Below are 72,089 nucleotides of genomic sequence, written 5' to 3' on the forward strand. Positions count from 1 at the left end.
ATGAAAATAATGCAAGTTATGCTTGAAGATTTTCAAGCGCAGATCTACGCTCCGGCATTTGAGCGGTTAAAACTGTTTTCTTATCTCATATTTGCCTTTTTTTAAACTCATCACACTTAAGTACCCGTGGTGCGATTTATTCAATCAAATTTTGACTAATGTTGTTTTTAATTGAAAATAATGTTATTTACTTTGAACTTCCTAAATGTTAACCTATGCATGAAGCAAAAGTAAATAAATAGATCATATCGATACTATACTGACAGAATGCATTAAGTCAACAGTCTTTAAGATGTTGATTTCAAATTTTATGCTGTGCCTAGAATAAAGATTACTCTTTCAAGCTTCAAACAAATTTAAATAAAAGAAAACTGTAAGAGAAATGCATAAAAAAAATAAAAAAATATCTAGAAACTAGTGTTAATGACTTAATGCATTCTGTTAGTAAATCCTCTATATTATGTCGACGCTAGAAAGGCTATTAACTTTAAGCAACATTTTGCAAACTACAGGAGTCATTGAAAAATTTAAAAAAATAAAAAAATAAATTATACCTCTATTCAGAACATTGTCTATAGAGGGGGTAAATCATATTTTAACCCATTGCACCGCTAATAAAGATGACATAAATTGTTCATACTACACACTATTTAATTTAGACACATTTTTTGTTACAATAACATTAAGACTAAATTAATATATTGTGATTATTACATTTTATTATGAAATCCGTAACCGAAATATACTAATTTACGTCATTTTATGAATAAAGTTATTGCCATTCAGTTTTAATGTAAAAAAAATCACTTCAAAGACAAACCGGGGAATCGCCGGCTTCGTGTGTCAGTGACAAATTGACCTTGGCCGGTGATTCGCCAGCTTTGGTTGCAATGGGTTAATGTGTATTCGCCTATTTATTGAAAATATTTTACAAGTCCGGTATCGTTTAATGTAATTAGTTCTGTCGTTATTTAAACTGATGTCGCTTAAAGTAAATAGCCTTTCCAGCGTCGATATAATAAAAACGTTTTAAATTTCATACCCCAAAATAAAATGTTTTTGATATTAAAAATCTTATAGGTTACAAAATTGCATGTTTTTGTATATATGTGAGTTCTTCGAAAGGGGTCGTAAGATGCGTATAAACACTATTATTATCACAATCAATTCCATATTATATTAAATTATCTAACTTATGAAGTATTATTTTAGGAACATCTTCATACAATTAAGAAGCGTCGTGACATTATCATAGATGGTTCAATGGTATATTTTAAATGTTTTTTTATGTATTTAGAAAATTATTGATGATCAAATAACGCAGGTTAAATAAAAAGAGACAGTAGTTTCACATTGTTGCAATAGAAATAAAGGATAACGTGAAATGAGTCAGAGAACCGAAAAAAATCTTAGTATTAAATGCTAGATAATTTCATGCCCGTCCCATGGTCATGCAGATGTTTTCTTAAATTATTATTTATAAAATTGGCATTGCTCGGATGACACTACCTCAAAAAATCCCAAGCTTCTCAAGTAAAAAAATTTCATTCGAACAATTTTTGTTTGCGTAGTTGAATTATTTTATCGTAAGGTCAATTCTGCTTCTGCTAAAACAGCCAGGCCGCTTTCATACAAAAAACTGTAATAATAAACAAACAAACAAACAAACCATCACGCCGTTTCCCCGTAAGGGTAGGCAGAGAGGATAGAACGCCACAACACTCTATCTTTGCATACAGATCTCGCTTCCTCTACATTCATACATCTTCTCATGCACGCGCGCCGATTATTCCGACTTTTGACATGTCCATCTTTAAGTATTTGTTGGATTTGGTCATGCCATGTCTTTCTCGGTCTTCCTCTATTTCTGCATCCATCAACATTCGCATTGTAAATATTCTTAGCCGTTCTCTCGCTGTCCATTCGTTCTACATGTCCAAACCAGCGCAGAGCTCCTTTCTTGATTTTGTCGATAATGCTTGTCTCAGCCTTACATAATGTACGGATCTCAACATTTGTGCATCTATTGTACATAGTTTTACCACACATTCGCCTGAGAGATCGCATTTCGACAGCATTCAGCTTACTTTCATCCCTGTTTTTCCAAGTCCATACTTCGCTCCCATACATCAGGGATGGGACCAGGACTCCGTTGTGAACTGCCAATTTTGCCTCTTGTGACAAGCATTTATTTGCTAAGGTCGATTTAAGTGCACCGTTCACTCTGTTCCCGGCACTCACCCTCCTTTCAATATCTTTCTCAGTCATTCCATCCCTAGTGAACATACTTCCCAGATACACAAATTCCTCTACTTGTTTTAGTATAACTCCATTCACAGTGATTTCACATTTAGTCATACTTTCATTTCTTTCAAAAACCATCACATTCGATTTATCGACATTCATCAGCAAATCGCTTCTCTTGCATGTAATAATCACCTTCTGAAAATAGTGTTGATGCTCTCCCAGCAAAGGTGCAAGGCTGTGAAAGTGCAGTGATGTTTCGGAAAAAACTTGAAACCCACTTGTTCTCTAAATCATTTGAATAAATCCGTAGCATGTGATAACAAAATAAATTGTTTTCATTAAATTACAAATTTAAAAGCTTAAATTGAATTTATTTATCTATAGAATCACTATGTAAAGCGCCCTTTAGGTATTTTATTACGAAAATGGCGCTGTATAAGTTATCCATAATAATAAAAAACTGGCATTTCTCAATTTGCAGAAAACACCCACAGCACTAGAAAAATCTTACGGCACTAAAACTGGTCGAATACATAATTAAATTCTTGTTTGTAGTATAAAAAAAACTAATGTTTTTATCGTTTATCATTTGTCAAAGCCAAAAACATTCTAACTGTCAAATAGGTGCGAAGGTTTTCACCGTCACTTATCGATATTTTTCTTTTTTAAGCGATACCGTGTGTGTTGGATTTGTTCTGACGTTTCGGCTATCCATAACAGACGCCATCTTCGGGTAAACTGTGTGTCTTGTAGAAAAAAAAGTTTGTGTTTTAAGTACTAGTAATTTGTACCGTGTCGCAGTCGGCACATTTCTATTCGTTTTTGTAGTATGTAGTGCTGAGAACCATGTTGAGTTTAATGTTGGTTTATGTTATTTGGGTGTCTGTATATTTCAATTGCCTCTTTTATTATTCGTGCACTGTAATTTAACACTGGGTTTATGTAAAAATTTTGGTTCGAAGGCGAAAAAATGTCCAGTGTCTATAAGGTGTACTACTATTGCGGATTTTTCAGGGTGCCCAAGTTTTCACGCTCTTTTGTGTTCGTCAATCCTTTTCATTGCTGTGCGCTCTCTTTATCCTATTTATGTTTTAAACAGCCTCCGTTTCCTATGGAATCTTATTTTCTACATTTCTATACATTTCTTTATTATTAGCCAAAACGTCGGAACAAATCCAACACACACAGTATCGCCCAAAAAAGAAACACATTGATTCCAACTGTTGTGTAGATTTGAATACTCACTCTTTTCACAAAGGTGCTATTATCTCAGTTTCACGTTTCTATGGCTGGCTGCTTTCTGCGTTCAATTGTCAAATAAATAAATATGTATTTGCCATCCAGGCGGATAGTCAAAAGTTGAGCCTGAATACCATTTACAAAAATAAGGCCCAGATACCGAATATCCATATCATGTCTGATTTCAAAGTTAGGTAAAACTTTTCTATTGTTGGATAAATATTTACCTTTTGTATAAAATGATTAAAAATATAGAACAAAAATATCTTTGTACACGCTTAAAGCCATTTAAACTATATATTTATGTTATAGCTTTTTAAATAGTTTTTACTATCTTTGATGATCGCGCATTGTCAATAAAATTAAAAACATTTGAATTTGTGGACTGAAGCGAGGTACCTATTGTTTCCTACATTTTGTGAATATCATAAATAATTATGTACTATTTGATAAAACAATTTTATATAATATATGTTTATGGATCTTAAATAGTTATGAAAAAATATTCTAGGGAAGAATTCGTATGTTGTTTTTATTTCTTGTATGTAAATAATAAAATAATGACATTAACTTTACGGAATATCTTTAAGAAATATATTAGTAACTAATGAGTTATAAAAATTTGGCTTTTATTTTATCCCCTTGTTTTTTGTACTACTCTATGTCCAGGCGGATAAAGAATACAGTTCTGTGTGTAATAAAACCACAACCCTGTACACCCAGTGGCTAATGGTGATTTTATTTACAGGTAAGCTAAAAAAAATATAATATATATTTGTACCTACATAGGAGGTACATAATATAATGTAAGTAATATATACTATAAATTTATATTTTTCTGTGGTTCTGTGTGATACAACAACTCTCATCCATGAAATCAACTCAAACTATGTAACTTCGTGATACATTATATTATAGAGATATATTATCTATTACTTTAATATATAATTCATTATAAAATAAATAAAAAATACCACTATGAATTCAGTCGATATTAGGTATTCAATTGAAATGTCAACTGGCCGCATTGTTCTAGTAATTAATAGTGCTAAAAACGGCCGCGTGGAGTACTATAGGAGTCTCAAAGAAAAATAGTCCTTAAGAAACAAGGTTTGAAATACGATTTTCCAAATCAAGAATCTTCAAATAATTTGTGTAATCTGCAAGTTTAATCTAGGAGAAAAAACCCGCACTGGGGTTAATACATTCAAAATATAGTATACTTTTTTGTAAGAAAAAATAAGCTGGAATAATCAGATATTTTCTTGGCTCACCGCAGGCGCTGGGCGCGCTTTATTAAAATTTATATTTATATTAGGATAAAAATACAAATGGTGGAAATGATTTCAAATAAATGGTAATTATTTATTTGTTTTTCTGTAAATAAAGTTACAATAAAACATTTTTATGGTTACTCAAATATAAGGTAAGCTGTGCATAATCGCTTCTATACACGGTTCGCCCCTGCCCTGTACGAGTGTTTTCGACTCGATGGCTGCTCTCGGGTAAAAATCTTGAATAAGTAAATCGAGCGGAGATTAGTCCGCCTCATTGTGTAGTGGTTGTCTAAATATTGATTTTTAAAGGTTGACTAAACTGAAATATTTCATTGTTCCTGGACTGGCATTTGAAGTGTAGGACTGATCACCTTACCTTTGTGTATAATAGATGATCAAAATACGCCGCACTCAGCTAACCAATGCAGTGGTCTATGCACCACTGGATGTGGAAAGGACAACATGATTATTGTTCCCCGTAGTGGTAGGCAGAGAGGATAGAATGCCACTTTGCATACAGACTTTTCCTCTGCATTTATACAGATTCTCATGGACGCATGTTAAGACTTGTCATGTCGATCTTCAAGAATTTATTAGATTTGGCTATACTATGTCGTTCTTTTTATAAATAAGATGGCGTTGCATATTAAATTTTATGCTTTTGCCAGTGTCGAGAATTACGATTTTTTGAACAAACCGATTGATAGTCTGCCTGCTTTATATAAATAAAAATACCATGTTGACGGCACTGTTTATTCACACAATTTTAATTCCTTGTACATTGTGTCTATTATTGACGCTAATTTTCTCCTGCAACTTCTTCTCTTCCTTGAAGGCTTGCGAGTTGGCCTTCTTCTCCACTCTCCTCTCCTGGCGGAACTCCCTGAGCAGCCGCTTCCTCTCCCTCCTGTCCTCGGGAGTCTCGTCCGCGGGCCGCAGGGACAGCACGCTGAGTGTGGACAAGAGGGACCCACAGACGGAGCCTTCGTCGCCCCCGCCCTGGCCCCTCTCTAGCTCCTCCTGTTGCATGTTGAAGCGGGCGAGAGATTTCAGCGTGACTCTGCCCGAGTCTGATCCGTCTATTACTCCCAGGGGGATCCCGCTCTTGGCGCTTATTTTGATCTTTTTCTCTCGCTGAAAAGAAAAACAAATATTTGAAATATTGCTGTGTAAAAAGGCCTTTTTTTTTGCTTATTTATTTTTTATTAATTGATGGATCCATTGTACATTTGTAAAGGTAAACCAGATACGTTTTTTAATTAAGTAAAAATTACAAATTTAAGAGACAACACAACAGAGCATTGACAAAACATCCAACAACATCAAAACAAGACCAGGGCCTTAATTACGAACGCTATCTTCATCTGTACATACATAAATAAATGTTCCTATTGGCCACAACTTTAGGAACCCAAAGTTTCACATAGATTCATTCAATAATAATGTATCATTTTTCAATCCGTAGTGAGAATGTGAAGATTATTGAATGGTATTGAAAGTATGAAGATCGACATTTTTGACGGCAGATATAAAAAAATAATTTAAGAAATGTATACAAGATGCATTTTCGTACTAATAATAGGTTGGGAGAAAAAGTAATTTCGTATTTTTTGCTTTATTTCAATGCTTTATAAAAGTGCCGTTCTGTTCGGTAACTTGTTGCCAACCAGAATCCAACTTCATAATGCCCCTGTCATAGAAGCCCTTGTCCCTATTGGCAAAAAACTCGGGCAACCAATTTTCACAGGCCTCTATTGAGGCCAATTTTGTACCCCCAAGCGCGTTGGCCATAGACAGGAACAGGTGATAGTCACTCGGTGCCAGGTCCGGACTATAGGGTGGATGCATAAGAACTTCCCATCCGAGCTTCTGGCACATCATCAAAGATGTGTGCGGCCTGGCATTGTCCCGATGAAACACGATTCCTCTCCTATTCACCAATGCTGGCCGCTTCTGTTCGATCACCCGCTTCAAACGGTTGAGTTGTTCACAGTAGAGGGCAGAATTGAACGTTTGGCCATGGGGGAGCAGCTCATAGAGTATTCCCTGCCAATCCCACCAAACACAGCAACACCTTCCTGGCCGTCAGTCCTGGCCCGGCCACGGTCTGGGTCGCTTTGTTGGCTTTCGACCACGATCTCTGTCGCTTGACATTGTCGTAAGTGACCCACTTTTCATCACCCGTCACCATCCGCTTCAGAAATGGGTCGATTTTGTTGCGATTCAGCAGCGATTCGCAGATGGAAATTCGGTCCATGAGGTTTTATTGCGCCAGCTTGTGTGGCACCCAAACAAAGTTTTTTTTTTAAATCCAGCCTTCTGCAAATGGTTCAAAACGGTTTTATGATCAATATTCAGCTCCTGGGTGATGCTACAACTGCTAACATAACGGTCTATCTTTTTATTTTCCATGATTTTATCGACATTTTTGACGACAGGCCTGCCAGAAAGTGATGCATCATTCACCTCTACTACACCAGAACGAAATTGCTCGAACCACCTTTGCGCAGCATGAACCGAAAGAGTATCGGCCGCGTATACATTGCAAATTTTTTTGGTCACTTTTGACTCATTTTTCCCTTTGGGTAGTAAAAATATAAAATATGGCGAATTTCTTCCTTTGAGACCTCCATACTTGATGCACGATAGTTCACGACTAAGCTGAACAAGCGCAATACTGTCAAAGAAGCGTTTGTAGTATACACTCACACTTCTACAATGCCATATGTGAAAAATAATGAACGAGATATACTTAGTTGAAAAAAAAGGGTGCGAAATGCAAAACTACTTTTTCCAATAATCGCATTTTAATGTTACTTGCATTGTTAGTTTGTTTATTCAACATATGTGATACTGTATTATTTGTTATGAAAATTGTTTTTAAAAATGTTCATTTAACTAGTGTTTGCATTTTTTACATTAATATTTCTAAATACCTTTGGTTCATCTATGAGTTTGGGGTGGTTATATATATTAGAGTAGGTTGAGAGGATAGATTCACAGTCCCACTTTTGCTGTTCTTCCTCCTGAGTTCCAAACAGATCCTCATCTTTAATTTCTTCTTCCTCTTCTGCTATACCGCGCATTCTAACAATCCTAGAAAATGAATCAGTTTTACTACATTTAGTTGATTCACATTTTAACAATTTTCTTTTTCCATCATCACCCAGTGCCTCAATAGGCAATGCACTTTTTATGACATGGAAGATAAGGCGAAGAGTCGTACGCTTCAGGTGCCAGTATAAGGATAGTGAAATATTGCGGTGAAAACCTATAAATCAAATGTTTCCCATCAACCTTGTCAGGAATCAAATAATCGGATATTCTTTTTAAGGATTTTTACCTGCAATCTTTTTAGGATATTTATTCATAAAAGCAAAATTATTATTTAATTGAATTAATCTATGAGGCATATCCAGAAAGTAAGAGTATTGTTTGGCTCTCAGCTGAGAATTTTTTTTCCAAAAATTGGCTACACTTATTAGTAGTGGGGGATCTCCTGAAAAAAACAAGCACCGGCGACCCTCGTTAGTACCAAAACTTGCCTCGTATTATTCGTTTCAGTGAAAGATGTCAATAAGAAATCTCGCCAAGTGAGAGGTGCGCGCCGTCACAAGGTTCCTTCTCGCGGAAAGAAAAACTTCGACTGAATTTTTTGCACGGAGCAAAACTGTTTATGGGCGAAGGTGATATAAAACGAACAAACGTATTTAATTGGTGTCGTGAATTTAATGAAGGAAGAATGAATATACGTGACGAGAAAAAGAGTGGAAGACCTTCAATTGTGCCAAAAAAGTTATGGCATCTGTGTTTTGGGACCGAAAAGGGATAATTTTGATTGATTTTTTCCTCAGGGGGAGACGATTACTGCAGCACGATACTGTGAGACCCTGCAAAAGCTCAAAAGAGCAATTCAAAATAAACGGAGGGGAATATTGACAAAGGGAGTGTGTTTGTTGCACTACAACACTCGCCCGCACACAGCTAACGCCACCAAGGCGTGTTTGAACTCGTTTGGTTGGGACATTTTGAACAACCCAACATACTCCCCTGACTGTAATTTTTTTTAAATATACAAAAACTGAGTGCTCTTACTTTCTGGATATGTTTCGCATAATATGATTTTGTCGAAAGAAAAAATTATATCATATTGAAAAACAACTCGCTCAAGAGATTTAAATCAATATTATTTATAGTTTCTACCAAATAACTTATCCAAACAAACAGACCATCACACTGTTTCTACCTAGGTACCCCTTATCCTCTGCCTACCGGCAGAGGATAAAACACCACGTTATTGTGTCTTGACATACAGACCTCGCTTACTCTGCATTCATACATTTTCTCATACACGGATGCCGATTTTTAAAACTTTTGACACGCCCATCTTGTTGGATTTAGTCAAGCCGTGTCTTTATAGGTCTTCCTCGTTTTCTACAACTTTGAACATTCGCACCTAAGATTAATGTTTTAAACAGTGCTCACTTTTTCATTTCTTTATCTTCCCCCGCTTCATCGAGCTTGTATAGTCTTCTCTGGTCACTAAACTGCTCGGCGCATTTCAGGAGGACCTCGGGAGTGGCAGAGAGGTGACCCTCGATGTCTTCACAGTCCAAGGCTCCTATCTCTGTATCGTCGTATTCCGCAAACATCTAAAATAATTCATTATACGAATATTTCACCAAAACTGATTGCGACAAAACCATTAAAGACAAGTATGAACATGATCAACTGCAAAAAATGAGTCGATGGTTTCTGTAATAAAATTTAAAAAAACAATGCGCATTTAGATTCCTCGAAGGGCATCCCACTTTTCTACCCATGCGCTAGCAAATTTTGCAAGTTTACTCAAATCGTTCGGATCGCAAAAGAAATCAGAATTCCTTGTCGGTCTCAAGCCATCGAGCATTGTTTCTCTTTCCACGTCAAGAATAGGGCATCTCCGAAGGATGTGTTTAGCTGTCTGCATGCCCAACCCGAACACGGACACAGTGGCAGCGTAGCGTTGGTTGGCACCCAGGGCGGTTTTCAAATGAGCACTCCCGAAAATAAAACAACAAATACCAACTAAACGTGCTTAAGCGACTTTATTTTACTAAAATATTCAAAAACATTGTCAAATGTGACTTTCCTTTCCCTTTCAATCGACAAAATAGAGATTGGATAGTTGCGCTTGGCTCGTAGTTGATCTTAAATACGATTTAATTAACTTTAATTTTGAAAAGCTTCTTTCACACGAAGCCACCGAAACGCAAATAGTTAGGAAGAATCTGAGACACAGCGCTAGATTCGGAACGAACTCAGAATAGTCCCATTTTACAATGAATCTCAATTGACCCCCTGTTACAAGCTGTAACAGCGTCAACCGGATTACATTCAACTGTAAACGAACCAGACTTAATTCTACAAAATATTTCGATTGTAAAAATCATTTATCGAAAAGCTCCTTTTCAATATAAAAAGAATATAATTTTGTAATAAATTGACACGTAAAATTAATTAAAGATTATCACATTAATTGCAGTAAATATTATAATAATCGCTGTATTAAGTCATAATTTGTAAACATTTCACCAGCAAACACATGAGAACAATAATTTGTTACGCGGAGTGCGCTAGGAAATGGGAAGGACAGGTAGGTATGTAGATTTAGTTGAGAGTTGGTCCGAACAGCTGGAGTATCAGAAAAACTGACATTATTTAGAGAATAAGTTAGTTAGCTCTTGGTCCCTTATTGCAGTAAAATATTTTTGTAAAAAAAAACAGGTTAGGCAGTATCACTGACGATTTAGCAATTGGTTCCAGCCAACTAAAATAGTCTTTATACTTTTTTGGGAGTTTTAAACATTTTGCTATCATTCATCCTGAATATTTTTTTCCAAGACTTCATATTAGTATTCTTCAGATTGTTTTAGGATTTATTCTAAATTAAAATTTAGTTTTTTTTTTGTATTTTATGGTTATTTGAATACAATACAGGTATATAAGAAAAAATATAAAATGCAAAAGGTATTTCATTGTAATCACACTGGCTGACCTTTTCGAATCTGTCATCGAGCATTGTGAGCCCGTTGTTTCTCCTCATGATGCTGGAAGACATGGAGTACTGAGAGAATCTGGACTTGTTGTCGTCATCTCGATCGTGTCCCGCCCGTCCTCTAAGGCAGCGGAGGTCCCCCTCCCCCTCGCTGTCTGTCAGCTGGTTGTCGGATCCGTAGCCCTGCTGCGAGTCCATGGAGCCCTCGTCATCCGTATACTCTTCATCATCGTCGTGGTCACCTGCAAACGAGAAGTTTCAAGATAAAATTATCAGCATCTGGCAGAGGAAAACTTATCTCCTCCAAGCAAATACGAGGTTTGAAGATTGTGAATTTTTCGTAGCTGGCTCTTTTGCCATGAACCAATCTTCTTTACACTACTTAATGCCAATTATGTAGTCCCAATTCTATAATTACTAATTAATTATATAAACATTACAATTTACGACATCGGCCCTTATAGATTCAAGCCACAGAAATATTGATTGAAAAAATATAAAAAATAGTCCATTCATGTGATCATTAAAATAGTATTTTTCACATTATCTCTGAACTTAAAATTTAGAGATATCTTACTAACGAACTGGACGGTTGATATCTAAGGCTTTGATAATTTATTTATTTTACAGAAACAAACAGTCGACAATGATATAATAACATAAGAAAGATACGGTTTAAAGACAGACCAGCGAAGTTTCTAAATAAAAATCATACATATTAAATTGTGGTACAACAAAAGGATGAGTTTATGTGTATTTGTATGAGAGTAAGTGTAGAGGTGTATTTGTATGGGAGTAAGTGTTCAGGTGTGTGTAAGTGTGAGCATCATTAAATAGCAAGTGAGATTGTATCGCAGCCAGAAAGAATGAGTCTTTATTTATTTTTAAATAAATTAAGGGGCATGTTAAATATATCAATAGATGAAAAAAAAAGCATTGTAGTTAGAGCAAGAACAATAGAGAAAAGAGTGTTGTGCATAGTTAGTGCTACAGACTGGCAGATGGAATAAATACTTATTACTTGTCACGCAAACATTAGGGGGACATTAAGATTAATTTTGGAGAACAGATTAAAAGAGTCTACTTTATTATTTAATAATTTACATAAATAGCATAATTCAGATAGTGTACGTCTATTTTCGAGGGAAAAAAATCAATTTTGTTTAGCAGATTGGCTATAACTGCCAAGCGTTTTATTGTTTTTATAATTAAGGTATTTAATTTTTTTTCCTTTGTTATCTATTGTGGGCTCCACACAACGGATGCAAACTCCAAGTTACTGCGTACAAAAGTGTTGCATAAAGTTTTAAATGTATTATGAACAAATTTATATTACATCATACCTTCTTTCATAGCCATTTCCATGAAGTCGTCTTCAAGTTGATTATCGGGATTATCAAAGTCGAAATCTTCATCCATCGCAGCCACCACATCGGGATCCAAGTCCAAGCGAAGACCTGCCATTTGATTTTCAGTATTATTTTACAGAAAAAATATTTACATTGAATTTCTAACCTGATTTTTACTCCATTTCTTTATCCATTAAAAAAATACATAAATATATTTTATTCGTGCACACAGAACAAATGCCTTTTATAAACATAACAATGTTCTGTTACAGAACTATGGAATATGTAATACAAAAAATATATAGTTATACATATTACATAGTTTTTGAAATGATATTTATATTATTGTAATATATTATAATACTATGCAATACATTAACACGGCAGTAAATTAGGAGTGGCAAAAAATCATAGATTCTTAATTTTCTGGTATTGTTGCAATGGCTTGATATTAAATGCCCTAGAATACAAACTGTCTGCAATAATAGCTAAGGGGTTCACAAAAATTTAACAAAAGTAAAGGAAAGTAAATATAATAATAAACCTATTTAAAATATTTTTTTAATTAAGTTGCGAAAATCTAGTCATTCGTATTTATAATTAACATGTATTAATATTGAATTCTGCCTTGTTATTTAGAAGCAGTACATATTCAATGCCACCTTTATTCCATCATTTAATTAATATATTTTTATATTTTGTATAATTTATATATTTTTTTTACTGTATTTTGCAAACGATAAAATGCATCGGACTTTAAGACCCATCCCCAATTTTCGGTTGAATTTTCAGAGCAGAAAAGTGCATCTAATGGTCGGAAAAATATGGCCATTATAAAAAATTATTTCTTGGATTTTTTCTTGCAAACTAGTGGGAATAAACCCGCAACGCCAGTTTCACATTTAGCTGTCTAACCAACTGCACCACGGTGTCTGTCCTATTGACTAACATTTATTGAAATTTTCGACCACAATAATGCTTTGAACATTAATTATACAAAACACTTTTTTTCATTTTTTTTTCAAATTTTATTTATATTTTTGTTTCATGTGTATCCTCGTGTTTCTTCTGTCAATATTTTATGTATTTTTCCTTCATTTTAATTTGTCATGATTTTTAAAGCCCCTTTGGCGTAAAAAACATATAAAAATAAAATGGGCCCCGGTTCTGTACTAATCCAGTCTTCTTAGTATTCTGCACAACAACATACCTGACTGTGGAGCAGCTTTATTAAGAAGGCCGACATCTTCTTCAATTTCTGATGCAAATACGGAGCTCGGTAAATTCAATCGGACATTTTTCTTGGATTTATTTTTCTCTTTAGGTGGCGGGGGTTTTGAAGGATCCTAGCATTAAAAAAAATATTTTAGTATTTGTTAATAGAAATAATAACCTAGAAAAAAAACATTTTTAGTATGTCCATATAACAGAGTAAAGTATGTGTTGTGTAGAAAATTATGTATTTGTACCGCGTCGCAATCGACAGTAGGTCGTTCAGTGTCATTTTGTTGTTTGTTATTTTCTACACAACACATACATGATTTACCCCGAAGATGGCTCCAGAACGAAAACGAATCCAACCTACAAGGGGTTCACCCAATTAAGATGATACATCGTAAGTCAGATGGCAGAAGGGACTATCTGTAAATTTTTCGGTTTATTAGTTTTCCAAAGTTTTAATAAATATTTCAATGAAAAAAAAAACAGCACCATTTAGAATGGTAATTTATTATTGTAAAGTAACACAGAAATATTTTGGATTGTGGATTATAGTCCTGAAATTGAGTATTATTTCAGCTCTCCTGAACATCTTGGAAAATTATAGATTATTATAGCTGGTTGAACAAACATTTACTCAAACAGCTACTTAAAAATAACCACTCAAGTGCCACAATCTATGGAGAATATATGTGAATGCGTATTAATGGAGAAAAATCAGACCGCGTTTTACCCTGAGCCTTCTAAAATTATGACACTCAATTCATGCCCAACGCGAATTCAGTCATTCTTTATCCGCCTGCCGTGTTTTTACGTGAGCTTGACATTTAATTCGAAACCAAAGTAAATGAAAAGAAAAATGCCTGATTGTGTCGTGAAAGCATGCAAAAACTATTCAGACAAAAAGAAAAACTTCATTGATAATTAGGTACCTAGGTACTTGTTTATGATTGAATTCCAATACTTGCTACCTGACTACCGACATATTGATAACAGTGATCGTGAAAATCTACGCACTAGACTTTCACTGCCTCTGCCCGGACACAGGATAATAATGATTTATTTTATGTTATTGATAAAATATTAAGTTTTACTCACAATTGCAGGAGCCCAGTGGACGGAGACATCTTGCGCATCCTTTAAATGTTGGAGGTAATCATATTCATCATCAAAAAACACTCCCCATTTACGTTCCTCTTCTTTCCTAACTACCACTTCTCCCTGAAATATGTTACAAAAGTTCACAATTAAAACTTACACCAACTTAACTTATTATTCAGTATTAGAGATGGGCGTTTCGGTTATTTAAAAAGAGCAACAGATACAGTTTCACAAATTAAACCGTTTCGTGAAATGGTATAAAAAATAACAGTTTAAAGCAACATGGGCAAAAAAACATGGTAAAAGCAACTGCTGAAACTGTTTCACAAAAATGTGAGGATATGTGAAACTGTTTAAAAAATAACAGTTTCCCATACTGCTTTAAACATTTACCCCACGCAAGATGTTAAGTACTGAATTTACATTTTCAATACTGGCAACTCAAATAAGACTGCAAATATCCCGTTCCTTCCCAAATCCTTCCTATTTCAAAATTCTTGTACTTGTATCGTCCTGTAGGCAAGTCACATGTGAAAAGTTGTCTCTCTGATAAATCTTTATCATACCCTGCGTCAGCATATTTCGTACAAAGTTAAGTGCTATATAAACATCCTAAATTATACAGTTCACCATCATCTACACGATACCGGAATTCGTGCTACAGCAATAGTGAAGTGCTCCATATAAGAAACAATCGGAAGAACTCTAAAAGTGAGTAACAATTTCCATACAGTCCATTAAACTCTAATTCTCTCTGTTATCAGTGTACAATACCTGAAAGGCATTGAGCTGACCAAACACAAGAAGACGTTTTTTGTATCTAATTTCCCATAGGGCTGAAGTTCCTCATTAGCTATTTTATGCCATAACAGCAGCCCCCCTTCCCCTCGCCGCTTTCCATTTTTGTAATATGCGAAACTGTTTCATAAAAACAGTGAAAACAAAAAATCTATCTGGCAAAGCAAAGGTGAAAAAAATTGAGAAACTGTTCTAGCTGAAAACGAATCTACTGATTTTAGCTTGATGGCGGTTGGCAAGGCGCCTTATATTTTTTAAATGATATTTCTGGCACTAGCTGTCAGTTTTATTACTTCATAGTTGCAATACGACAAAACCATTTTTTTTATTTTTCTGTGCCCATTAGCGAAGGAAAAGTAAACAACAAATAGAAATATCTGTATCAACTTCGAGCTTTCGATTTAATCATACGTCATTGGAAAAGTGTATTTAAATAGCAGTTCTTTTAGTTAATGCGAAAATTGAACATTTATTTACGATTTGGTAATGTATCCAAAATAAAACAAGTTTATTGGATTGTAATTCTACTTTATTTTTTATAAAATATACAAAGGGTATATTGTGACGCGTTTCGTCTTGTTAGGACATTTTCAAACAAACTAACTTAAATATTTACAAAGTTTCCTTATATACTAAAAATAATTGCTATTTTATGTTTGTGGATTTCTATACAAGCCAAAATAGTAGAATAATTAAAATTCAATTCAATTTAATTACTCTACTATTTTGGCTTGTATAGAAATCTACAAACATAAAATAGCAATTATTTTTAGTATATAAGGAAACTTTGTAAATATTTAAGTTAGTTTGTTAGAAAATGTCCTAACAAGACGAAACGCGTCACAATATACCCTTTGTATATTTTATAAAAAATAAAGTAGAATTACAATCCAATAAACTTGTTTTATTTTGGATACATTAAAAAATTAAATATGGAATTCTATCAATTATCTGCATACACAATAAATAAATTTATTTTTGAGTTACAAACCTTTTGCTGTTTATCTGCTGCCTCAACTAAGACATGCTGTGGAGCATTTTCATCTGCAGCTAGAGGATCTTTTTGAGATCTATGTACAAGGTGAAACGTCACAGCGTTCTTGCGATCTATAAACTTTTTCGCTTTCGGCTAAAAACAAGAGATCAAAATCATTTGAGTATCGAATCTGACATTATGCTAAGAACCTAAAATCCACAATTATGTGCTGTGTCAACACATCTATTGATTGTATTTGAAAATTGAAGGGGGCGATTTACGAAAACATACCATTGTTGTGTGAGTATAGAGATTATATATAATTAATATACGAGATTTTTACTCAAGAAAATAAAAACACACTAGTTTTGACAGATGCCATGTGTAAAGGACCATAAACCATAACCAATTTGGTACTTTTTAATACATTCATCAAAATAATTCTGTGCGTAGATACTTTTTTAAAAAAGAAGTAAAAGTAATGTGATTGATCGATTTTCTCGAATTTTATGCAAATAAACTTCGAATCATATTTGAATTTGTTGAAAATAGTAATTTTTAGGCAAAAATTGTAATAAACCAGATTTTTAAGCAATTTTGCTGAGCTATCATACCATAGACAATAATTTGTTATTTAGATTTAGTATTTTGTTGTCATCCGGGTCGCTGTGCGCCGTTTCATCGTCCGCTGCAAATGTCATTCATTGTCATTGCGAGCAACGTGAAATAATCAACAATGAAGGTAACCGTGACGACTCTCGCTGATCATATTTTCAATTTAGACGTTTCCGAAGACTTGGAATTAGAGAATTTCAAGGCATTTTGTGAAGTGGAATCCGGTTTCCCCGCCCGTGAAATCGTACTAAACTTTAATGGCAGGCTTTTGAACGACGAGAAAAAGACTTTGAAGGAGCTCGGAGTGGCCGATGGAGACGTTATTGTCTTGCAGCATATGCTGCAATCCTCCAACGATGTTCCGATGCCCAGCGTAGAGGCTAGAGCGCCTCCCACTCCGACCGGTCTAGCGGGGCTAGATTTCAGCAGCATCCGAGTTCCCGGAGCTGCAGTGAACCCTCAAAATCCTAGCTTCGGCGTTGACGATGACCCGAAGAAGATACGAGACATGTTTATGGCGAATCCCGACCAGTTGGCGCTGCTCAAACAAAACAATCCCAGGCTCGCCGATGCCTTGCTGACGGGTAATTTAGACGCATTCTCGGCCGTCCTAAAAGAGCAGGTAGCGGCTAGAGCCGAGAGACAACAGCAGAGGTTGAGAATGATGAACGCGGATCCTTTCGATACCGAAGCCCAAAGACTCATCGCTGAAGAAATCAAGCAAAAAAATATAGAGGCCAATATGGAAGCGGCTATCGAATACAACCCGGAAACATTCGGAACTGTCGTGATGCTGTACATCAATTGTCACGTGAACAGCTTCCCCGTCAAAGCGTTCATAGACTCCGGAGCTCAGACGACCATCATGTCCTCGGCGTGCGCCGAGCGCTGCAACATTATGCGACTGGTCGACACGCGGTGGTCGGGAATAGCCAAAGGTGTCGGTGTACAGAAGATCATCGGTAGAATTCACATGGTACAAATGCGTATAGAAAAAGACTTCCTCACAACTTCATTTTCTGTCCTGCAAAATCAACCGATGGATATGATACTCGGTCTAGATATGCTGAAGAGACACCAGTGCAATATAGATTTGAAGAGGAACGTCCTGCGCATCGGCACAACCGGAACGGAAACTCATTTCTTAGCAGAGGGAGAACTTCCCCGAGTGTCTTCCGCGGAAGACGAACTAGCCGAGAGTTTGCTAGCTTCGAGCGAGGCATTAAAAAGTCCCGAAAACCAGCCTACGACATCAGCTTCTTCCTCAAACAGTAATGAAAGTAACGTGCAGGAGTTAATAAAGTTGGGATTCTCGAGGGAACAGGTAGAGACTGAACTTCAGCGCTCGGGCGGAGACAAATCCAAAGCAACGGCGGCCTTGATAGCCAAGTCTCTTCGCTTCTGACATCCTTCCTCCCTCCGCAGCACTCGCCTCTCCTCAGGGAACCGAATAATACTCTAACGGAGAGTCCCTTTCGACATGTAAGCCGTACAATCGACGTTTCTTTCGGAACTCGATAGCATCTCCGACATAACGTTGTGTGAATTTCAAAGTGATCTCTGATTATGGAATTATATTATACATCCAAGTTGGATTTTTCTTGTATTCCATTATATGGGCAACAGAGGATTAGCGAATTTCTTCTTACTAGTGATTTGCTCAAACTGAGATTTTTTTAGAATACTTTTGTCAAAACTTATTTCAACAGTATATTTGGATTCTATCAAAAGGATCTGAAAATAAAAAATACTCTCAAAATCTAACTTTGCAATACACGCGCAAGTTTTATTATATTTTTTAACATTTGAACTAAACAAAAAAAATGGTTTCATTTGTAAATAAATTGAATTTGCATTATGGTTCTGGGAAGTAAACTATTAACAACATTATACAAGAAGTTTCCTTGACTGATGTTGTGGGTTTTTACTGGCTATAGTCAAGTACTTCATATCTTCTGTGCTTGTTTGACAATTTTCATTAAAATGTAATATTTCTTTCATTGTTTTTGAGTAATTTCTTAATCTTCTGTACTTGTCTCAACATTTCCTTAATATTCTAGCCATGTCTGATATCTCTTCTGATTTTTTTACTGCTTTTGAACTCTCTCGACACCGTTTATATAATTTTTCCAATATTCAGTCAATTTACAGACGCCTACTTTAATTGTTTATCACTACTTAAATTCAACTTGGATGGCCCATATAGGAATAGGACTGCTAGGTTTAACCGTACTTTAATATTTCAGTACTTTTTTATATTGACTTCTAACTATTTTAATAAATACTATTAATAATTATTGTTAACATTTGAATCTTTTATCAACTACATTTTTTTTTTAATTTTTCTTAATGGCGATAAACTAACTCAATCGTCTGAATCATTAGTCAGATATTTCCAATTACAAGATAAGACATAATAAAAACGAACATTTAAATAGTCATGCTAAATGTTGATGATTAAGGCAGTAAAAATGTTCATGTAATAATGCAGTTAATATAAACATTTCATTATATACAATCTTTACAGCATAAGAATTTCACTGATGATATTTTGAAATCATTGAGGAAATTTCTGTACCTCAGCAATCCACAATTTGAATTCCAGAATTTGATGAAATGACATTTCGATTTTCGTATCCAGTTTATGACCATGTCCATTGATTTTGAAGAAATGCTTGTCTTGTAATGAAAGAACCAATGTATTGAGATGCTAAAAACACAAATTAATTTCATCAATTATTAGAAATCACTTAGTGAAAGTAGATTCTTTAAGCTTGTGTTGAACATTTGACCTTTGGATTTTCATCCGTCTGCCTCTGAGGTACAAATTTTAACATCTGACTGCAAACATTATTATTCTTGAAGATCATGAGGAGCAAACATTCAAAAAATTGATTAATCCAAATTTGAAAAAAAACATTTTTCATCAAATTTTATTACCTTTTTAAAAAACTCTGAGAAAAGACCATTCTATTCATTCAAAATCCGTTTTTTTCTATTAAAATATGTCCAAAAGTTCGTACAATTAAACAAATAGTGTTGTTAAAAACAAATTTTTCAAGCTCTATATTTATGTGGCAAATCACTTTTTGAATATTTGCTCTTCAAATAAGCTCCTGAAATTACTAAAATGTGACTGATCCCCTATAGTTAATTCTCTTCCTCCTACTGAGAAAAGCCGTGATACTGAGTGAAGCGAGTAATAATAATAATACTTGGCTGATTTATATAGCGCCATTTTTGTAAAAAATCACCTCAAGGGCGCTTTACAATTGTATATCTAAACTTACATTCTACCTAAACTTAAGTGATACAGTATATTTCCAGATTTAAAATTGAGGGGATGATAGTTTAAAGAAGTGAGATTTTAGTTGGGATCTGAACTGACCGGGACTGTCGATGATTCGTAAGTTTGAAGGCAATTGGTTCCGGGCAGAGGGGCCGGCGGCGACAAAAGCACGATCTCCAAATCTAGTGTTTGGGGAGCGCCGGATTTCAACAAGTTTTCCTCTTCCTGAATCAAATGCTGACCTAAGAGTAGATTTGCTTCCACGTCTATGCTAAATCTTCTCTTCTGAGCCCAAGTCCTTAAAGTATCGGGCTAACAGGTAGAGGGCACGCGCTCTCACATTCTCAGGTTACCAATGCTCCCCGAAGACGCGGCTTTTTTTGTGAAATAAAGCATCAGCAACTGCAAACATAATACACATCTTATTTTTTCGTACTTGTCTCACAAATGAACCAAAAGATTGAAACTTATTTTGCAAATAAAACCAGAATTTAGCTTGTAATTTTTTTGTTTCACTTAAATTGTTTATCTAAATACAAATAGAAAAAAAAATTATTTTAATTAGGAAGTTCAGTGGTTTGTAATGTTTTATTTATTTGTCAATAAACTATTAAACTAAGCCAAAAAATACTATTTGTATGCATCATATTGCGAGGTAATAACTTTTATTTCAGTATTTGTGCATTACCCACTAAAAACACATTGTTTTTTATTGTACAGATCATGCATTCAAATCATATTGCAATTTGCATGAATCACAACTTATTTGTAGGATTCATGTAGGACGATACAAATATGACTTTTTAGTGGGAAACTCAAAACTGCTGGTTATCTAGTTGTAGTAATTACCCCACAATATTATCATCGCTATGATTTTTTAAAAGTTTTGTAATGACTCCGTTTGCGACGTCACGAGTTCAAGTCAGTGAGTTTTAATGACATTTAAAAGGAGAACCTGTACCCGTTAAAACACGCCAAACGTTGAAAAACATTGCTACTCGGAAACCGGAAATTTGTCACAACACATAACAACGCTATAATTGATTGGATAAGACGCATCGGACCATAAGACACCTCGATTTTTGGTTTATTTCTCAGAGCAAAAAAGTTCATCCTATGGAACCAAAAATATGGTAGTTTATTTTTATTTATTTTTCTGTACAATTTTTACCGCATTTGAGAAAAGACTTTTTGTCTCCAATTTCTCGGAGCACTGAACTTCCTCATTCATTAGAGATACTTATATTTATTCAAATGTATGCATGTAAATAAGAAAACATTGTAAATTTTTAAATGCATACCAACACCTTTGGTAAGTATTTTTTATAAAATATAAGTAGGAAGTTTTCCAGAGTTTTCTGGATGAATGTATTGTAAGTACATTTAATATTAAAAGCATAGAACTAAGACTGCATACTTGAAATAATACTATTGTTTTTTTTTTGTCAATTCAGTCATTTTTGACATCTAGAAATTACAAAAAACCTTGTATGGCTTACATGTTTTGAGTTGCCTTAATTGAATTTCACATGCTTTGTCACAATGTTTTGAGCGTTTCACTCAACACCTTGTATTGTAATTTTCACAAAATTGAATCGGCTTGTAATGTGACTAATTACTTGGACCATATCATTTTGGGCAAGCAAGTCAATATGTTAAATTTTAAGATTTATTTTATAGATTTATATTTAAAATGTGATGGAAAAAAAACATATTGATGGGAATTTTTTTTGTATTATTTACCCTTACTTAACCTTTCCCTCGCTAAGCATCCAAAATTACACATGATCCGAACAGGGGGACCAAACGACCCCAGCGCCTACTTTTATATGCGGGGATGAGCTGCCAATTTTTTAACAAGGGGCTCGCGGGGGGAGGTGGTTGGGAGGGGGGAGATGTACAATTTGTTCCAACTAACCAAAACTAATACATAATAATAAAAAATAAATACTATTCAGACAAAAAACTGATAGGTCTCTTTTATTGCGCATCCCTAATAAATATATTTCTCGAGAAATTTCAAAAGGCAACAAAATTTTATGTTTCACAATACATTTAAACCATCCACTGAAATTTCATTTATGTACTGATTTGATCTGAGAATCTTGATTTCTCTTAATTTAAAAAGGGGCTCGCCGGCCCAAGTCAAATTTAACAAGGGGCTCGCCCGAGCTCCTCCGAGCCCCCTGCAGCCCACCCCTGTGTATATGGCATCAGGAGAATAAAACGGAAATGTTTATGACCGTGTAATAATTTATTCATGTTTTCGCGTACACATATTTTACTCATTCGTGTATTTTATTCATTTTTGTTAGTTTGCCGAAAGCTTGTGTACATAAAGTAAAATTGACCAAATTGGTCTATGGGGGATTCGAATCCCCCCCTTTGGTCCGGCTAGGTTAACACATTTTATGCGGGCTATGCTACAATGTAACAGTCTAACTCAGCAGGCAACAATCGGTGAAACATTAATTACTGCTTTTATAAGAACCTAAAATATCTACCATTAATACTACCATCACGCCATTTCCATGACCAGACTTAAGATTTTGGTCTATCTGATCATGCCACTTTGATTATTGGTCATCCTCATCCCAACTTACCGTTCATTCTTGCCATATATACCTGTTTTACCATTCTTTTGTCATCCATTCGTCACATGACCAAACTATCTCAGAGACCCTTTCTTAATCTTATCAATTATACTTGACTCAGATTTGCACTCGCCTAATTTCATCATCCGTTACCCTGTCGTGCATTGGTTTCCTACACATTCATCTAAGAGATCCTATTTATTTTTCAATAATTTTAAATGCACACTCACTGTAACCGACCCGTTACAGGAGGGGGGGGGTGGCGGCTTCGTCTCCCTGGTTCCGTTCAATCGGCCCACCCGGCGTAAATGGGGGGCCTGAGCCCAGCGCACCGAGAAAGCACTGACCGCTAAGTCAACCTTAGTAGCCCTGAAAAGGGCTTTCCAACGCGTCCTGTTGGTTCAAAGAGGCGAGCGCAGTCACGGCGGAAGGCAGTGGCGAAGAACGAAGTCCAGCGGGAAGCGGAGGGCAGGAGCGGAGAGTAAAACGCCGTAGTAGTGTCTTGAGCGAACTAACTTTTATTTCAGAGTCTACACATTATAAAACGCCCGCGGCGCACTGCCCGACGCCCAAGCTCGCGGCCGCCGCCGTGTACGTGAGCCGCCGCCGGGGAGTGGGGGTACGGGCGACCATTCGCTCGGCCTCCCCCACCTTAAGCTAGGGTTTCCTAGGACAGCGGTGCCCGTATTTTAACGGCCGTAGTGAACGGTGATGCGGTGGACAGCCGTCGTAACGATGACTAGAGTGTGGTTTCCTAGGAAAACGGGGTTATCAACACCATTTCCCTAGGAAACCACTCTCTAGATGACGTTACGACGGCTTCCCACCGCATCACCGTTAACTACGGCCGTTAAGATACGGGCACTGCTATCCTAGGAAACCCTAGCTTTACTCTACGTAACGGCCGGCCACGTAAATAGCGTCGTCCGGCGCGCGCGGGTTTAGTCGACAGCATGCCGCGCGGCGCTCAATATATAAGAATACACATACATACAAATGAACATAACCAAATTATAAACATTCAACATAAAATTATCCAAATAAAATCCTATTCTATATTTTCCTCGGTATAGCCAAGGCCGAACCCGAAAGTGGATCAAATCGCCTTTATTATGGATTTGGCCCTTGGCTTTCACATATACCGAGGACTTAAACTATTACATATTATTTATAAACAAACAATATCGCAAATTATACAATCAAATGTGGCTTCTATCGTTTTCAGCGCGTCCGGAACACTTACCATATACAGCTTATGATTATCTAATAAGAGATAAGAGTAGAAGTCAAATATATTTATACCACAACAATAAAATATACCTCTTCAATCCACGCCTCCTGAGGATGGTGATCACACTCGATTCCAGCATTCCAGGCGTGGCTCGTCTGTGGACAGTCTCCCTCCATTTGGAACAGTCTTGTGCTGTTCTGTTGGCATTTGTGAGTGACAGATCTGATAACTCGGTGATCGAGCCAATCCATCTTATTGGATGATGTCCACGCGCCCTTATCCCTTTGACGCTTGTCGTTTACATGGCTTATGACACTGTGTATCATTCACCATTCTGCCTTTGTTTGAGTATAAATACTTCTTAAATATTTTAATGTGTTATTTTTTTATTATCTAGGCAATGCTTAAAAATGCTATTAAATTTTTCTGCTTCTTTTCAGTTAGTTTAATCAAGAGTACTTCGAAATTGTCAAAATGTTTGTAGACAAGGTTGGATTTCACTCCCTAGTATTTAACGATAGTGAAGGTTTCAGCTCTTATTCTTCAGAAAAGTCAACAGATGGAAGAGTTGAGGAAATTTGGATGTTTAAACATAGGCAGAATGGTAAATACTGCATAGTGTGTAAACCCGCGACGCCAGTTTCACAGTTGGCCATTTAAGCCCCTGCTCCATGGCACCTGTCCACTTAAACCAGCCAATGACAGGTCATAAACTCTGTAAATGCCTAGACCTCCAGATATCCTTCTTAAAAATTTTTCCCTCATTGTTCCAATAAATTGAGACATTTTTATATTCCACACATCATAGTCCAAGTTGCTGCCCCAGATGTTTCTGAAAGTAAAAGTAGCAGTTTTACTTTGGATACGATTTTTTAGATAAAAAAAAAATACCGACAAATGTTTGAATATAATATGAATAAAAATATAGCCTAAACTCGATATTGGCTAGAACACACCATTGAGGAAGTGATAAAGCCATTGAAAAAAAAACGAAAAAGAAAATTTACTTTATGGTTGTATCTTCTAAATTGATTATGTTATAGTCTCTGTTAATTATTAAAAATGGCGGCTGCACTTCTGACGTTTGGTTGCGGCGGGTTTTTGAAAAAAATAAAATATTACCAAATTGATCGTTGGGTATTTCGATCTTATTCGCAACAAAATGTCTTGAAAAAAGCCACCAATTACACAAGTACGGTAATTTTACCAAAAACAGAATACCCTGCCAGGCACAAGCCAGCAAAAAGAGTTCAAGTTGACAATGACATTTATAAGGTTATGAATTTTATTGTTTGTGAAAAATATGGAAAGATGGAAAATCGGAAGGAAAATTTAAAACAAGAATTAGTAGCTGACTAAAATGTCTCTGCATATCCCCTTTTCTCCCCTGAAACAGGTATGACTATTTTGTGACCAGCATTTATTTATGTAATTTTATTTTTGAATTCAGGCTGCTGATTTTGAAGGACTCTATAGTTGGCAAAGGGATAATTTAGAGGGGCCAGATTTCGTTCTTCACGATGGACCACCGTATGCCAACGGAGACCCTCACATAGGACATGCAGTCAACAAGGTTTGTAAAAAAAATGGTACCACTCTTATTTTTCATAATATAACTGGTGAAAAAGAATATAAGTTTTTTTTTAATTAAAAAAAAACGTTTTTTATTTGGGTTTTTTCTTAATTATTTTAAATATTATTTTATGTTATTATTCTACATTTATTTTTGTTGTCTATTGTTTTGTCCATATTTTTATTCCTTTCTGTTTGTGTCCTAGTGATTATTTTAATTTGTATATCCACGTAACTTGTTTTTGGCTGATGTTATTATGTTTTAGTAGAAAGCCCTTTATAAAAGAAAAAAACAAATACACGAAGGAAAAACTAAAAACAGTTCATGCTGAACTTGGCAAAAAGAGTCAGACTTTTGTGTTTGGCAATTGTACAAAATAATCTATAAAACTACCAGACAAAACTAAACAAAAGACGCAGACAAACTTTTCAAAAGATGTAAAAATATTATTTTGAACAACAGAGTATGAATAAAAAATGTATATATTATTTTTGTAAAATGAATGTTATAATCCGTAAGGGTTAATAAATAAATTTTCAAAGAAAAAAAAAATATATAAAATAAATTTATGCTTTATATATTTAACACATTTGTGAAGAGCAGTTATTGCAACATTGCTATTACTGCTTTTCACCACCATCCCTTGTATCTGTCTGATCATTGGTTGCTTAAATTTATAGATTATTTGCAGATTTTAAAAGACATCACAACAAGATATAACATTGTAAATGGCCGCCGCGTTCATTACATTCCCGGTTGGGATTGCCACGGCCTCCCTATTGAACTAAAAGCTTTGAATGCAGGAAAGAAAACATTGATAACCAAGTCCAGCATGAACGTCATCCAGTTAAGAGAGATGGCCAGGAAGTTCGCCGTGGAAACTGCCTACACGCAGCGGCAAGGATTCCGGTCCTGGGGAGTTATGGCCGATTGGGATAAACAGTGTTATTATACAAGCGATAAGCCTTATGTTCAGAACCAGCTGAGACAATTTTATAACATGTACGAGAAGGGATATGTTTATAGAGATATGAAACCTGTTTACTGGTCTCCTTCATCGGGGTAAGTGAAAAATTAGTTTTGAAATTCATTTATTTATTAACGGACATTGTCCATGTATACAATTTATAAGGTTTAAATATTACAATAAAAGAATAGTTTAAAACATTTAAAAAAAAAGAAGCATTGACAAACATTTGAAAACACAATTTATTTTTCTCAGTCCATTTCACATGTTTTTTTCGGCATTCACAGTATAGGATATTTCCTTATTGTTTTTAACTCACTTAAACACAGTTTCGGAACCATTTTTTGACATTTTTGATGGCGGTTCTTACTATCCCCCTTTGGGGTATTTAGAGCAGGAATTTAATACTGACAAGCCACCTGAGGTTTAACTCTTTATTACTACAAGGGTTACCTGGGCCCGTATTCCAATGGGAAGTTCACGTTTATCTTCAATTTTATCTACGAAGTTAAATTAAGTTTTGTGCATAAAAAATATAACTTGCATATGACTTTTTTTTTCTAAACATGTTCAGTTACAAATTACCGATGAAGATATCTTAAATTTTCGTACAAATATTTATAATTTTGTGCATTTTGTATATATTTAAAAAAATATTATTTATTTAATACAAATTTATTTATTAATGGACGTTGACCATGTATACAATTTATAGGGTTTAAATATTACAATCAAAGAATAGTTTAAAATATTTAAAAAAAGAAAAGAAGCATTGACAAACATAAGGGACATCGAGACAAGATTTGGACTATTTATTTAGTGCTCGTTTAATTACCAAAAAAGTCCAGATCTTGTCTTGAGTTAACAATATGACAAAGACGGGTCATTGGAGAATTAAGGCCATAGTTTGTTCTATGCTGATAGATGAACAGTACTTCATTGTTTCTCAATCTACGAGTCGGAATATTGAATTTTACTTGTCCCATCATTAATGGAACATCGATTATACCATTTAGTATGCCGAACATATATATGGAGTCAATATTAGTTCTATGTTTTTGTAGACTAGAAATATTTAATAGTGTTATATATTAGGTATATCCAGAAAGCAAATTCCATTTGTATTTATTAGTGACCGACCGAAACAAGAAACCGAATTTCGGCTTCTGTTCTAGCCCAAAACCAAAACCGAATCTAATTTGTCACTTAAAAATGCTGAAATTAGGCATTTTTACTATTGATATTTAAAGCATTAACTTTGTGGTCAAACAATTTATTAAATGTTATTTAATATTTGTATATAACCACTTACCAACTTTTCTTTGTCTACCGGTTTTGAGACGTACCCGTCTCTTCATCATAAACACTAAACCACTAATTTTCTTTCCGTTCCAGGAGTGCTTTGGCTGAAGCAGAATTGGAGTACGATCCTCACCATAATAGTACGCAGGTGTATTTGGAATTGCCTCTTACAAAAATACCCGATCATCTTAAATCTTTGGCACCCGAGTAAGAAAAAAAATATTGCTTAAAATATTTAAATCCCAATGAGAAAGATTAGTGCTATGTCTAGTAAATTGTATTTTGCATATGTTTTGCGCTATCCGAAATTGTATTTTTAATTTGTAATTTGTACAAATACCAAACATAATTTGATATACTTGAACCATTAAAGATGGGACAGAAATGAGTCTACTTATACTACTAGAACTAACTAATATTATTTGTACTACTCAATGAATGATAGAAATGAGTCTACTAATATTACTGAGACCATCTTATACATGCCACTAAAAATATAACACAAATGTGCATACTTATTTTATTACAATGAAATTTCATTATTAATGATTTGCATTACAATGGAATCCCATCAATAATTGTCCATAAATAACCTTTATGTAGTCATATTATATGTGAACTGTTAATATCATTGATGCAGGAATACACAAGGCACATTTTATCATAAATCACAAAATGATAAAAAATGCAGTTATGCTGTTAAGTCCGCCCATCAAAGAATTGTCTCTAGCACTGATTGTCTTAATTTTTTTCATTGTTTTTTTTATGTATGGCGAATTACATCACAATGTCCACAAGCATAAGACAGATCACCTTACCTTCCATGTGTAGGATTAGATTGTTGAGGGTTCGAGCTCCTACCCCAGTTAGAGATTGACGGAAGACACAGGGTTGCTGTTTAATGCGTATTTATTACATGGCGAATAAGATACAGGACTTACTTGTATAGCACGAGCGTAGCGGCGATGGTGGGTTGAAGAGACTGCTCTTGAACTACATGCTGGAACTGAGTGACTGCGTTGAACTGGACTTGTTGGGCTGACTGATGCTGAACGAACTAGGTGTTGACTACACCCTGTGGTCTCTTTATAGGTCACGTTCCTTTGTTGTTCATTTCTCCATGGTAGGAAAGATGTTAATGTACTGCAGGACGATGCTCTCGTGTTTCGCAAAATGTAATGAATCGAATTCGATAGAAAATGCTGACTTGCTTCTTGGAGTCATGACTCTATATTATAGTTTAAGTTATTTAGCACGTATGGGTATGTCGTCGATCATGGACTATGAACCCCACACATGTGACAATCATGATCCAGATACGCTGCAAATGGAGCACTGGGCGCGGAAATGATAATATGGATTATTTTATTTTCAGCAAAGAATTTTCCGGAGTGATTTGGACCACCACACCTTGGTCGCTGGTGGGTAACCAGGCCGTCTGCTACTCCGATTGTCTCCAGTACTCGGCGCTGCGCTCGCAAGATCACCCCCACCGGCCTTTGTTGATTGTGGCTTCTTCTCTCTTTGGGGAGTTTAATCGAGTCACCGGTGGCAATTATATGGAAGCATTTACATTCGAAGGTAGAGTATTCCTTAATGATAGAGAGGGTACAGAAAAAAAATCTGCGTTATCTGTATCTCAGGGAGTATGGCTTTTACCCGTGGCTTTTCCCGACTGACTTCCTACTAGGAATGCTGGGCTAGCAATCATTGTTGGGGAGAAGGAATATTCATTTAGGTGTTGCATACATAATTCTGATATTTTGAATGAATGCGGTCTATTTGTCCCTTATAATTATCTTGGACAAAGGCAACACAGGTTGTTCTACCTACCACAATGCAGAACCATCCTGCCTATGGTTATGCCGGTATACCCACCGAGCTCTACCGAGCAATCGTGTTATTCAATCGTATCGCCTCGGATGTCGATATATTTCATGACAGTGGGATTAATCTTAGGAGGGCAATTTTCCAATTGTAATATGTATGTCAATTTTACATGACAATTGATTTTTTTTTTCTCTTTTCTATTCAATAAATCTGATATGTATATTTTGTAATGTGTTGAGAATCAATTGGATACTCTGTAATGTTCTCAATGTAACTAAAAATAAATAAATAAATGAAATGAAATATGCAGGGTGTTATTTAAACCCTGTCACATCCGAAACCACGATGATCAGTATGAGCAAGAAGACATATCGGCACATTAAAATATTTTTTTAGAACAAATAAAATTTTAAAAATAAAATATTTAAAAAAACAAATGGTTGCTAACTTCTGCAGGAGAGAAACGAGGAGGGGGGAGTCTGACACACTGTTGACCATGCGGCCGCGCCCCCCTCGCTTCTCCCCTGCAGAAGTAAGCAACCATTTGTTCTTTTTAATATTTTATTTTTACAAATTTTCTTCGTTCTAAATATTTTTTTAAATATGCTAATATGTCTTCTTGCCCATACTGATCATCGTGGTTTCGGATGTGACAGGGTTTAAAGAACGCCCTGTATAAAACCCGAGAACGCTGGTCAGAGTAATGTGTCGATTGGGTTATTCACAGAATTTGACATGATACAGACACTACAGGAAATTGGTGATTGATGTTTTCTTACACTTCGTAAAAATCAGAGCATTTAAGTGTAAGGCGAGTTTTCTCAAACATGTATGAAAAAATGAATAAAAATTACTAATAAATTATAGCGTTGTTATGGCAACCATGGGCGATAATGATTCCAATTGGCCACTGATTTTTCGTTTCCGGGTAGCCATGTTTATCGAGGTTTAGCAAATCAGCAGCACTTGGGGTACACATTTTAATTACACGGGCTTAACTTTTTTATGTTGAAAGTAAAAACAAACTAATCCGATCATGTTAAACAATGTTAACAAATTACAACAGGGATGGAGAATACCTTAAATAAGGGAATATGGAAGTCTAAGCATTTACAGGGCTTATGACCTGTCATTGGCTGGTTTATGTGGCCACTTTAAACACTGTGTAACATTCACCATTTTGCCTATGTTTAAACATTCATATTTCTTCAATTCTTCCATCTGTTGATTTTAGTGAAGTTAAAGAGCTGAAACCTTTATTGTTGCAAAGAGATTCATCTAACTGAATTATTTCACATACTAGACAACGCCTGAAAACCATTTTACAATTTTTAAACTTCTTCTTGGACCAGTTGGTTTCATTACAATATTTGAGTGTGTCCGAATGTTCGTAGACAAAAGACTGGATTTCACCCCCTCGGGAGTCATTAAGATTAACAAATTACAACAGGGATGGAGAATACCTTAAATAAGGGAATATGGAAGTCTAAGCATTTACAGGGCTTATGACCTGTCATTTACTGGTTTAAGTGGCCACTTTACACAATGTGTAACATTCACCATTTTGCCTCATATTTATAGATTGTTCTATTTTAGTGATTGTTTTCTTTGCTTCTTGTCAGTTGTGTTTCACCGTTCAGATGTGTGTTTTGATCACTCACCGACCAGAACTGGCGACATCGCGGGCGGTGTAATTTCGACGTTCCGGTGGGGATTTTCAAAATAAAATAACTTTTTTTTGGCTTAGTTTATTAACAAATTTAAAAAAAACACACACACTTAACTTCCCCATTCTCTCTGCATTTTCTGTAAAAAAAGAGTGTCCTCGGCAGTTGACAGTCCTGATGATGGGCGATGCAATGCAATCTGAAAAATTGGTAAAGAATGCAAAAGACACAGGGTTCCATGACCCAGAAACTCAGCCTGAACACATTTAACCCTTTTAGTGCCATTATTTACCCATATATAATCAAAAATGCCTTGTTTTTTATGTCATTTACCCTTATCTTGAAAAAATGCATCTCTTCCAAAAGTTACCCAATTAAAAAAAATCTTTCGATGTTTTCTTAAAAAATAACTTGTTCATGAATAATAAAATAAAAAAAAAATTATATAAATAAATATTGTGAAGTTTGTTCATTGTATTGCGTATTGGGTGGTGGTACGTATGTGAGTTAGGTCAAGGTTACATTGTCATTTTCGCAGTCCGGTACTTGCTCCGTGTCTAGAAAAAATAATTGTTATCCTCACTATTATCAATATCACTTAAAAATTGCATTACGCGGTGTGAGCGCACGACAATGTCACTCCCACTATCACTTTCTTTACAACTATTTTCGTATTCCGACATTTTGGGTTAAATTTCAATTTTCTTGATCTTTTTATATTGTATTTAGTAATAATATAATAATTTGAATCCTATGTAATACGTAGAAAGTAAAAAAATAACAATGCGTGTAAGCTAACTTTCTCACCGCGCGCTAAACAGCAACTGATTTCGCGAGCACCATCGCGCTCGTGGCACTTAAAACTTGTATACACACGTTCAGGATGGCGCTCGTCGGCACTGTAACAGTTAAGATGTCTGTGCCATCATTATTCGTAATATATATTATTTTTTCGTATTCCTTTGCCAATTGTAGGCTCCTGTTTGATAAAAGTAGTAAAAATCCACAGATTTCTCAGAGAAACAAGTCGGAAAGGGTAACTTCACAGCTAAGTAGAAAAGGCGAGCGTTGTCATTGTAATACTAAAATTCCTCACTGCACAAATTTCTTTCAGGGAATGTACTGTCAGAGGCTCTTTACGGTCACCCACTGAAGAGTGACTGCGTGCTCCCCTTCCTACCAGCTGACCACGTATCTGCGGAGAAGGGTACAGGCTTGGTTCACACAGCTCCAGCACACGGACCTGAAGACTTCTTGGTTGCCTTGAAGAATAACATGAAAGTGGTAAGCAACACTATAGTATCTACATAAGATTACTGTGCATCACATATTTACATCTGTGTTTTCCGAAACTATATACACTGTAGTATTCAAACTAAATTCAACTGGTCTTATTAAAAAATGTTTTATTTTATTAATTCACTCAAAATGTCCATGATTTGCTTCATTTTAGGAGTGCTATGTGGATGAAGATGGCCGATTCTCAAAATTCAATGCCCAGTTAGACGGTCTACTGGCTCTAGAAGACGGGCAGCTCGAGGTGATCAGTTCCCTCGGAGACCGCGTCCTCTTCTCTGGCCTCTACCAGCACTCGTACCCCCTGGATTGGAGAACCAAGAAACCTATCATCGTCCGCGCTTCCAGCCAGTGGTTTATTGACACAGAGAAATTAAGAAGCGCTGCATTGGTACGTTAATAAATGAGGGATAAAGTCAGGATTGCAATTAGATTCTGATTTGGCAGACACTCAGAGGGCTGAAGTTCTAATCCCGCTCTAGGACAACTCCATTTCCAAATTTCCACAGGGTTATTTACGAGTAGTCTAAAGCTTTGTGCCGTTCGCATTCTTTAAAAGTGCTGCTGAAACTGTCTCTTCTTCACACCTATGGGCTCTGGCCATCCTCGAAAGCTGTCGATGACAATCTTTCGGCTTTATTCGGCGCAACTAAGGAACGCAGGATTGAAGAGGGAGGAGGCGAGAGTGCTGGCTGGCGATAGGGTCTCTTGAAGGCATCTGGTGATGTCCACATGCTCCACTTCAGAGCGGATGTGAAAAAGTTTTACAAGAATAGAATATTATTATAATATATGCTACTAAAAGTATTAACAAGTGACTTTTGGCAAAGCAGCAGTCAACCTGTGAAAAAAAATACAACATTATTATCATTATTATTCGTTATAGGCAGGCAGCCTTTGCTGATGCGCCTTTATCATGTGTAATATAATGCGATATTTTTTACTTTGAATTATTCTTGTGGTGCCTTATCAGGTCCCTCAAATGTTGGCGATCATTACAGCGACGCATCTCAGTCCTACGCTACTCCGAGGCTAGGACAACTGCTTGTTGGATGATGTACTCGCCATAGTGATTCCTGGGAAAAGATGACCAGAGTGGTTTCCCGTTGCCTTCTCTGGTGGATTTTTCTGCCGGGGTTACCATCCTTTAGCTGGTTAGTTCTGGTTTGGAGGCGCCAGAAACTCGCCTTTCATCCTCTCCGTTATCTTTGTTGCCCGAGGTTTGCGATGTGGACACTAACAAGCTCGACTAGTCAGTAGGGTTGCCAGTGGAATGCACCCTCCAGCAAGATATGACCCTGCTGACGGTTCAAATTCCTTACTCTAAATGTTTTTTTCTAAAAATAGCATTCACTTTATATTCGGGGTTTAAGGTTGATGATTTTTCCTTTCATTCCCGCTTCAAATATAAAGGTTATGTTATATTCCAGACCGCACTATATTTAGGCTAATAAATATTTGTTTTGTAATACCAGGAAGCTCTGAAAGACGTAAACTTCCTACCGGCATCAACCGGTCACCAAAATAGGTTGAATCTTGTCAACCAAATACAGAGCCGGCCGTACTGGTGTATATCAAGGCAGAGGTCCTGGGGTACTCCGATACCTGTGGTTTATGATGGTGAAAGACCCTTGATCAGCAGGTAAAATTACTTCAGTTTTGAACCCTTTGTACTAGAATGGAATTTTCATTATTCAACAAAAATAATAATACCTACAGACAATTGTTTCAGAGAACTGGTTGAGAAAATATGTCAGGGAATGGATATGCAAGGTGTCAACAGTTGGTGGAACAATCCTGTAGATGATCGAATTGTATCTGATACTTTCCTCGAAGAAAATAACACTTCTATGGACAGGCTGGTCAAAGGAAAGGTCAGAAGTTCATATAAAAACATAATTATTCCTCTCTGTCCGCAGTTCATATTTCAACGGTCGGCATTGGATGTTCAGGATCAGAGAACCTGATGCCTTGTTAAGTAGGCAAGCCTGGTTGCATATTCATCAATACCTGACGTGTAATCCATTTGGGATGCTTCGATATCACTCGGGCCTCCCGTTCGGGATGTTTCTAAATCATTCGGGGGCTCGTTATTAATTAGCACTTTTCAATTTCGTAACGCCACAAAATCGCCCCTGAGAAGGGCCTGACAACTAGGCTTGGCAATTTATTACAGTCTGAAACTACCCTGCTGGAAAGGAAGTTTTTCTTGGGATTTAGGTGGAATTGGGGACGATAGAGCTTCCAGTTATGACCCCGTAAATTTGTATTGGGATTTAATTGATACATCTCATGCAGGGGGCAGTCATAGTAATTATTGAGTATCTTATAAGTTTCTATCAAGTCACCTTTCCTCCGTCGTTCTTCCAATTATGGAAGTCCTAGTGCTTTTAATCTACCGTGGTAAGGTATCCTTTTGAGTAATTTGGGGATTTTTGTAGCACATCTTTGGACTTTTTCCAGTAGCTCGATGTCTTGAGTAAAGTAGGGACTGATATCCATACTTCAACAGAGGTTTTACATAGGTCTTGTATATTGATTGATTATATTGATATTGATTTTGAAAATATAATTAATTTTTCTAAATCCATATCATATATTTTTATCGGTATTCGTAGCATGTGATATTTACCTACACCGCAAGACAAATAAATTTACGAGTTCTCAAAAAAAACTAAAATTGACATAAAATGAATTATTCTTGATATTTAATTAGTTTTTTTTATATTGTTTGACATATGTGATGACTACTCGTTATTTCAAGGTTAAAATAAAAAATCTTACTCATGAATTGTACTTAGAAATTGCCATTATATATCAGGTATCAGATTACCCGAACCTTAGAGACCCATAACGGTTCATTTATGGTCGAGTGTTTGTGATGGAATAATAAAAGACATGTTATTTTTTAATTCATATTTAAGAAGTAGGTTCTTATCGCTTTATTTTAAATTAAAGTATTTTACATTTAAACATATTTATAACATTTAAAAATATTTAGTACTTAGTGAATTCACCTTTATTTTTTATAACATGTAAAATTCTATTATTTAGAGAAGCGTAAAGCGAATCTAAAATTTCTGATGTTATTTCTTCTTCCCAAACTTGAATTAAGTTTTTTTTTAATTCCTCAATGTTTTTTGATTTTTTTTTCCCGACTTTTTTTTTCATAATCGCCCATAAATTTTCTATCGGGTTCAAATCAGGGCTATTCCCGGGCCACGTCAACGATTTTAAGCCAATTTTCTCCTTGAATTCATTGATCTATAAAAAAACAATAAATTATTTATCATGTGGTCACAAAATGCATTTAAAAATATATATATTTGTACTCACAGTGCGGGCTCTATGGCACGGCGCAGAATCGTCCTGAAAAATTGGGTCCGCGGTATACTGCGTAATGTCCTCGATTGTTGGAATAATATGTTTTTTTAACACTTTTTTGTACTGAATGGCATTCATCGTACCCTGTACAAAATTTAGAGGTCCTAAACCGTATGCTGTCATGCACCCCCAAATCATCACGTAGGGTGAATGTTTAACGGTTCGAGTGACGCACGACGGATGATATCTTTCCCCACGTTTTCGTCGAACTATCTTTCTGCCGTCTGGACCAAAAAGGTTGAATTTTGATTCATCAGAGAAAACAACATTTTGCCAATCCTCCAAGGTCCAATTCTGGTGCTCTTTCGCCCAATCCAGTCTAGCCTTCTTCATTTTGTCCGTGAGTAATGGTTTCTTTGCGGGACTCCGTGCTTGGAAACCATGCTCCAACAGCCGCCTGGACACTGTTTTTACTGAAAATGTTGATGTGCTGGTAGACTGCACCTCTGCGTGTATTTCAGGTGCCGTTAAAAATCGATCGCGCATAACAATTTTTTTTATTAAGCGATCATCTCGGGCAGATGTCACGCGCCCCCGTCCGCTTCCTTTTTTCCGTTCTATGGATCCAGTTTCTTGGATTTTTTTAAATAAAAACCTCACTGCACCTTCTGAATACCCAACTCGACGAGATATTTCACAATTAGATATGTTTTCTTGCGACAATGTGATTATTTTGGATTTTATCGCAATCGACATTTGCTTTGCACTTTCCATGATTGTTGTGTTATGTTCACTCAAACGCGGGTAAAACAAGACTGTTGAGACATTTTAAAATGTAAATATTGTAGAAAGGTGACACATAGTGTCCTTAATTTATTAAACAAAAGAAAGAGGTATCCATAAAGGATTTCTTAGAAAAAGGGTTCAGTAAAGTCAAGGGGCGCGGTAGCAGGTAAACTCGTAATTTTTTTTGTCTTGCGGTGTATTACAAAATCTTCGCCACAAATACTTACACAACTTTTACGCAATTAAGATCACCTTACTTCCACTATCCATTAAAACAATGACTAACGAGAATTTTTTTAATGTAATACTCCTCAGGATATAATGGACATCTGGCTGGACAGCGGTCTCTCCTGGTCCTCTGTGCTGGAGGAGCAGAGTGCCCACCTTTACCTGGAGGGGCTGGATCAGTGTACCGGATGGTTCCAAACATCGCTCCTTACTAGTATTGCCCTCACTGGAAAAGCTCCTTACAAGTAATAACTGCCTAGATTTTTATTCATTTCTGATGATTTTTGTAACATTTACTATCTAAAACCCAATGCATATTTCCCACCAAACCAGAGAAGTGCACTCTACATCTACAATAAATATTTATCAATTGTGTTGTGGAGGTCATCACCATTAAGCTGTAAAGTTGGCAGGGCCGAACACCGTTCTGGCGCACACTGCATAACCCGACGCAACGTCAGCTCGGACAAGTAATTAAACGTCGACTTTTCACTACCCAACCACACAGTTATTGAAAAGAAAAAATATAGATTGTAAATTAAATGTTTCAAAGTGCGGATTTATAATCGTCTAGTCACCATTTGCATGGATGGGATTTGAGGTTAAATGAAAAAGATGGATTACAATTGAAGTTATTTATTTAGTAGATACACACGAGCTACATCATTTTGTACAGAAGGAATTTACAATAAATGCCAAGATGAAATGTGCATATTCTTTCGCTGCATGACGTTTAATTACTTGTCCGAGCTGACGTTGCGTCGGGTTACGCGTTGTGGGCCAGAACGATGTTCGGCCCTGCCAACTTTACGGCTTGATGGTGATGACCTCCGCAGTGTATTTCCGCATATAGTCAATTAATTTGTGCGTGGTGTAATTATGAAACATTATTATAAATGTAATATATCTTTTTGCTCTAACTTCCCTTCATATTTTTTATATATTTTCTTTCCTTGTCCCGGTCTTCCTGTCTTCTTTCAAACTTATTACCTGATCCCACATTCCTTAACATGTAATGTGTAGGTGCATATTATGAAAGTATTTTTATTAATACGTTTATATAAACAAGCATTCAAAGTAAGCAAATTTTTTATGAAATTATTGTTTTCTTGTAGGTCTCTGTTTGTGCACGGTTTCACCGTGGACTCCAATGGACGAAAGATGTCTAAATCTGTGGGAAACGTTATAGCTCCCCAGTTGATTATTGCCGGGGGAAAGAATTTACAGAAAAATCCAGCTTATGGTATTGACGCTATGAGGTAATACATATATTTTGATACTACAATTATTCCTTTCCTACAGAAAATTATCAAATTGAGTAGATTACCTTTTTTTACGAATCGTGATTCAAAGGAGGGTGAGTGACGGGAACAGGGTGAACGGTTCAAAATTAGCCATTAACAATGGAGACCTGGTGCTGACCCTTACATATGGGAGCAAAGTAAATAATTAAAAAAAAAAACATGGTTAATAGTAGGCTGAATGCTGTCAAAGTGCAATTTCTGTGTGGTAAAACTATGTATGATAGTAACATATTACAACAGAGATGAAGAACATTTAAGAAAAGGTAATATAGAAGTCTAGGCATCTACAGGGCTTATGACCTGTCAATGGCTGGTTTAAGTGGCCACTTTACACACTGTGTAACATTCACCATTCTGCCTATATTTGAACATCTATATTCCTTCAATTCTTTCATCTGTTGATGTTTGTGAAGTTAAAGAGCTGAAACCTTTATTTATGCTGGTGAGATTCATCTAATTGAATTATTTCACCTACATACTAGGCAACGCCTGAAAATGTTATTTTTTCAATTTGTATACTTCTTCATGGACCAGGTAATTTATCAACAATATTTTGAGTTTGTCCAAATTTTTGTAGACAAGGACTGGATTCAACTCCCCGGGGAGCTGTTTATATTAACATATTACAACAGAGATGAAGAACATTTAAGAAAAGGTAATATAGAAGTCTAGGCATCTACAGGGCTTATGACCTGTCAATGGCTGGTTTAAGTGGCCACTTTACACACTGTGTAACATTCACCATTCTGCCTATATTTGAACATCTATATTCCTTCAATTCTTTCATCTGTTGATGTTTGTGAAGTTAAAGAGCTGAATGCCTAGACTTCTATATTACCTTTTCTTAAATGTTCTTCATCTCTGTTGTAATATGTTAATATAAACAGCTCCCCGGGGAGTTGAATCCAGTCCTTGTCTACAAAAATTTGGACAAACTCAAAATATGTATGATAGGTCCACCAATGTCGAGATCTGTTCATTTTGTAAGGCTTAGGCTTAGCATTATTGACAAAATCAAGGAAGGAGTCCTGCTTTAGTTTGGACATGTAGAGTGCAAATGTTGATGGATGCAGAAAAGGGGGAAGATCGAGAAAGATATGGCTAGACCAAATCCAACAAATACTTGAAGATGGACATGCCAAAAGTCGGAATAATCAGCTTGTGTGCGTGAAAAGATGTATGCATGCAGAGGAAGCGATATCTGTATACAAAGACAGAGTGATGTTAGGATTCGTTCTGCGTACTGCCAGGGTTTTCGTAAATACTCTTTACAACTCCTTGGTGCGAATTTTCGTATGTACAATTTTTTTTCACCACATTTAAGTGTCCGAATAAACAGATTTTCTATTAAATTGTATGTTTGAAGCACTAACTTAAAGTATTCTTTCAGATGGTGGATAGCAAGTCATGGAACCCAAAACTCTCAAGTCTCAGTTAGTGACAATATACTAGCGGAAAGCAGCGCCGAACTATCGAGGCTACGACTTCTAATGAGGTTTTTACTCGGCGCTATTAATGATCTCGAACAAACAACATTAGAAAGCGCGCGAGAATTCGGATACATCGACTCGTACATGCTCCACGGCTTATATGAATTTCAAACAGAAATCAAAACGCTTTACGAAAACATGCAATATAATAGAGTCTGCACAACCGTTTTGAACTTCACAACAAATCAAGTATCAGGTTTTTACTGTCATATAGTCAAAGATCGCTTGTATTGCCAAAGTAAAGAATCAACCGAGCGAAGAAACTGTCAAGTCGTTATGAACAATATCCTCGTGTCGCTTTGCCAAGTATTGGGGCCGATAATTCCGCATTTCGTTGAAGAAGTATGGAGTTATCATCCGTTCAACCGAGGCAAACCTTTCTTCAAATCAGTTCAAGAACAACCCAAGCCTATCTGGAATAGACCATACATCGATTTATTGATGGAGTCGGTGCTCGAAATCAAAAGAGTACTGAATAAGGAATGTTTTGGATCGAATACATTGGAGCATGTAGCTGTTATCAAAGCCACTCCGGAATTATACGATAGACTTTTCAACATGCAAAATACGCAGCGCAGTACGTCCGGGGAGTTGTGCGAGGTTTTACAAGTGTCGGAAGTTGTTTTGGTCGAAGGGAAACCGCACGAAAATGAACTTGTTGTAAAAGTGGAGAAGATTAATAGATCTCAGTGTGGTAGGTGCCGGAGATACACTTCTGAGGTTAAAGATGAACCGTGTGATAGATGCAAAAATGTTATAGGTGAATTGTGTTGAGAAAATAATATGTTTGTAAATTTTTATCTAGTCATAAATTTTAGTAGTAAAACGTTAAAAATATATGAATTTGATATAAAAAATGTTTTCTTACACCCCGTAAAAAATTGAGCATGTGATTGTGAGGCCAAGTTTCATACACCATCTATCTTTATGTATAAAAAGCAATGTTCGTACGTGTGTCCTTGATATATTACTAACTAAACTACTCGACCAATTTTAGTGTGGTTTTTACAAAATGATGAGCTTTGTGCTGGGCATGTTTATAACTCTTAAAATCTTCAATTTAATTAGTAGAAAAAAGTTAAGAGCGTAAATGTTTTATTCATTGACTTACCAGCTTTGCATTCGATGAGAATCCATATACTAAAAAATTGGGAGGATGTTGTTTTTTAGTACATAAAAAAGTTTGTATTTGAATGTTTACGAACAACATACGTTTTTTGTAGATCTCAACCAGATTCTTTCCTCAAATTCCGTATAATTTCTACCCATTTATTTCCTTTTACTGGATTTTTATTGATGCTGACATTTGAAACATTTTTGAATATTTATTTTTCGTTTTAAAATTCAATCATAAACAAGTTCTTAAGCTAGGGTTTTCTACTTACCAATGAAAAGTTACACCATCGTTTTTACGTTTATCCGTACGGTTTTTACATGCTTTCACTATACAATCAGGCATTTTGGTTTTTAAATTAAATGTCAAGCTCACGTCAAAACTGGTTGGCGGTCAGAGACCGACTAAAAACCATTACGGAGCATTTGGGCAAGAGTTAAGTGTTATTTTGTTTTGTTGCGGTCTTCGGGCGCACGGTATACAAATAAAATAATTATTTTTGAAAAAGGCAAAACGTAACGATAGAGAAACTTTGATTTTGATACCCGAGTAAAAAAATAACAAAATCGGTTCAGTTTTGAGGTGCGGAAAACGGTACAACGAAACGTCAATTGTGTATATTAAAGTTAGGCATAAAAGGTCCGACATGCAGTTGTATTTTTCGCGAAGTATCGGGGAGGCATCTGCAAGACAGTGACAGAAAAACGATGTTCAAATACCTGTTTATCAAAATTCCCTGACTCCGCATATCCCCACAATTGATGTAATCCGAAACACAAGAATAATTATGTATATCGTATGTACATTAAGGTGGGCCAATATTTTTTTCCGAATTTTTAAATGAAATGGGTCTAAAAAGTTGCCCTTTGGATTACTCGGAATGCAAAAAATATCAAAACAATATTTGATACTACTTTTGACCCTCAACCAGAGCTTGAAGATTTCGAAAAAAAACGATTTTTTGCCCTAAACCGGCTGTCATTTTGTATGTAAGTAAGAAAATCAGTCAATTAAATTTTATAATGTGCACAAAACCTTATTAAATAAGCATCTTATGGCATGAGTTGCACTTGGTTTTGTAATAAATGGGTAGTATTGTTTTAATGAGCCACGGTTTTCGTCAATATTAGCCAGGCGCTCAACGGAATCAGTTCCGCGGAGTGCAAACTTTTTGCATTTCGGTAGTTTCAAAACGTGTTTGAATTCGTAATGTGATTAAGTTTTATCTTTACTAACAAAAAAATAATTTTATAAATATAGATAATTAACAAAATGTTCAGACAGTGATTAAATTCAAACCTCGGTTGAGGGCCAAAAGTATTATGGAAATTTTTTTTAAATAATTTTTCCCCTTCCACTTTGATGTCCAAAAAAATGAAAAAAACTTCATACATCATCGGCCTACTCTAATTGTACGTATCTAATTTTAACTAAACACAATAATTTAATCAAACTTTCGATTGTGTTTGTTCATTTAATCTATATACGAGTATATACTAAAATCTAGCAATAGCAAAGCATTACCGGGTTCAGCTCATATATTATAAATTAAAAATTAATTAACAAACTAATAACAAACTTACTTTTTTAATTCAAAGGTAGAAAAGTGTAAAAAAGTATCAATATTACATATACACAATAAACATTATCTGGGCCGCGATTCTGATGAGAAGCGAAGGACGTCATACCTTCACCATGACGGTACAGTTGAAGATAAATTTTATCGAGCGATTACGAAGATACACTACCGACCCCCTATCTTCAAGTTTTGGGTTGGTAGGTACATCGATATCTAACAAGGTGAGGTGTACGTCGCAGTACACATATCTACGCACTAAAGTGACATAGCTTCATTATGATATCATAGTTGAAAATAGATTCTCCCGAGCGATTACGAAGATACACTACCGATCCCCCCACCATCAAGTTTTGATGTAAGTACATCGGTTTGTATCGACGGGTCTAGTACCCCTTGATACGCATATCTACGCATTAAAAGTGAAGAAAAAATATTTCGCGGAGAAATTTTTCCTTTAATTACGAATTATTAAAATTTTTAATCATTTTGTGGTTGGAACTTTTTTCTGAAAAACCTATCGAAAATAAGAGAGAGAAAATAAATTTTGAAGTTGAATTAAATTCCGACATAAGTGTCAGTTTTGAAAACAAACGCTTAGATGCGTGGCTAGATTCTGCCTCATTATAAAAAAAATATATTTGTTTTACTATCTTCTGGAGTGTAAGTACAAAACCCAAAGGCGGTGTTGGTACGTATCGAGTTAAAGGAGCCGGCTTTGTAATCGCTCGGTAGATAAATATGGACGATCGTTAAGCATACCGTCTTCGTAATTGTCAAAAGTCATATAAAAATCATGTTCAAGCGAGGAAAACGAATACGGTTTGGTTAATTGAAAATCAACATGTTTGGTTTCACGTGTTCGTATTTATTTGACGTAATTTGACATTTAATCATCAGTGTGGTCATATATGAAGCAAAGTGTCTCACGCGAAAAATACAAATCCCCAAAATAACAAACAGTTACCCACAGGAGAATATTCAGAATACCACCCCTGGGCGGTGATTATGTACGGCTATCTTCATCGGTATATACTGAGACGGTATAGACCAATATCGATGTTTATGTGCGAAAGTGTGTATATTTGTATGAAAATTCAAAGTATCTTTGTCGGTAATCAGTAATTGAACATGTTTGGAAAAAAAATTGTAAACATGTTTTATACCGTAGAAAACTTTTTATCTTGTGTATTTTGTATGTAAATACACGAGATAAATGTTTTTTCTACGGCCGCGAGAGCGTTTGAAATACCAGACCTGGATCAACTAAATTAATATGATTTTTTTAAAAGTATTTATCGAAAAAATACTTGCTCAATTCACACGTCCTGATCTCATATATTTAGACTTCTTTTTAAATTTAGTTTAAATACTCAAAATATTTTGTTAGCTGAAGGCATTTTCTTTTGAAGTTTTAACTACCCAATAAAAGACATTGTTATTTTTCAATATGTTCTCTTGTTGACGGGCGACATAACTCCCTGATGTATTTTTAAGTGATTTGAAATTATGCGGAAAACTTACTGAAAATAGCCCACCAATCCGAGTTATTAAAACTGAAGGGAACTGCTTTCATTGTATGGATGATTAATTGAATTGGCCTTGCCAGAAGTTTTGTTACAAGGTTGCGTGTATTAAAATAATAGATTTACTCACATATTATGTGGAATTTTATTTACTAATTTTATGAATTAATTACCATAACAAAGATTCAAATATAATGTACCAGAGATGTAGACAATGCTGAAAGTAATATAAACGCGAATTGAATTGAATGTTGTTATCTTTGTCGTGTCGGACGACCGGTACCAGCGTTGAACGGAGAGAGTCCGCTTTATGTTTCCGTTTCGCCGCAGTTAGTGCCTTGTTAGGTTAGCATATTGGTGAGCCTGATACTTGGTGTTGCCAGTGCCCATAAAACCACTATGTTTGGAAACTTCAATTTAAACAAACAAACCATCACGCCGCTTCTTCGTAGGGATAGGCAGAAAGGATAGAACGCCACTTTATTTATGTTTCTTAATTATGTTTTATTGTTTATCGGCCCTCATTTGTGTATACCAGGGCGTGCGGTGAGGTTTTCATCAGTTTTCGATTAGGGAAGCAGTCGGTAAAGCTAGGGTTTCCTAGGACAGCGGTGCCCGTATTTTAACGGCCGTAGTGAACGGTGATGCGGTAGACAGCCGTCGTAACGTCGACTAGAGAGTGGTTTCCTAGGGAAACGGTGTTAAATGGTGTTGATAACACCGTTTTCCTAGAAAACCACACTCTAGTCACCGTTACGACGGTTATCCACCGCAACACCGTTCACTACGGCCGTTAAAATACGGGCACCGCTGTCCTAGGAAACCCTAGCTTAAGTAAGTACTTTCTACCTACACAATGTACGGTTTCCTTGAGGTATTTTATATAAAAAAGGTATTTATATCGACTCCTTCTACGTATAGCGTCGTAACCCACAAATGGTCGATTTTGAGTTTTTAATGTATTTCGTCTGTTTAACTACACGAGTACCTATCTTTAGTTCCAACGATGAAAAAAATAACATTTTGCAATTAGTTACTTTTTTTGGGACGCATATTGTCGTATCTCATATTTTATATAAAATATATCGACGCTGGAAAGGAAGAAGTTACATGCACCAACTTTACAGAACAGGAAATTAAAGTTTTTTAAAAAATAATTAAGTATCACTTGTTTTATTTTTTATTTAAATTATGAAGGAATAACGCCACAACAATACGTTTGTATGAGAATTTTTGAATTTGTTAAAACAAAAAAAACTTTAATTGGCTCTTTTGTAAAGTTAATACATGTCGTTGGGTAACTTTTCTTTTCTAGCGTCGATATAATTGTGTGAACCCATGCGATAATTTTCGCGGGACGAAATAAATGACCCGAAGTGGCGTAAGTATCAGTTACGATTGTGTTCGCCGGACTAGATAGACATTTGCCGCGTGTGTTGTTTTTTATTTTTTTTTATTGTTTAGCATTTTTTCCAAATTGAATTCCGTTTATGCGAAAAATAAAAGAATTTAGCCATTTAGAGCACAAAGATGTCATTTAAACGCCAACAGCCGATTCATCGTATAATAACCAAAGCCCACATTTGCGCGAAAGAGAGCAAAAAATATTACATTTGTTTGATTTAAATACTAATATTTTATATTTGTTAAAATATACAGAATAACAACGCATATTATCGTTAGTGCTTCTTAGAACTGTAAACGTCGTTTGTGAGTATCAAATAACTATCGTTTGTCACACATAAAAGATTTTTTTTCAAATTATCTCAATGTCATATGTTGTAATTCATGCAATATTTTACTTTACGACTCTTACGAAGATTAATATCGTATGACATTCGTACAATAACGAGCTTAACGTCTTTTCCGTAGGATAATATACTTCCCAAAATCATTGAATATTTATTAGGGGGTCTATGATAGATAACCTTAAATGGTTACATTATGCACACCCATGGAAAATAAGTTATTTATTTATATATTTTCTTATTTTAAAGAACCAAACAGCCGACAATGAAATAGTAACATTAAAAAAATACAGTTTAATGACAGACCAGCAAAGTTTCTAAATAAGATTCATACATATTATTAAATTGTGTTACAACAAAAGGGTGTGTTTATGTGTATTTGTATGAGAGTAAGTGTAGATGTGTGTTTATGTGTATTAGTGTAGGAGTGAGTGTTCAGGTGTATGTAAGTGTGAGCATCATTAAATAGTAAGTCGTATCGCAGCCAGAAATAAGGAGTCTTAATTTATTTTTAAATAAATTGAGGGGCATGTAAAATATATCAATAGATGAAAAAAAGCATTATAGTTAGAGCAAGAACGATCGAGGAAAGAGTGTTGTGCATTGTTAGTGCTACAGACTGGCAGATGGAACAAATACTTATTTCTTGTCACGCGAAAGGGGACATTGAGATTAATTTTAAGGAATAGGTTAAAAGGGTCTTCTTTATTATTTAATAATTTATGTAAATAGCATAATTCAGGTACAGTGCGTCTATTTTCAAGGGTAAAAAATCCATTTTGTTTGGCAGATTGGCTGTAAGTACAAAGCGTTTTATTGTTTGTATAATCTAGATATTAAAAAAATTTTCGTTGAACATTTTCAATCCTTTCTATGTTTGTTATGTATTGTGGGCTCCACACAACGGATGCAAACTCCAAATTACTGCGTGCAAAAGTCTATCTTCTTATATCGAGAATTAGGTAGGCATATAGTACCCAACTACTCATGGGATAATAAATAATAAACCGGTGATAAAACAGCCTCAAAATAAACCGGTTCAAATTTCATTAAAAATGCAGGCAAAAGCTTGACACAGGCAACCCGTTATACGCTACCACGCTGAACAGGTAGTGAATCTTGAATCTCCTTTCACACGACGCGGCATAATTACCTCCCTGGCGACAGGGAGGACCAATTTCAACAAAGCTGATAATTTTACGTTCAATACGTTATAAGGACACCGTCTCGCGGGGGTAGTTTGGCCATAATGCATTCAAAGGTGTTCAGACATGCTGCTCTAATAATACCAAAGATTTTTTTGTAATATAGTGCAGATTTTTACTAAACAATCATTTGAGATTATTCAAGCCTATATATTCGCTAGAGAATAAAGGGCCTTTGACAAATTATAAAATTGAAAAACAATTATAATGAAACCAAACACCGGTACACAAGTATAGAAAATATAAATACATAAAATAAAATCAGCAGAAAATAAAGATACAATAAAGGAAAATGAAATAAGAAATTAAAACATATGTATGCAGCAAATTACCAATAAATAAAGGATGAGCCGGATGAATCTCACCCACATGATAAAGGTTTCAGCTCTTTTACTTCACAAAAGTCAACAGATGGAAGGGTTGAGAAAATGTGGATGTTCAAACATAGGCAGAATAGTGAATGTTACACAGTGTGTAAAGTGGCCACATAAACCAGCCAATGACAGGTCATAAGCCCTGTAAATGTCTAGACTCCCATATTCCCTTCTCAAAAATGTTTTCCCTAGCTGTTGCAATAAATTAAAAAATAAATAAAGAGTTTAAATATAAAAAGTATTGAAGTAACACAGGCGATATATCATAGTATAAGTATAACTTATATTTCTTTTTCAAATTTTAAAGATTACTTGCTTTACTTGTTATTTTTTCTTTATTCTTTCTTTTTTCTCTGCTGCATTGGCATGTTTTTATACTTTTAAACTACTTTTAATTATTTATATTATATATGTATATAAAATCAAAATTTGCTGCTCTTACTATAATGTGTCATTAATCTTGAAGATGTTTTTTAAATTGACTTAAACTTATTGTTTTATATTTCACTTAAAGATTCTTCTCATAGTTTCTTTGAATCCCTTAAAATATGTATGTGTATATTTATGTTTTTCCTTTTTTTTTAAAAATGTTATTACTATTTTATTTTATATTAACATCTGAGCATGTTTTTCATTCTTTATTTCAGTTCTTAACATTTAATTACTCTTACAAATTTTCTTCATTTTTAATATTATTTCCATTTGTACTAAAAACTTAAAAATATTTTTTTTTACTTAAATTTTAATATTTAAACAACTTTCATTTATGTTTTCTTTTCCTTCTCTTTTTATACTTTCATAATTAACCTTACATATAATCGCTTTATAATATGGAAACTTCACTGGTCCATTAGAGTTAAGTCTAATTGTGTAAAATATTAAACTTTGTAACTGTACTGTATGTTTCCTAAATAAAAGAAAATAAATAAAAAAATAAAATAAAATAAACAGTTAAACAAGTATAACCCTAAGTACATTTTTATAATTTAAAAAGAAGTTATTAAAAGTATTGATTTTAATTTGTATTAAGATAAATGAAATAAATCTAAGTTTCCATGTTTGTTTGCTAACATGTAGAACCGTGGAATAGGTGAGTATTTGGCATAGTTTGAACTATGCAAATCAACAGCAAAATAAGTATTTTGTCTCGTCCCACGCTGTCCCACATAAAATTCACACAATTTAAAAGTTCGGGACTGTCAAGAAAATTATTTAATAACTTGAACATAGAATTAAGAATAGTCCAGAAGGAGCGTAGAATCATATTTGAATACATCGGACTGTATACAAAAATCCCCAACTATGCCCCTTTCGCCGCGCGCATTCGTGATGTCGCCGCGTAATGTTGCACGATGGGAAAAAATATAATCATAACAAAAATGTAAGTGTTCATTTCTCTAAAATGTTATTGTGCACGCAGAAACATTGATTGACACAACATAATAGATAAGTAAAGGGTAGATAAATAAGAGTTATTTAATTATTAAACTTTGAAATTAAAATATAAAACAAATTTTATTTGACATAAAACTGATATTTTTATATCATGTTAAATAATATTTTATGTTTTAAAGATAATGTCGTTCAAATGTCTCCCACGGCGTTGTTTAATCCGAGGTTCAATTTTCATTATTTCTCTTATTACATTTTTTTATTTTTTTTTTTTATTTTTTTATTTTTTTTTTTGCACCACGACAGGCCAGGAGGCCCAATTACAGTGGTGAATTACATCACAGAACACCCAGGCTTGAGAAAAATCACATTTTAATTTTTGTGTTCTCACCGGGAATCGAACCCGGAACCTTTCGTGTGTGAGTCAAGCGTCTTGACCACTACACCACGAAGGCCTTGCATGAGCAAAGTAGGGTAAAAAATTTTACTACCTTGGCAACACTAACGAAATGACCATTTTGATTTCTTCGACAATCTGACAGATGGAAAAATAATTCAATTTTTAAGTAATGCATTTGCTACTTAAACATTTATTTGCTAATTACGCATGAAATGTGATCCTATCCTGTTTCTTTAAGATCCTAGCAGTATTTCTACACTTTAAAAAGACACAACATGGCATTGTTGAATTCAAATCAGGAGTTGCGTTCTGTGCGATGTCTACAAAGAAACTAATGGGTCAAAACGCAAAACTACTTATTTATGAGTAGTTAAGTCGCCTTTTGTTTGATGCTCGTATGCGGTTTCTAGACTATTCTTAATTCTATGAACTTTGAAAATTGCATATAACAAAAGCGTTACACATTTATGGTTTGGTTTTTACCATTGAATTTATAAAATACCAAAAGGCGCGTAGAACCAATGTTGTATACCAATGTTGCAGTGGCGAGCAGCGATTTATTTTATAGGTAATCTAAAAAAAATGTTCATTAATTTGTACTAAATATAAGTACCTACATAACATGTAATTAATGTAATTATAAAGGACTATTTTTTTTGTGGTTCTGTGAAAATCGACTCAAACAACGATTATTATTAACCACGCGATATATGTAGCTTTATTCTACACTATTTTAACAGAATACTAAACTTGTACAAAAGTTTATTAACAAATACCACATTGACATTCAGCAGATATTTCCATTATGATCTGTCATTGACAGTACTGTCAAGACTTGGGCACTGGGCGATTTATTTTAAAATGAATAATGCCTAAAACGGCCACTGCGAACGCCACCTGTCCTATGTGATACATAATATCTCAACGGTATCCCATCAAAGAAAAAAAGTCTTTCGGAAAAAATGATCGAAATACTAGTTTCCAAATAGAGAATCTTCTAACAATATTTGTAATCTGCAAGTTTGTTTTAGTACTAAAAAAGCCGACTTGTATGGAAGAATAAGCTGAGGTAATCGGCTAGTTTCGTCGTTCAGTGAGAATGGGCTGAACGCTGGCGCTAGGCGCACTTCATAGTTTTTTTTTTAGTAGAAATATGTAAACGGTGATTTATAATAAAAACAATTATTTTATTTATTTTCCCATAAACATGGTTACTATAAATTATAATTATTAAAAGTCAAATATAATGGTAAGCTGTGCATAATCGCTTATTTTGACGATTCGCCCCTGCAATGTTATATACTGATTGTCAATAAAGTTGGCGCGTTCGTTAAACTCACACAAACGCATTTAAAATCTACAAGATGTTGATTTAAAAAAAGGTTAGCTTAAATTTGAACCAAATGTGCTATCTTTATTGTTTATCAATAAGTGTGTATACATATTATCTATCTGTATAAATTATTTTTACAATAAACACAAAATATTAAATAAAAAACATGATTGTTTAAAAATTAATAAATATTTGACATATTCTTAAGTGATTGTTTTTTTTTCGCTCTAATCCAAAAAAGATTTTAAAAAAAAATTACTATAATTTAAAAATTTTAGCGTACCAATGCAGTACCATATGCACGGAAAGGAATTAACTCTTGTGTGGCTGTGATATCACACTAGTCGACATAAGACACAAGACTTGATATATCTCTCTTATTTTTTTAAATTATGAATTTATATTTTTTGTAATCTTCAATTGGACATTTTCACACCCGATTTAGAAAATAAAATTTGTGTAATTATACTCAATGTTGATACAAAAAATATTTACCCTTGCTACGCGAAGAATGAATGTCCGCTAATTCAGCAACACATCTATACAGATACTTTATACAAGGGAGCGCACGAAGATAGTCCTAAAAAGGAAGACAGAGACGCTGTTCTGCAGCGGGTGTTATCTAAAACAGATTCAGTCTTCAGTCGGTTGATGACCAGTAATGGGGGACGCACGCGCGTAACATGAGTGGCGTATTTGTGATTTTTAATTTATTTTGCTAAAAAAGGGCTTGATTATATATTTGTTCGCATAAATTATGGGAAAGGAATGAATAAAAAGTGTGTCTCCATGTTTTTTTTCTTTTCAAATGCCTAAACTTTAGAATATTCCGTCTTTTATTAGTGGTAACACGATGTTACATCATTTACCACAGTCTTTACCACAGTCTTTTAAGATTTAATGAAATGTCTTAATAAATTACTAATAATTAAATAAACGGATAGAGTTAGGATAAGTAACTCGAGACATTTTAAAATCTAATTTCTGGTACCGCTAAACGTCCTTACTAAACGGCCAAAATGGCACTGGAACATCATTATCCGCGGACACGTGTCGCATATTTACATCACTGATGTAAGCTTGGGTAAATAAATGATGTAGGATGTAGGACAGATGTTGGGAAGAGTCTGTTTCATAGATTTTAAAACCCCGCCACGTCCGATTTAGAGTGCAGAATATTTAGGAGCGGAAACGAATTTGCTTGTCTGTGTTTTGAATCCTTTATGAGAATGTCGGAGAGGAAGCGTACTTTGGTCCTGCTAGGAACTTTTCTGACCACTTTACGAGAGGCGGGCATTTACTGTTGCATACGCTATGGGTACATCATTATTTCATAGTGGTGCATTGGGTACTGCATTGGTAATGGAACGAATGCAAAAAAACAACTGCTCAGGCTCGCCAAAGCCGCAAAAGAATATGATTAACATTGGGCTTTATAAAAAAAGTATGTAAGCCTTTTAATCCACATTCATCGTATAATAACCAAAGCCCACATTTGCATGAAAGAGGGTAAAAAATATCACGTTTGTTTGATTTAAATACTAGTATTTTATATTTGTTAAAAAATACAGAATAACGACGCATATTGTCGTTAATGCTTCTTTCAACTATACACGTCGTTTGTGAGTATCAAATAACTAACGTTTGTCACACATAAAATATTTTTTTCAAATAATCTCAATGTAAAATGTTGTAACTATGTAATTCATACAATATTTCACTTAACGTCTTATAAGAAGCATAATATCGTATGACATTCGTTAAATAGCGAACTTAACGTCTTTTCCGTAGTATAATATTGTATGGGCATTTTTACAAAAACCGCAAAATATTTTACCTATTGTCTTTAAAATATAGCTTGATTAGAATGACAGTTGTCAGCAAAAGTGACGACATACCTTTGTAGTAACGTCTAAGGAGTGATTTATATTGCCACACGAAAAATCATTCGTATCTGTTTTATAAATGAATTTTTTTATACAATGCTTGACTTATAAATCAACATAAATATATAAAATCAGCTTTAAAACGAAAAAAAAAACTAAAATAAACCTAATTATTAACGACGCGACGGTTATATCATTTTGAAAAAACATGAGAGATGGACAACTTGATCGAATAAAAAAAAAACATTTTATGAGGTTCATGAAAAAAGTATAAATGCCTTATTTTATGGTGAAAAAATTTCTTAAACACACTATAATAGATTTGTTATTGCGTTTTTATATCAATTTTCGGAAGCAGAGTTTCACGTTTGTATGAAAAAACTGATGAAATTGATTCGATCGGTACATGATCGGTGATCAGCACTTTCCCACCAGTAGTCACATTAGTTTGGCAGCTGTTATTTTAATCAAGCTATATTTTAAAGAGTATAAGAACATTATATTTTGCACATGTACGCAGTATCTTTGAATATTGCTGCACTGTCTGGTCTCCCCAATATTCCAAATATGTTTTAAGAATTGAAAGAATTAAAAAAAATCTTATCACCTAAATTATCGTCAATACTTACATTTCAATAACTATGCAGTACATCACAAAATCAATATGTTACAATCTAGAAGAATCATCAATGATACCGTCTTCCTTTACAAAATATGCAATAACAACTTAGATTGCCCTCAACTGCTTGATAAAATTTTATTTCGCATCCCTCAACGCACAACTCGGCTGCAACAATTATTTCATGTTGGCATTTCAAGCATAAATAATAATAAGAATGCATCTTTTCCCAAAACTCTAAATAATTATAACACGTGTTTTACTGAAATCGATGTATATTTCCTCACTTTAAACAAATTAAAAGAAAATGCTAGAACCCTTATTGAAAATAATCAATATAATTCAATCTAACTGTACCTACCTAATATTTTTATTTTTTTTACACTTTAATATTGTAATTATTTTCTCTTGTTTGAAAGAAGAAACGAGGAAGACTGATCTGGGGTTATTCCGTATGGATCCGCCGGTAAAAGGAAAAACTTGTTCTTTTATTATTTTATTATTAATGTAATATTTTATTTTAAGTGTGGAATGATGCGGAGTGGCTTTTTAAATGTATGCTTTTTTTCTTCTATTTTGACATTGTACGAGTATTTAGTAATGAATAGAAAACCACAATTTGGCCTATAATATTGTTTTATTTGTAAATATATTTTTTTTTGTAATAATGTTTTTTTCTTTCTTTTCACAAATAAATCAATTATAAGTTCAAATGGACAAGAAATAGATATGCACTTATTAGAATAGATAACGATTCTTACTACTACTACCTTCTAGATGTCAGTACTAACATCACGCCATTTCCCCGTAGGAGTAGGCAGAGAGAATGGACCGCCACACACATCTATCCTGGCATACGTTTCTAGCTTCTTTCACATTCATACAATTTGCCAAACATGCCCTTCGGTTCTGCCTGCTTTTGATATAGACAGACTTAAGATTTTATTTTGGATTTTGATTAATTGCGTAAAATAAGTATATATATTTAACAACAGGGAATCTACATAAAACTAGTGAATATAACATGAAAACTGAGTGTTTTCTGTTTAAGATAGTCTCCATTTAACATGGCTCAGCCTGTTTTAAGATGTAGATATTTTACCTTTTAAAGTATAAGTAGTTCTATACTAATATAATAATAGCAAAAAACTAAAACTACTTAATTATAAATGCCTAGCTAATCGAATGTAAGAAATTAATAATTGTTAATATATATGTGCCAAGAATACATGTTACTTAAACATAAAAAATATAGTATAATAAAAAATAAAAAAAAAGTAATATAATACATAAAAATATAAATAATATGTGTACCAATTATATCGAGTACTACGTTTATTAATCTAAATATGTTCTTCAAAAAAATCTTTCGCTACACTTTTTATATTTGCAGTTATTTTTATTTCAAATTTGTTTTATTTTTTGAGTCTTTTATATTTGGCATTAAATCATTAAATATTTTTGGCGCAATTACATTATATAGCTTTTTGGTTTATCTGATCATGCATGTCTTTCTTAGTCGTCTTCGTCTCACGTAACCGTTCATTTTTGCCAGATACACTTGTTTTACCATTATTTCGTCGTCCATTCGTTCTACACGACCAATTTATCTCAGAGACGCTTTTTTAATCTTATCAATTCTGACTCAGATTTACACTCTCGCCTGATTTTATAATTCGTAACCCTGTCATACATTGATTTACAACACATTCTTCGAAGAGATCGCATTTCAACCGCGTTCACTCGGCTTTCATCCTTCCTCTGCCAGTTCCATGTTTCACTTCCATACATAAGTGTTGGGACTAAAACTCTTTTGTGCACTTCCAGTTTAGGCTTCGATTGACATATTTTAAAAATTAAAAAAATATGTCAAAGATTTTTTTTCGTTTTAACCCTTTTTTAAAAATCTTTTCTCAAAATGTTTTTTCTTTCTGTTGTAATATATTTAACGCTTTTATTTTGTTCAAATTTTGAACTTTCGATCTTAGATATAGATTTTAATTGATTTATTTATGACAAAATACAAGGTTTTTAAACTTTACATATTACATAACATTACATATTTTATTTGTACGAAATATTCCCAATCAGCAAAAGTGCTGGTATGAGGGAATATTATATAAAATAACACAATAGTTCAAATACCAAGTCGATAAAATAACATCACATATCACTCGTCACACGGGGTGTAAGAACTGTTAATCTTAATATTTTTTTATGTAATTTTAATATTTAAGAGCTGACTGGCCCAGTTATATTTTGTTTTGTAAGTGTATATTACTAGTATTTTGGTATTGTTTAAAAAAATAAATGAATAAAATAATTTAAGAAAGATTTCTATGTGAAAACCCTGCTGATTTATTAAAAAACACCTGAAAGCGTAAAAACCTTTTAATTAATGTAAATTAATATTTATTTTCTCGGCCCTCCAGGACAGATTCATTTATTTACACAGTTTCTTAACTCTATTTATTTTTAAATTATTTTCCATTAATCTCCCGAGAATACTCTGTGGCTTGTGGCAGCCAACAGCAACAGTTTCCCGCCAATTTGTTACCCATTTTGAATTCGGAACGGCTGCACTGCAAAATGGTGGCGATAAATAAAATGGCTCCGTTCTGAGCCATTTCTCGACTGCGGCATAGATATAAACAGAATTGTACATTCCCGCCATTCTACTATCATATATTTATCTATGGATCCTAGGTAAAGGTGTTCTAAGATCTATGGTCTCTAACCCGTCTACACCGTAAGCCAAAAAAGCAGAATAAGGAAATCAGTGGTTTTTTCAAATAAAATATTTGTTAATAGTATTAAGCTGAGCCAAAAAAAGGATTTTTAATTGAATCGGCATTCACTTCGTAACACTTCATTATAAATTATTATGAAAATAAAACTTTTTTTATCAGTGTTACACAATAATATAAATAATTTAGAAATTATAGAAATTCACAAAAATTTTAATTCTGAGAATAACCTAATTAATAATCACACATTTAACCACCCCTCGCCTTAATTGACTATGTTCCCTTTGCGACCACCCTCACCGCACTCACCCTCTTAAGCTCGGGTTTCCTAGGACAGCGGTGCCCGTATTTTAACGGCCGTAGTGAACATTAATGCGGTTGACAGCCGTCGTAACGGTGACTAGAGAGTGGTTTCCTATAAAAATGGTGTTGATATCACCGTTAAAAAATAAAACCACTCTCTAGTCACCAATACGACGGCTGTCCACCGCATCACCGTTCACTACAGCCGTTAAAATACGGACACCGCTGTCCTAGGAAACCCTAGCTTTAGACCAGCGTCTGTTAACACTCTCTTAGCCGAGTGATATCTTCCCACACATTAAATCTTAGACTTACTTATTGCAACTTCCACTTATGTGCTAAATTTTAAGAAATAAATTTGACTTAATGTTCTGTCCATGTTTTCATATCTGTACTTAAGATAACCATCCATTCATATGCCTTAGATAAGAAAAAAAACCCCCTGCTCCAAGTTTCACTGACTAACCTGTTTATTTTTTGTTTAGATTCGATGACATTGTGAACAATATTCTGTGTTTATTATATTAGTTTTATATCACCCGTCGATAGGAGGAGTGCTCTCCCGAAACTATTGTTGTGTTCTTGTAAAATAATAAAATTGTGTAACACTGATAACAAAGTTTTATTTTCATAATAATAAACAAAAAAAGTATTTTTACTTATCGTATTATCATCGCTATGATTTTTTAAAGTTTCGAAATTTTTTAATTACTTCGCATCACAAGTTCTCTTTGGTAAGTTCTTCTGGTTGGTGAATTTTTAAATATTTTTTATTTATTTGTATAGTTACATAAAATAATATACGTTTTTTTCCCTTTACAATCTACTTGTGATGTAACTGTAGCTTCCTGTAAACCGAAAATCTATAACACACTCTATTATTGGTTGATTGGAAAAAACTAGTGATGTCGATCAAAGCAGTTCGTTTTAGTTAAAATCATTTTTATATTTTTTTCCGTACATTTGGAAGTAATTTCGCACTATAATTAAATGCTCTTATTTTAACCGAGCGTAAGAAAACAAAGTAGCACTGAACTGATATTTAAATATTTTGAAATAACCCAAATGTTTGTAGACAAAAGACTGGATTTCACTCTTTAAGGAGTCTTTAATTTAAACAAATTACAACAGAGATGGAGAACATTTTTAGGCATTAAAAGGGCTTATGACCTGTCATTGGCTAGCTTAAGTGACCACTTGAAACAATATGTAACATTTACCATTCTGCCTATGTTTCAAATTCATCCATTTGTTGATTTTTCTTCACTTGAACTATTTCACATATTGTTTTTCGTCGTTGTCTAACATGTCAACTAATCAAATCAGATGAATATCTTCACAACAATCAAGGTTTCATAACAAAACAGCTTTTTTACTTCACAAAAATCAATAAATTGAAGAATTAATTGACTAAGCTTAAAAAGTAAGCCTTTGTAAATTGTGCCATTTAAAAGAACTTTTGTTTATTTTTACCTAAGTTTGAATTTTTAAGTTTGTTATGAATAAAAAATGATTTTAAGTTAAAAATTTATTATCTCACTTTCAATATAATTCTTATTTTTTTAGTTTAACCATCTAGGTATCCGAAAATCATATTTGTCACTGACATAAAATATTTGGATTTATAAAGGGCCCCATATTTCAAAAAGCTTAGGGCCTTTTCAAGTCTAAGCCCGGCCCTGGGTATAGATTAGGTTGGGCGTTGGTCCGAACACAGGTTTTACAAAGAGGCGAAAAACTATATATATAGACTGCCAGTGGCTCAATCACAAATAGCTGTCGACGTGCTGATAAGCGACGTGATAACAATTTATCACCATGGTTGTTTATCTTATTCGCGATCACAATGCAACATCCGTGAACACCTAATATTAAATGCCAAAATATTTACATTTTGCGTCGTAAAATCCTACTGCGCAATCACATATTTGAATTTAATCTTTGTAAATATGAAAAAGATTCCAAAACTGCGACTTTCATTTATTTATTTATTATTTATCGTGCTATTCAACATTCAGCCGGCGCGGCGGTTGGCAAGCCAAATGTCAAGAAAAGCAGTCGTCGCCGTAGTAATTGTAATTAAATTTTCATTATTTTGTATTAGATACTCCTTACTATTTTGCAAATGCAGAATAATGTATAATTTTTTTATAGTAAACGCCGATTTTTCGCCAGTGAACTGTATTTATTTACGAGGAAAACAGAGAACAAACAGACACGAGCGTTGGCTTAGAGATTACACACGCGTTGATTTATGACTGCGATAACTTAAGCATGTTCATTATTGTTCATTGTGATTGCTCAAATGCTTGGCATGTTTTTAGACACGTCGATAGTTATTTGTCATTAAGTTACTGAATGTAATATGACGCGACGTCGTTTTGTACCTCACACTGAAAAAATGCATTTTATTAAACTGAAAAAAAATAAACCAAACAGTAAATTTTTTTCTTTAATACTATTTCTCCTCATACGATATGGTTATGCGTAGGTGAGTTATGTGGTACGCAATAGAATTTGAGAATGTTTGGGTGTCACGCGTTCGTGCCTAGGGCTGCGATTATAAACTCTATCTTCATCGATACATATCGAGACGGTATAAAATAAAATCGATATATATGTAATAATATTTATACTTGGAAAATACGCAAACATGGCTTGACTATAACTTACTTACACTTAACGCGCGCAAAACAAAATATCAGACTTTTCGTATAGACAAACGGAATCAGCCAATAGAAAGAATTCTAAAAAATCATGAATGTACAAATGCAAGAAACAGCGAATGTGACTGCCAAACTAGAGAAAAGGTCGATCATACAAAATATTTAGCTATGCACATTGGATATTTACTTAAGGTGGAACATACACGTAGATAAGACAGCATAGAACAAACTATGGCCTAAATTCTCCAATGACCCATCTTTGCCGTATTGTTAACTCAAGGCAAGATCTGGACTTTTTTGGTTTAAGTTTACAACGATTTAAACGAGCACTAAATAAATAGTCCAGATCTTGTCTCGATGTCCCTTATGTTTGTTAATGCTTCTTTTCTTTTTTTTTTTAATTTTAAACTTTTCTTTTATTGTAATATTTAAACCCTTTAAACTGTATACATGGACAGTGTCCGTTAATAAATTTGAATTAAATAAATAATATTTTTTTTAATATATACAAAATGCACAAAATTATAAATATTTGTACGAAAATTTAAAATTCCTTCATCGGTAATTTGTAACTGAACATGTTTAGAAAAAAATAAATCATATGCATGTTATATTTTTTATGCACAAAACTTAATTTAACTTCGTAGATAAAATTGAAGACAAACGTGAACTTCCCATTGGAATACGGGCCAAGGTAACCCTTGTAGTAATAAAGAGTTAAACCTCAGGTGGCTTGTCAGTATTAAATTCCTGCTCTAAATACCCCAAAGGGGGATAGTAAGAACCGCCATCAAAAATGTCAAAAAATGGTTCCGAAACTGTGTTTAAGTGAGTAAGAAACAATAAGGAAATATCCTATACTGTGAATGCCGAAAAAAACATGTGAAATGGACTGAGAAAAATAAAATATGTTTTCAAAATTAATATGGATACTTTGAAGAAATGTATTTAAAAAAAAAAATAATTATTCAGATACCAAATAATAATACAATATTACCACTAAATACATTATTTTACATGAATTAAATACATATATTTACATTTACTTTTCCTATTACGTAAAAGAAATAAACAAATTTGTTTACATAATGGGGAGTGACGTCTTTCAATAGTTTATTTTATTTTTATTATAAATATTTTTAGGATTACATTTATTTTATTTTTATTTATTTATTTATACTTTTACATTGATTGTATTATTTTTTTAATGTTTCCTCACTGGGGTGTGCCGTGCCGAGGGAAACATTTTACAAAATGTGAAACATGCCTAAGATTAGCTATTTAACAAAGTTAACATAATAATAACAATAAAAAAACGTAAATTAATCCAATTAACCTAATTATACTTAACATAATAAACAATAAAAAAACTAAAATATTCACAAAAAACATAACCAATTTAAACAGACCAAAAATTACCAAAAAATAAATTGAACGGTGTTTTTAATCAGTGTTACATAAGGAAGAATTATAAATGTAACTTTTTACCTCTTTCTTAAATAAATTGTATTCCTGACTGTATTTTTTTTATTGTTGTTCATTTTATTAAAGAAAAATATTCCTCTATAAGAATAATTATGTTGTGCTGTAGTTGTTTTTAATTTGGGAATTAAGATTATTTCCACCTGTTCTAGGTCGCGTACTTACGTTTTGTGACGTTGAAACACTACTATTTATTTTATCTTTTTGTATTTGAAGCTAACAATTTTTTTGATATAACAATTTTATCTAAAACCTTAATTTTTTTTAATAATTGAACAATGGGAAAAGTTGACGGCTTTTTCAAAATAACTTTTATGATTAATTTTTGTATTTTTGCGACCGGTAAAATATTTGTTTTAAAAGCACATCCCCCATCCCTCACGTTTTCATACATATTTTAAAAATTAAATTGTTAACATGTCTTTACAAAAACGCGACAATCGTGACATCAAGATTCATGTTCGATGACGATGTTCTTTTTAAATGTAAACGGTCACAAACAAAATTTAAAATTTAACCGAATCGTGACGTATTTGGGGCGTGGCCAATGCAATTAACCATTTTCATGATAAAAATAATAAAAAAGTAAATAATGCACTTGTGACCGACCGAAGTTTCGTTTCCGGCCAATTTCGGCAAATAAAACAAGTTTCAGCCGCGATTTCGGAATTGGCTAAAACTTCGGCTTAGCCGGAACCTGCGGTCAGGGTGTGTCGGATTACGTTTGGCTGTACTCGGGTGCATCTTATGGCTCATGACTCTAAGTTGTTCCGAGTTCTAAGATCTTCCATATTCATACTTTTGTAATTCTTTTATTTTTAGAAGTGTACAAGTGCGGGTTTTGTCTAAGGAAAGAGACCATTGCAGGAGACTACTGCGAGACTTTGCATAGATTTGAATATAGTACTTTAAAACGTGTTGTCCAGATGTTTATTGGAATTTAAGTTTTTATTCTTTAACTCTTGTGTGGCTGTGATGTCACACTAGTCGACATACGACACAAGACTTGATATATCTCTCTTATTTTTTTAATGAAGAATTTGTATTTTTTGTAATCTTCAAATGTACATTTTCACAGCCGACTAAGAAAGTAAAATTTGTGTAACTATGCTAAATCTTAATACAAAAAATATTTATCCTTGCTCCGCGAAGAATGAATGTCCGCTAATTCAGCAACACATCTATTCAGATGCCGTATACAAGAGAGAGCACGAAGATAGAAATCATAACAAGGAAGACACAGGACGCTCTTCTGCGGCGGGTGTTGTCTAAAACAGATTCAGTCTTCAGTCGGTTGATGACAGTGACGGCGGACGCACGCGCGTAACATGAGCGACGTATTTGTGATTTTTAAATTATTTTGCCATAACAGGGTTAAATAAATTGTTTTCGCATAAATTATGGAAAAGGAATTGATAAACAGTATGTCCACATGTTTTTTTTCTTTCAAATGTTTGAACTTTTAAATATTCCGTCTTTTACAGTGGTAACACGATGTTACATCACCGCGCGCAAAGGGATGTGTGTATATATATACACACACATACCATATATATATATATAAATATATATATGCATGCTTCCACTTTCTGTTTTGTTGTATTCTAACTCAATACAGGGCTCTTGGCCTCATAGAGCTAGGTTACTACTACTACTACCATCACGCCATTTCCCCGGAGGGATAGGCAGAGATAACGGACTGCCACACACGTCTATCCTGGCATGCATTCCTAGGTTCTTCCACATTCATACATCTTGTCATACACGCCCCTCGGTTCTGTCTGCTTTTGACATGAACAGACTTAAGACTTTGGTTTATCTGATCATGTCGCGTCTTCCTTGGTCGTCCTCGTCTCACGTTGCCGTTCATTTTCGCCATATATACTTGTTTTACCATTCTTTCGTCGTCCATTCGTTCTATGTGACCAAACCATCTCAGAGACCCTTTCTTAATCTTATCAATTATACTGGACTCAGATTTACACTCTCGCCTGATTTCATCATTCGTAACCCTATCATACATTGATTTCCCATACATTCGTCTAAGAGATTGCATTTCAACCGCGTTTACTCGGCTTTCATCCTTCCTCTGCCAGTTCCATGTTTCACTTCCATATATAAGTGTTGGGACTAAAACTCCGTTGTGCACTGCCAGTTTAGCCAGTTTAGAGCTAGCGATGTGTTATTATTTTTTTGTTATAATATCTGTACCCTAAAGCTAAAAGGCTGGAAGTCTAATTTTTTACAAAATTGTGTTTTGAATGTCATTTTGTTAATATATTCAGATTCTATTAATGCTAAAATTGGAGTCCTCCGGTATACCACTACTGAAATAGCTTGTTCTTAAACACTAGTAGTGCGGTAATAATACTCTGCTTTCAACAAAAATCAACGGTTTGCTGGTATTAAAGCAGTGGATACCGAATAAACTCCACAATTGTTGTCACAAACTACCTCTGTCGCCAAGGTTCGTAGGTTTTCACGGCCTTCAGAATACAGATAGTGTTTTTCTGGGTTATTATGCCGTGTTTGTGGGCTTTGTATTGCCGACGTTTCGGATGTCTGTTTTTCGGATGATCGTTTGCCGATGTCTTTGGAAAGCCCAAAAATCATCAAGCCCGTTTAATAAAGGAAGCCATAGAAATATACAAGCATCCTAATAACATAAACAGGGATGATGGGTTACGACTACGAACCTCATGGTACCCGGTGCTTCCAAAGCCCACGGTACAAACTCCACACACTTAACCACATACATTGCCCGACTGCGACACGGTACAAATTCCTCACAATTAAACACACTAAAAACTACACTCATACATTCAGCCCTGAAGATGGACACTGCAATGTGCTCCGAAACGTCGGCAATACAAAGCCCACAAACACGGCATAATAACCCAGAAAAACACTATCTGTACCTCTGTCGCAGCGAGGTATTTTGCACAAGATTAAGCCTAATTGTCATAATCAACCATACTTAGCCATTATGTAATTTCTTTTGCCGTTGATAACATATTTTTACTTTGTTTTTGTACGCATACCGTTTTATTGTTATTAACTCTTAAAAGACTGTGGTAAATAATCCCTTTGCGCGCGGTGATGTAACATCGTGTTACCACTAGTAAAAAACGGAATAATTTAAAGTTCAAAAATTAAAAAAAAAAACATGGAGACATACTGTTTAATAATCCCTTTTCCATTATTTATGCAAATAAACATATAATTTAGCCCTGTTATAGTAAAATAAATTAATAATCATAAATACGCCGCTCAGATTACGCGCGTGCGTTTCCCATCACTGTTATCAACCGGCTGAAATCTGAATCTATTTTACACTTTACTTACTTTTGTTTTTGTCTCTTTCACACTAACACCTGCCATAAAACAGCGTTTCTGTCTTCCTTGTGATTCTGATATCTTATACATATGTGTTGCTGAATTAGCGGACACTCTTTTTTCGCGTAGCGAGGATAAATATTTTTTTGTATTAACATCCAGCATAGTTATACAAAATTCACTTTCCAAATCCGGTGCAAAAATGTCCATTTGAAGATTACAAAAAATGCGAATTCATCATTTAAAAAAATAAGAGAGATATATCAAGTTGTGATAATAAGTTGTAAATCTTGTGTCTTATGTCGACTAGTGTGACATCACAGCCACACAAGAGTTAATATCAAGTCATTATATTTATATTTACGTGTTATTTTCATAAATAATTAATATTTTAATTGATGGCACGTAATTCAATGTTTTTGCCCGAAGAAAGTTTCATGAATACATTTTTTTTCATTCAATATTCTACGTTACTTTTTAAACAAAAGTCCGAAAAGGAGTAAGGGCGTGGGTCGGACGGTTAGAACTAAAAACATTGAAGTCCCACAGTTATTTGATAGTCCATACTTTCAATGTTTTTTTCTTAAATATTCTTCAACAATATTTTGAGCTTGTCCAAATTTTTGCAGACAAGGACTGGATTTAACTCCCCGGGGAGCTGATAACATTAACATATTACAACACAGATGAAGAAGAAAATTTTCAGGCGTTGGCTAGTATGTAGGTGAAATAATTCAATCACACGAATCTTACCCGCATAAATAAAGGTTTCAGCTCTTTAACTTCACAAACATCAACAGATAAAAGAATTGAAGGAATATGGATGTTCACATGTGGGCAGAATGGTGAATGTTACACAGTGTGTAAAGTGGCCACTTAAACCAGCCAAAGACAGGTCATAGGCCCTGTAGATACCTGGACTTCCATATTACTTTTTCTGAAATGTTCTTCTTCTCTGCTGTAATATGTTAATGTTATCAGCTCCCCAGGGAGTTGAATCCAGTCCTTGTCAACAAAAATTTGAACAAACTCAAAATATTGTTGATAAATTAACCTGGTCCATGAAGAAGTATAGAAATTAAAAATTAAATTTTCAGGCGTTGCCTAGTATGTAGGTGAAATAATTAAATGACACGAATCACACCCGCATAAATAAAGGTTTCAGCTCTTTTACTGTACAAACTTTAACAGATGAAAGAATTGAAAGAATATGGATGTTCAAATATGGGCAGAATGGTGAATGTTACACAGTGTGTAAAGTGGCCACTTAAACCAGCCAATGACAGGTCATAGGCCCTGTAGATGCCTGGACTCCCATATTACCTTTTCTGAAATGTTCTTCATCTCTGTTGTAATATGTTAAATATTCTTATCAAAAGTCTATAAATCCAAAAATACAGCAATGAATTGTGTTTTCACTTCGAGAGGTACATTTTAAACAGTTTTACAACTTTAAACCGCTCTCTTGAACAATTTATCAAATATGATTTTCATCAATTTAACTACTTTATATGAATAAATAAAAAAAAAATAGGAACGGAGAACAGACGAATATCTTCACAACAATAAAGGTTTCAGCTCTTTAACTTTACTTACTTACTTATCGGGTCCGGACTTTAGACCTTGTCACTCCAGTGTCCAGCGACAGATATCGCCATGTCAGTGGCCATCCTCAAATCATTATCATCACAAGTTAACTGCATTTGTGGGCACCGCAGCAGATGAGGAGCATCCTGCACCTCTCCACAATCGCAGTTCATGTCATCTCCCCCCAGAAAACCCCACCTTCGTTGGTTGTATTTGCACCTAGTCACCCCTAATCTTAGTCTATTAAGAACTTTCCACTTAGGGAAATACAAATTGTGGGCGGTGTTTGTGCTTTCAGATGGCATTATCCAGAGCCTATTGCCGAGTTCCTCTCTCCACAGATCCTCTCTGCGTTTTTCTGCAGAGGTCTCCGAGTCAGTTGTGACTTTGAGGAAACTTCTTCTCGATCCCAGTCTCGGAGGAGCCATTCGATGGTCGTGAAGGGGGTGTCTAGGGTCGTGGGCCTGTTTGTGTCTCTCTGTGTCCGCTGCTACGTTTCTCCTGATGTTGGGTGTAGCGATAACTATAATAGGATAAAGTTTGTGCACCGGTGTGGGCTTAATCGCGCCATGTCTTAACTTTACTAAAATCAACTGACGAAAGAATTGAAGAAATATGGATGCTTTAACATAGTAAATGTTACACTGTGTGTAAAGAAGCCACATAAACCAGAAAATGACAGGTCATAAGCCCTGTAAATTCCTAGACATTCGTATTTCCTTCTCTTAAACGTTTTTAATTTCTGCTGTAATTAGTGAATATTACCAATTGTAAATTATTATGAAAATAAAACTTTGTTATCAGTGTTACACAGTTTTATTCTTTTACAAGAACACAACTATAGTTTCGGGAGAGCACTCCTCCCATCGACGGGTGATATAAAACTAATATAATAAACACAGAATATTGTTCACAATGTCATCGAATCTAAACAAAAAATAAACAGATTAATCAGTGAAACTTAGAGCAGGGGTTTTTATTCTTATCTAAAGTGTTGGCATATGAATGGATGGTTATCTTAAGTACAGATATGAAAACATGGACAAAACATTAAGTCGAATTTATTTCTTAAAATTTAGCACATAAGTGGAAGTTGCAATAAGTAAGTCTAAGATTTAATGTGTGGGAAGACATCGCTCGGCTAAGAGAGTGTTACTGATAACAAAGTTTTATTTTCATAATAATTTATAATGAAGTGTTACGAAGTGAATGCCGATTCAATTAAAAATATTACCAATTGTTTTCGTTCCTACAAATATTTTGTGAAGCAGAACTATTTAAATTTTTTGCTTACAAACTATAATTAATAACAAAAATAATGTGACCTCACTGGGGTTTCCCGTGCCGATGACACTTAACAATTTGCTTTTTTTAAATTACTTTTGAGAATAAACAAAGAAGACTAACTTAAAAAAACGAAGATAATTAACAAATATTCGGACAGTTTTAAAAACAAGGTATTTATGTATATCCATATTATTTAAATTACAAAACACGCAATGAAAATAACAAAAGCCTAACATAAGCTATACACTTGTGGAGCAGTTGATTCAATATTGGTATGGGCGAATGAGACAATCCATTTTACTTCTACCTAGCTCCACTATCCACTATGCGACATTAAAAAATGTTATCTTTATAGATCCAAAGTAAACAATTATTTTTGTTTATTGATCTTATGATTTCATAAGAACGAAAATATTAAAAATAAACATTCCGTTGAAGAAATATTTTATGTTTTGTCTTCGTGATCTTTTTTTAAAACCCGTATTTTTCTTTTAAATATTTAATTTACTGAGACGATCTTAGAGAATAACGCTAATGAAGAAAGATGCTGTGACATGCGTAAATATTTTACTGTCCGGATTTAAAAGAAAGTATTTTTTGGAAATGTCACATTTTTTATGTCATCACAATCACTAATCATACATACATACATAATATAATACAAACAGTCCATCCAATTCTTTAATAAACTTGCTTATGTGTGCATAACAAAAACATTTCATCTAAATCATACAAATGTGTGTGCTTTCACAAATTAGAATTGTATGTTAATTTGGTTCACCAAAAGGCACTAATGAGCTTATTAAAAATTCAAATGCCCTTTATTTTATTTTATTTGCGAAACCAACAGTTCTACATACATATTTATAGTAAACAAACAGATATAGTGTTTAAACTCAGAACTAATGACAGATTCCACAAAGTGTACAAAGTTAGTTAAATACATATAAGTTTATACATATAAAATTTTTATTTTCATGTACTCGTTAATATTTTTCAATAAACAAAGTTTTTTTTTTTTAAAGAACAGTAAGTTATTGTAAATTGGGCGGGATTAGGACAAGGATGCATAAGGAGAGGATAAGGAGGGGAAAGGAGATGTATATATTTATTATTATAATGTGTACCAAGTTACATAATGTATTTTTAGTGTATATTTTAAATCTGTCTGAGTGATGTTTGTGTAGTCTATGTCTTCAAATTTTGTATTGTGCACTGAAAAAGTCCTACGAAAATAATAATTTACATACATAATAATTCCTTTGGGCCCCCATTGTATTTATTGTATATTGATAACCTTAGACATTCAAACGTATCAGAGAGGTATTTTGTATATGCAGATGATGATGTATATGCTCCTTCTTTATTTACATTTAAGTCAAGATTGAAATGTCACTATATAAATATTTAAATTTTTCCTTTATCGTTCTTTTTTCCGTTCCATCCCCTCTCCACTCTTCATAGTATAGTGTTATTGTTTTTGTATATTTTTATTTTGTTAGTCTTTGTTTTTAATTTTTGTATAAAATGGTAAGATTCAATATGTCCATATATTTATAATTTTCTCAACCTGAACGGTTTGGGTAGGTAGGAAGAAATTGCCTTAAAGCAATATGGCCGCCCTTATATATATATATTTATAAAGTGTCAAATAAATAAATAAAGGCATATTCTAGAAGAGGGCAAACAGTTAAGCACTAAAGAGTTTTGATAGTGTGTATAGGTGTTTGTTTCCTCATCTGCACAGCATAACCTACATATAGAAGTTTCAAAAAGTTTCATTCTAGCAAGGTGTTAGTTCAATCTGTAGTGCCCCGGGCGGGCTCCAGTGATAACCTTCACTTAGTTTTGGCCAAGCTTTATTAGGTCAAAAGTAAACTTTTGCGAGTACCCTTTTGTCAGTTCCTTCGCGTGGTGCTGACCAGCTACTTTTTGCCAGGGCATTTTGCTCTGCTTCCTCGACTTGCTTCATGACCAAAGCTTTCAGTAACTTTTTGCGACTATCTGTAATTTTTATGATAATATTATTTTTTTATTTTTTATTATTTTTTTATTATTATTTTTTCACGCCCATAAGGCATTTACATACATGAAAGTTTTACAAAATATAAGTGTATAAACAACATTAAATTTAAAAAATACAATATAAAGCAACAAAAGATAGAACAGTGTTAAGAAGTAAGAAGTAAAGTTGGTATAAAAAAAGAAGATGAGTATATAAACAACATAGATTAAAAAAAAAACACAATATAAAGAAATAAAATATAGGAACAGTGTTAAGAAGTATAGTTGGTATAAAAATAAAAAGATGAGTGTATTAACAACATAAATTTAAAGAAAATACAATATAAAGTAATAAAATATAGAACTGTGTTTAAAAGTTAAGTTGGTTTAAAAAAAAATAAAGCAATATATATATTATAATCGCTGTCTTTTATATTTGTTCTATTATTATTTTAATTTGATGTTAATTCGCCTATTATGTTTTAGTCTATTAAGTTTATTCTATTTTTTAGTTTATGTTTTTGACATTATAATATTTAAGTTTAAAAAAAAGGTTTTTATGTTGTTTTTTTAACTGTTATTCTTAATATTATTTAATTTAAATAATATGTTATTGAATATTCTAATTAACCATATATTTTTTGGCTAATTTTAATGGATTAACACGAGCACAACCGAAAATGCCATAAAAAGTACAACAATGTGTAAAATGTAAGTAAATTAAAAATGAATAAATAAATTAAGACAAAAAGTTGGGAAAATCTTTTTGAGAAAAAATTTTCTTCGGGAGTTGCGCCATTTGAGTTTGTCCAATTTTTTGCAAACGAGTTTTGTATATGTGAGGTCCATAGTTCATAATCGATGATACACACGTGTTAAATTAGTTCATCTGAAGTAGACTAATGACCGACGATGCAATGTCATCATTTTCTATCGAATCCAATACATACGTATAATGCAACTCTATGAGCATTGCACATGAAATCGGAGGGCATCGTTCTGCAGTACATTCACATCGTCCCTACCATGAAGAAATGAACTACAAAGGAACTTTGTCTATAAAGATACCACATAATGCAACGCAAGTCACTCTGCCCGTTCAGTCAGTCGGCCCGACAAGTTCAGTTCAGTTTAGTCAGTCAGACCAGCCCGACAAAGTAACTCGGTTCCAGCAAGTAGTTCAAGTGCAGTCTCTTCAACCCATCATCGCCGCTACGCTCGCACTACACAATCGAGTGCTGTATCTTTTTCGCCATGTAATAAATAAACATCAAACAGCAACCTAGTGTCTTCTTTGTCAATCTCTAACTATCTCTTACTCCAACCAACACTCGTAAACCTTAATCCTACATATTTAACCACCAAAGTCATAAGAATAACATATTATGTCAGAGATAGAAAACTTTTGAGAAAAAGAATTATGCAAGTCTTGGCTTATGGCCTGTCAAATGACAGAAAGGCAGAATTGCCTGTGTTTAAAAATCCATATTTCTTTCATTCTTCCAAATGATGATTTTTAAGGAGTTCAAGATTCGCCTAAGTTATTTCACCTGCATACTAGGCAACTCCGGAAAATATTTTTCGAAAAGAAATAAACTGTTCGTTGTCTAAAAAAAACGAAAAATGTATTCCCCGGCACTAGATTTTCCAGTTGGGAATACATTATAAACAAATTATATTCACGTTTGCAAAAATGAAATACTGAATAAATTAATAAAGAAAAAACCTTTAAAATACAGTTTTGTCCGTGTCCGGGCAGATGAAAAACACAGTTCTGTTACTGAAATAGAACCAGAATCCTGGACGAGTGATTTCAACTCGATGGCTGCTCTCAGGTAAAAATCCGGAAAAAGAAAATCGAATGGAGAAATATCCGCCGAGGAGACATGAAATAATTACTTTCAAAGATGTTTTTACACTAAGATAGTAACTTATTTTCATTAAATTAAATTACAGTCCACTCCGCTCAATAATATCTAAGAAACCTCAGGGCTTCGCCCCCCGCTATTTTGCGCCTCGCATCCGCGTAGGAATTCGTTTCCTCACTAATATATGTAAATATATGTATTTAAAAGTTAAGGTATAACTAGGCATTCATATATAAATATCTTATAACTATCTAAATAAATACATTACATTACATATGTGATTTACAGGTGCCCGCGCCGTAGCGCAGTTGTCAAAACAGCCAACTATGAAACTGGCGTCGCGGGTTCGATTCCCGCCAGTTCCAAGAAAAAAATCAACTAAGATTTTCTCTCAGTTGGTCTGCGTGTTGTGGTTCATTATTTATAACTTCCTTGCATATCCTTTCTTTCCCAACTGCTGACAAGCCTCTAGGCTTAGCGGGTTATTACTTTTTTTAAAAGTGGTTTTTCCCTTATACAAAAAAGTTGCATTTGGTTTAACAACGCAGTGCCCCATGCACCATCTGGCAGGGGCGAACCGTGTATAGAAGCGATTATGCGCAGCTTACCATTATATTTGATTAACCATTATATTGTTTGACTGTAATTTTATTTACAGCAAAACAAATAAATAATGTCTTTTTATTTGAAATCATTTCCACCGTTTGTATCTTTATCCTAATATAAATTTTAATATTAATAAAGCGCACCCAGCGCCTACGGTGAGCCAAGAAACTAGCCGATCATTTCAGCTTATTTTTTCATACAAATAAGTATACTATACTTTGAATGTCTTAACCCCAGTGCGGGTTTTTTCTCTTAGATTAAACTTGCAGATTACACAAATTATTTGAAGATTCTTGATTTGGAAAACAGTATTTCAAGCATTATTTCTTAAGGGCTATTTTTCTTTGAGATGACACTATTGACATAAGACCATTTACTTTCATGCGTCATATTGCAGGACATATGGCGCTCGACACGGCCGTTTTTAGCACTATTCATTTCTAAAACGATTCGGCCAGTTGACATTTCAACTGAATACCTAATATCGACTGAATTCATTATGCTATTTTTTTGTTTTTTTTTAATGAGTTGTGCATTAAAGTAATGGATAGTTTATATATATATATAATATAATATAATATATAACGAAGTAACGTCGTTTGAATTGATTTCATGGATGAGAGGTTTGTATCACACAGAACCACAAAAACATATCAATTTAGAGTATACATATTACTTACATTATATTATGTACCTTCAATGTAGGTACAAAAACATGATATTTTTTTACAGCTTACCTGTAAATAAAACCACCATTTGTCACTGCCATCTGGTGTGGATAAGGATTTGCTGATGACGATCGTGAAAATACAGTTTAAGAAGCCCAGATAAGAATGCGGAACATTTGGAATATTTTGATGTAATACAGTACTGCGCGGTTGAAGAATTCTATTAAGTATTTTTTTTTACAAATACTCCACCGCTTTATAGACTTTCGACATTTATTTGAGCCAACAGAAAATCTCAAATATTTAACAATGCCATTGTACGATAAACAATTTCGCCGAAATATCTTTTCATATGAAAAAAACAATACCATGTTTTCTGCCGAATTGTAAAGGGCTACGTTGGTAAAAGTTTTTGATCAAATAAAACCATTTTCTTTAGGCTTGTATTAACGCGAAATTAAATAACGAAATATAAATACTGTTTCTATTCAATATTTTTTCTGCATATTTATTTTAAACCAACTTCTTACCAGTTGATAAATTACAAATATGTCCCTCTAAAACATCGGTGTTCCTTGACATTATTGTAAACGAATTATAAAAGGGAAGAATAACATATAAGAG

The 72,089-nt window shown here is 34.2% G+C and overlaps 3 protein-coding genes across 4 annotated transcripts; 2 read left to right on the top strand and 1 right to left on the bottom strand.

Annotated features, from left to right (window-relative positions):
* Positions 1–5,502: 5,502 nt before the first annotated feature.
* On the bottom strand, positions 5,503–16,636 carry LTV1 (LTV1 ribosome biogenesis factor). The gene is made up of 9 exons (XM_088239641.1): positions 16,534–16,636; positions 16,258–16,395; positions 14,466–14,588; positions 13,360–13,495; positions 12,144–12,257; positions 10,801–11,042; positions 9,249–9,415; positions 7,700–7,859; positions 5,503–5,897 (listed from the first exon to the last, which is right to left on the bottom strand). The coding sequence occupies exons 1-9, from the start codon at positions 16,534–16,536 to the stop codon at positions 5,520–5,522; spliced, it is 1,461 nt and encodes a 486-aa protein (XP_088095767.1). The 5' UTR covers positions 16,537–16,636; the 3' UTR covers positions 5,503–5,519.
* A 248-nt stretch (positions 16,637–16,884) lies between these two features.
* Positions 16,885–18,861, top strand: rngo (DNA damage inducible 1 homolog rngo). The gene has a single exon (XM_088239643.1). It carries the CDS (start codon positions 16,979–16,981, stop codon positions 18,260–18,262), a length of 1,284 nt encoding a protein of 427 aa, XP_088095769.1. The 5' UTR covers positions 16,885–16,978; the 3' UTR covers positions 18,263–18,861.
* Positions 18,862–25,007: 6,146 nt separating this feature from the next.
* Positions 25,008–40,573, top strand: IleRS-m (Isoleucyl-tRNA synthetase, mitochondrial). Of its 2 annotated transcripts, none has more exons than XM_088239640.1 (12): positions 25,008–25,246; positions 25,422–25,544; positions 26,236–26,606; positions 27,907–28,020; positions 29,189–29,394; positions 32,425–32,594; positions 32,764–32,997; positions 34,082–34,248; positions 34,339–34,480; positions 37,032–37,189; positions 38,060–38,203; positions 39,639–40,573. In XM_088239640.1, the coding sequence occupies exons 1-12, from the start codon at positions 25,034–25,036 to the stop codon at positions 40,510–40,512; spliced, it is 2,916 nt and encodes a 971-aa protein (XP_088095766.1). In that variant the 5' UTR covers positions 25,008–25,033; the 3' UTR covers positions 40,513–40,573. The 2 variants fall into 2 exon arrangements, 1 of the variants encoding a protein (XP_088095766.1); XR_015824787.1 differs by having other exon boundaries at positions 25,017–25,246; positions 34,326–34,480.
* The last annotated feature ends 31,516 nt before the right edge of the window (positions 40,574–72,089 follow it).

This window comes from Micrasema longulum, unplaced genomic scaffold (genome assembly GCF_059751315.1).
Source record: "Micrasema longulum isolate JH-2025_06_02 unplaced genomic scaffold, ASM5975131v1 h1tg002208l, whole genome shotgun sequence".
Taxonomy (NCBI): domain Eukaryota; kingdom Metazoa; phylum Arthropoda; class Insecta; order Trichoptera; family Brachycentridae; genus Micrasema; species Micrasema longulum.

Bases quoted from the DNA above. Each gene is read 5' to 3' on its own strand.
- LTV1 (XM_088239641.1), bottom strand. The intron at 12,258-13,359 runs GTATGTTGTTGT...ATCAAATGGCAG, and splicing joins TAAAGCTGCTCCACAGTCAG to GTCTTCGCTTGGACTTGGAT. The intron at 9,416-10,800 runs GTCAGCCAGTGT...GAATTATTTTAG, and splicing joins TCGATGACAGATTCGAAAAG to ATGTTTGCGGAATACGACGA.
- rngo (XM_088239643.1), top strand. From the start codon at position 16,979: ATGAAGGTAACCGTGACGACTCTCGCTGATCATATTTTCAATTTAGAC.
- IleRS-m (XM_088239640.1), top strand. From the start codon at position 25,034: ATGGCGGCTGCACTTCTGACGTTTGGTTGCGGCGGGTTTTTGAAAAAA. The intron at 25,247-25,421 runs GTTATGAATTTT...TTTTGAATTCAG, and splicing joins TTGACAATGACATTTATAAG to GCTGCTGATTTTGAAGGACT. The intron at 34,249-34,338 runs GTAAAATTACTT...CAATTGTTTCAG, and splicing joins GAAAGACCCTTGATCAGCAG to AGAACTGGTTGAGAAAATAT.